This window comes from Chelonoidis abingdonii, chromosome 2 (assembly GCF_003597395.2).
Source record: "Chelonoidis abingdonii isolate Lonesome George chromosome 2, CheloAbing_2.0, whole genome shotgun sequence".
In the NCBI taxonomy this organism is placed as follows: Eukaryota; Metazoa; Chordata; order Testudines; family Testudinidae; genus Chelonoidis; species Chelonoidis abingdonii.
Window position 1 is genome coordinate 301,801,715 of NC_133770.1, and position 50,841 is coordinate 301,852,555.

The 50,841-nt window shown below is 56.0% G+C and overlaps 2 protein-coding genes across 2 annotated transcripts in view; both read right to left on the reverse strand.

Moving 5' to 3' along the window:
• WDR97 (WD repeat domain 97) overlaps window positions 1–10,225 on the reverse strand; it is a 98,797-nt gene extending 88,572 nt beyond the window's left edge. Inside the window, 9 exon segments of the mRNA XM_075063356.1 lie at window positions 412–544; window positions 1,188–1,278; window positions 3,779–4,015; window positions 5,184–5,332; window positions 5,705–6,368; window positions 6,691–6,812; window positions 7,458–8,041; window positions 8,782–8,927; window positions 10,062–10,225. Of these exon segments, the coding sequence (XP_074919457.1) occupies window positions 412–544; window positions 1,188–1,278; window positions 3,779–4,015; window positions 5,184–5,332; window positions 5,705–6,368; window positions 6,691–6,812; window positions 7,458–8,041; window positions 8,782–8,927; window positions 10,062–10,110 (2,175 nt within the window). The 5' untranslated portion in view covers window positions 10,111–10,225.
• A 2,929-nt stretch (window positions 10,226–13,154) lies between these two features.
• On the reverse strand, window positions 13,155–45,947 carry MAF1 (MAF1 negative regulator of RNA polymerase III). Its single transcript, XM_032803544.2, has 8 exons — window positions 45,654–45,947; window positions 28,151–28,294; window positions 22,227–22,355; window positions 21,455–21,620; window positions 18,591–18,712; window positions 16,955–17,074; window positions 15,948–16,064; window positions 13,155–15,615 (listed from the first exon to the last, which is right to left on the reverse strand). Exons 2-8 carry the CDS (start codon window positions 28,231–28,233, stop codon window positions 15,594–15,596), a joined length of 759 nt encoding a protein of 252 aa, XP_032659435.1. The 5' UTR covers window positions 28,234–28,294; window positions 45,654–45,947; the 3' UTR covers window positions 13,155–15,593.
• Between the last annotated feature and the right edge of the window lie 4,894 nt (window positions 45,948–50,841).

Consider the following 50,841-nt stretch of genomic DNA (forward strand, 5'->3'; position numbering starts at 1 on the left):
TCCCAGCAGGGGGCGCTGTGGGGAGCGGGGCAGGGCGCTGGCTGGGGGGGGAGCTCTTGGCTACCCCAGCCCCAGCCTGTCCCAGCAGGGGGCGCTGTGGGGAGTGGGGCAGGAGCTCACTGGGGGAACTCCCAGCAACTCCAGCCCCAGCCTGTCCCAGCAGGAGGCGCTGTGGGGCCTGGGGCAGGGCGCTGGCTGGGGGGAGCTCCCAGCGACTCCAGCCCCACTTCTCCCAGCAGAGAGTGTCCGACCGGTGCCCAGTGTTGCAGGGTCTGGTACAGGGCTAGTCTGTGCAGACATTGTGCACAGACACGGCCTCATGGCAGGTATCCCTGAGCAGCCTGGCTCGTGTGTACCTGTGACAGGGCCCCGCCCCGCCCGCCCCCTGCTGCCCTCAAGCTCCGGCCGTACCTTGGTGAGATATGGCCTGGGCAGGTACTTGCTGTGGTGTATACGGTGCAGATGCTGCTCCACGCCCAGCAGCAAGTCCCCGCGCTCGTTCCCAAAGGCCAGGCTCTCCGGGATCGTGTTCAGCTTGAGGTGCCTGAGGAGAGAGCCCCCCCACATTGGGCCATGACTCTAGCTCAGCCCAGGTCCTTCCTCTGCAGAGACCCAGACTGGCCAGGTAAATGACCCCCACTGGTGCCCCTGGGGGCTGGGTTTGTACTGGGGAACTGCACCACCACTGGGGGGGGACGTGGATGCTGCTCTCTAATGCACAGCAACATTGCACGGCAGGGGAGGTCTGGACACCGTACCTCAGTTAAACTGCATCCAAGACCCAAGTGAGGTGGGGGCTTCCTAGTGGGCAGGCGGTAGGGCGGTAAAGGGGGCCCAAGCTGCAGCTCTCCCTGGGATAATCCCTTCAAAGGCAGGGAGGATTTGTGGCTAATGCCCAGGATGGGAGCTAGGACTCCTGGGTTCTCTCTGTGGCTCTGTCCCGGACTAGCTGCTGACCCCTGCCCCTTGGCTGCTGCGTCTGGAGCGCTGAGCTCCCCAGCTGACGGCGCAGAGACAGGTGGAGTGGGTAAGCCTGCCAGACCCAGCAGCCCCTCTAGCCAGTCCCAAACCTCAGCAACTGCCCAGCAGCTCGATCCCCAGCGCAGGGGGTAAGCAGGGCCCAGCACCCCTGCCAAGTCAGTCAACAGACCGTGCTGACTGACTTGGCAGGAGCATCTGACTCTCACCTGAGGAGCTGGTTTTGGGCATTCCAGACCTTGACCGACCCATCCCTGCTGGCCGACGCAAAGAGCTTCAGCGTGGGACAGCAGCACAGGCCTACGGGCAGGGAAGAGCTGCCATTAAACCCCCCAGCCTGGGGCTGGCCCCCTCATGCAGCATGCACTGGGGGGAGTAGGAGCACCATGAACTGGCTACACCCCATGGGGCAACCAACAACCCCATGTCTCACCCAGGCAGGGCACAGCCCACAGGCATAGCGTGACACTGCCAGCCCAGGTGCCGACTCCTGCCAAGGTCCCCTTTGTGACGAACTAGGACTGTTCTTACTGTGGTCTGTGAATGCTGAGTGGGGAGGGTTGGCCTGGGAGGACGGTCTGCATTGGGGGATGGGAGACTGGCCTGAGAGAGGAGACCTGAGCAGGTAACGGGAGAACCCAGGAAGGGGAGAGGCCAGGAGACACCTCTGCAGGGGAAGCTGAACGAAGGCTGCGGGAGGAGACGCTGGAGAGTGAGGGAGTTTCAGGAGCTGGCTGGGAAATGGAGGGAAGGACAGACAGGGCTCTGACTCCCCAAGGGGGCTGTGGGACTCCTGGGACCCCAAGATGACCTAAGGGGAGGATCCTGTTGTCTGTGCTTGCAAAACCTGTTTTGGACTGTGTTCCTGTTGTCTAAATAAACCTTCTGCTTTGCTGGCTGACTGAGAGTCGCGTCTGACTGCAAAGTGGGGGTGCAGGACCCTGTGGCTTCCCCAGGACCCCGCTGGGTGGACTCGCTGTGGGAAGCACACGGAGGGGCAGAGGATGCTGAATGCTCCAAGGAGAGACCCAGGAGGTGAAGTCGTGTGAGCTTCTTGCCCTGAACAAGTCTGCTCCAAGGGAGAGGAGGCTCCCCAAAGTCCTGCCTGGCTTTGTGGGGAGCAGTTCCAGAGCATCGCCCGGGGACTCCGTGACACCCTTGTCTCAAGGGAACCCCGACAAATACGTCACTGGAATTCCTTGAGTGTGAGCATCATTCAGACGGGTGTGAGGATCATCAGAATGTGGGTCATGCATAGGCTGTATGGTATGGGGGTGAGCAGCTGCCAGCATCAATCTCACATCTCACATCCATATCCCCTAGTGCAAGGGAAGATCTGAGTGTTTGGATTGGGAGCCTCTGTGACCGTGTAACTCACCAGGCAGGAGAGCGACACTAACCAGTGTGAAGTGCTGGCTCCAGTGGGAGGTGTCACGTCCTGCCCCACGGGGAAGGCCCATTGACACTGGACAGACCATTGTGGGATGATAAAGAGGACACAAGATGTTGTTTGTTCTGCCCTCCTGCCCCTGGCCCTGAAGACGAGTCGTGCAAGTGGATTCCTCCTGTCAGCTGAGTTCACAGCTTAGAGCACATGGGGGGAGGGGAATAAAAAACCCTGACAGGGAGGGACTGATTATGTCTATGCTGCTCAGAATCCGGGGCAAGTTTCTAGGCATAAGCAAGAGATCCCCAGTGCTCAGCCTGGGCTAGCCCTTAGGATGTATAGTATAGTAATGACCCAATGAAGTGATAATTAAGATGACCCATAGAAGGTGTGAGGAGAACTTAACATGGTCATTACACTAATTGAATCTATTTCCCTATGTTAAGTTCTCCTCACACCTTTTATGGGTCATCTTAATTATCACTTCAAAAGTTTTTTTCCCCCTGCTGATGATAGCTCATCTCAATTGATTAGACTCTTCCTGTTGGTATGCGTACTTCCACCTTTTCATGTTCTCTGTATGTATAAATATCTCCTGTCTGTGTGTTCCATTCTGTGCATCCGAACAAGTGAGCTGCAGCTCACGAAAGCTCATACTGAAATAAATGTATTAGACTCTAAGGTGCCACAAGTCCTCCTGTTCTTTTATTGAGATTGTAACTCGTCTGCTTTAACCTCACCAAGAACTCTCCTGTTTCCTTTCCCATGTAATGAAGCTTTTGACAGCTTGTTATAGGGCTGGCTACAAGCAGGGGCTTTGGTGTGAGAGCTGAAGTGCAGGGGCCCTGGGGTGAGGACAGGTCCTTTGGGACAGGGAGTAACCTGACTGTTGCTGTATCCTTGGGGGAAGGGCCCGGCTATCACACAGGTGGCAGGACAGATGAGGGTGACCACGGGGCCTGTCTGTGACTCCCCAGTTAGGCTGTTGTGGGGCTGAGGAGCTACACCTGGTACCTGGTTGGTGAAATCGAACACAGAACTCACAGCCATTGTGGGGCTGTGCCGGGTTCCCAGCACTCTGCCCTGCGCCTGACACTGACACCCTGGAGTCACAGCAGGCAGGTTGACACGCTGCTTCCCCACTTCCCGGGGCCAGACACTTCCTGGGGGGCACCTTTCCCTCACCCCATCTGGGGCAGGGTAATCTCCATCAGGCACCGCTATCCCTCTGCTGGGTCTGGACACCCCATGGGACACCATTCCCTGCCCCACACCCCAGGCTTGGACACTCCCCAGGGGGCACCACTACCCCTCTGGATGCCCAGACCCACCTCTGATCCCAGGCTCCTGCTCTGGGTGCCTATGCAGGCCCTGATGGGAGGAGCAGAAGCCGCCGGGCAGCAAGGCTCTTACCCATGATCTCGTCCAGCGGGTCGTCCTCGGGGCCGTGCTCCTGGCGGCTCTGGGCCAGCAGGTCGTACTGGACGATGCTGTAGGTGGCGCTCTCAGGGTCCTGGATGGCGGCGCCCAGCGTGGAGCCCAGCGGGCACAAGTGCAGCACGGGATGCTGGGAGGAGAAGCTCAGCAGCAGGGTCAGGCACTCATCAATGTAGGGGAAGATGCGCCAGACTTTCACTGTGCGATCGCCACCTGCACTGGGCCAGGCAGAGGGGCCCTGCCAGGCTGCTCCCAATGGGCCCCACGCTGGGCTGCAGCAGGCCCCGGTCCTGGCAGCCACCAGCCCCCACTAGCACGTGCTGTGCCCTGGGTGGGGCGGTCGCAGGGCCAGTGCAAGAATGTTTTGCGCCCTAGGTGAAACTTCCACCTTGCGCCCTCCCCCGTCCCGAGCCCCCGCCCTGATGCGCCCTCCTCCCATGGCAGCTACCCCCCACTCCCTGAGGTGCCCTACCTGCGGCAACTCCCCACGCCCCACCCTCTACCCTGAGGCACCCCCTCTGCCCCAGCTCACCCCTGCTCCGCCTCCTCCCCGAGCACATTAGGTGCTGCAAGCCTGGGAGGCAGGAGAAGTGAAGCAGCCATGGCGTGCTCGGGGAGGAGGCGGGGCAGGGGTGAGCTGGGGCGAGGAGTTCCCCTGTGTGCCGCCCCCTCCCACTCCTTGCTTGCTGCAGGTGGCCCTCCTTGCGCTCCCTCCGCCTAAATGCCAGTGGCAACCGGGGCAGCCGAAGTTCCGGCCGCTGTAGTTGCTGCCGAAGAAAATGCCACGCCCCAAATCCTAGCACCCTAGGCGACCGCCTAAATGGTTGCACCAGCCCTGGGCAGTTCGCTCACAGGGGCCTTGCTGCAAACTGCCCAGACTTCGCCTATCAGGTGCCACCGTCATGGAGCTTTTCGTTAGTTTGACGAAACACGTGAAACAGATGGAAATGGGGGACAATCCCTCAGCTCCTGCCCCCCTGGCCATGGGGGAAACATCTGCCTTTCTCCCGGGATGGCAGGAGAACACTTGGTCCCCCCAGGGTTGGGGAATGGTGGAGGGGGGAACGTCCTGCCCACCCCCAGGATGGGGGACAGGGGACACCCTCCCAGGTCGCTCCCAAGGCCCATGGACTCTCCTACTGACCCCTCTGCTCTGCTGTTCCCTCCCTCTTTAACGACTGGGTTTTGTGAGCCCTGTGGCCAGGACTTCTCCAGCCCCCGCAGACCTGTCCTCTGTCCCCTGCCCCCTGCGGCCCCGTCCATGCCATCGCTGCACAGGGAGGGCTCTGCCCTCCAAGGGCTCTGTGGAGATCCCTGCCCCGGGCCGGCGGTTCCTGGGGGTGCACAGAAAGCCCTGCCGCCCAGCGCTCAGCACACTCACCAGCTGAGATGATCCAGGTGTCGAGGGGGTAGGCAGCCAGCGCGGTCACCCGCTCCAAGCCGTGAGCCTCCACCTGGTACTGAACACGCCCGGTGAACCACTGGCGTACGCAGAGGGAGCCATCCTCCTGCCCCAGCACTAGTAGGTACCTGCGGGCGATGCACATCACCCGCGGCACAGCCACAAACTACCACAGCCTCACAACAGCGAACCCACAGGACAGACTGGGGCTGCAGTCACCGGGAGCTGCCCCCACCAGCGCTCCTGCCCCGCCCCCCACTGTGCCCCCTGCTACGAGAGCCTGGGACTGGAGCTCCCGCCCAGCCAATGCTCCTGCCCCGCTCTCCGCAGCGCCCCCTATTGGGAGAGACCAGGGCTGGGGTCGCCAGGAGCTCCCTGCCCCAGCCAGTGCTCCTGCCCCAGTCCCCACAGTGCCCTGTGCTGAGAGCTCCCCGCCCTGCTCCCCGCAACGTCCCCATCTCTGAGGGGCTGGAGGGAGCGGTGCAGGGTCTAATCCTCACCTGTTTTTGTCCTGCAGCTTTAGCGGGAGCTGCGCCCAGGCCTTCTTGTCCCCTTTCTGCTCCACAATCTCCTGCCACTGGGCATAGGCCTTCTCGGGGTCCACGAGGTGGCTGTAGAGGAGCAGGCAACAGGGCCGTGCCGACTCACTCCAGGGCGCCACCATCTTCTTGACGCTCATGGGGTTGACGGCAGTGTTCACCCTCAGGAGCTGGCCCCGCTCCAGCAGCACGAACAGGGTCTCCTTGGGCAGACAGTAGGCCACCTCCACGGCCTGGCAGGGCCTGTCCAGCAGCAGCGTGGAGAGGATGCGGCCGGTGTGCGCAGCCACGAGCCGCACGGTGGAGTCCTGGCACACGCAGACAGCCCGCACTGGGAAGCTGCCCACGGCGCTCAGGTCAACGGTACAGAGGCGCGTCACGGCGGCACCCAGCTGGGTGTGCAGGGAATAGAGCTGGTTGACCTTCCAAAGGTCTATGGTGGAGCCGGTCAGTGAGACCACGTACCCCCCCTCCGGATGCGTCTGCAGCTGCTCCACCACCTCGGCCACATGCACTTCGTCCACCTGGTCAATGGTCTGCAGGTTCCAGGTGCGAATGGTGCCATCCTGGGAGGCAGAGAGAATGAGGGGCCCCTGGGGGTAGATGGTCACAGCAGTCACAGGCCCTGCCGGAGAGGAAGGGAAGGAAGGCAGAGTCAGCGCAATGCCCAGGCTGCCCAGTGGGGGGCGCTGCCAGTCTGAGGGGCAGGTTTGCTCCCAGACAGGAATCCCCAGTTGAGGGCCACATGGGAGCCAGGGAGTAAGTCTAGTGTGAGGGCAGCCCCCTCCCCCATCTCGAGGCTGGGCAGGGGGCGGAGGGGTCAGGTGGAGACCCAGGCAGCAGAGTCTCTCCCTGCAAGGCAGGGGTCTGCGGCGGGAACCAACAGCTTCAGGCAGAGCCCCACTCTATGCCCGAGGTGGGGAGGGTGCTCAGCCCCCCACCCTCACCAGTGTGTCCCACGAAGATTGTCTGGATCAGCCACTTCTTGTCCCAGACCTTGATGGTGGTGTCGCGGGAGGCCGTCACCACGCATGCCCCCGCCTCGCAATAGGTGATGTCAGTGATGGCCCTGGGAGAGAGGCAGCCATGAGCGCTCCTGCCGGCTCCGGCGCCCCACCCCCGCCCAGGGCACCAGCACCAGCACAGGCCGGGTCCCCCCATGACTGCACAAGCCCCGGGGCACATGGCAAGTTGCACTGGTGGCTGGGCCTGGGGGCACACACCTGGGAGCCTGGCAGGGCTTTCTCAGCTGCAGTGTCTACAAAACGCCTGCCCCACCACCCAGGGATGGGCAGAGAGGGCTCTGAGAAGGTCCCACTGCCTGCCCCAGCCAGGGCAGGGGCAGCAGCTGCCGGCACTGCCCTCGACCCAGCAGCGCATGGGCCTGTCTCACTTTACGAACATAGAGATGAGAGCAGCCTCTGAACGTGAGCTTCAGAGAGACCAGAGGTCCCAGCATGCACTGGGGAGTCCTGGCGGTGACGCACAGAAATGGCCAGCCCCATCCATCCACATGCCCATGCCAATGCTGGGCACAGCTAGTGAGGGAGGGGAACCCGGAACCCACCCAGTGCCTCCTGCCCATCCCCTCCCTATGGAGCAGCAGCCCAGGGCCCATGAGCGTGCGGTTCCCTAGGGTGGATGCCAGCCTCTTTCTTCACTGGGATGCCCAGGGCTGGCAGGGCAGTGCCCCACTCCTTAGAGCAGCTGTCACCTGTTGTGAAGGTCCCTCTGGAAGGTCAGTAGCTCCCCCTGGGAGATGTTGAAGACAGCAACTCCAGTGCTGCAGGCAGCAAAGCATGTCTGGGGGACGCCGGTGTCCAGGGCTAGCTGGGTGAAGGTGTTGCAAGGGGACAGGCCCTGCTGCACGGTGGCCTGGCACTGCAGCTGGCGGAATCCATAGCGGAAGGCCCAGATGGACAGGCTGCCCGCTCCAGCTGTCACCACCTGATTGAGCTCTGGGCTGTAGCAGCAGCAACGGATGCCATGTGGGGCAAGCACCTTGGAGAGCATCTCGAAGGCTGGGCCCAGCACCTGCAGGCTGCCCTGGTCCCAGGCCACATATTTGTTGACCTGGGTGGCGTACAGCAAGCCCACGATGGGCTCCGGGGCCTGCGTGCTGTGGCTGAGCCAGCCATCCTCCTTGTGCAGGTGCAGCTGGCTCTCCGCGTCCAGGACCACCAAGAGGCTGGTGCTGCTATTGTAGGCAACGTGACGCACGGGCTGCGGGAAGCTGAGGTGACGCAGGTGCTGGAGGCCGTGGGTCAGCTGGGCAGGCTTCAGCTCTTCCTTCTTCATCTGCCAGGAGGAGGAGGAGTCACAGGGCGCCATGACCCACTGCCCTCATCGCGCTGCTCAGCAGGTAACTCGGCATAGGGCAGGGCTGGCCCCCAGGCTCCCCAGGGCCACTCGGGGACTGCAAGCCCCAGCATGTCCTACTGCATCCCGAGTTGAGTGGAACAGTGCAGGCTGGTGCCTGATGGCTCCATGGGGAGGGTGGTCGCGATGCGATACACACTGACGGGGCACCGGAGCACCTGAATGCTGCGGGTGATGTTTGTGTATTGGATGGGTTCAGGCACCTCCTGTCACGTGCCCGTTGCGGGAGAGCAGACACTGATGATTGTATCCTGCTGCTTGGGGCTTTAGGAGCCAGCAGGAGAAACCTCCAGGGAATGGCCTTTGGGGACATTCAGTCCCAGCTCCAGGTGGGGAGGGACAGGGCAAAGCTCGCCTGGCTCAGCAAGAAGCTGCGTGGGAAGAAGGAAGCATAGGGCCCTGGCGAGGGACTTCTAGGCTCAGCCGCTGCTCAGACACGGCTCCAAGGGCTGCAGAGAAGGCCGGGGTTTGGGTCTAGTAGAATGAGCTGAGCAAAGATCCCGATGGATGCGCCACCAGCGGGCAGGTGTGGTGGTGTGAGCGTGGCCTGGCCGGGGAGTGTCAGCAGCCACCATGATCAGACCATGCTTGGCACCCCGTCTCCTGCGCCTGCAGGGACACCAGGCCTCAGGCTGCCCCTTCCTTCCTCCACCACATACCTTCTCCGTAGTGGCCTGGATGCGCCCCCGGAGCAAGGCCCAGAGCTGGCGGGCACTCGTCAGCTGGGTCTCCTTCCTCATCTCCGGCAAGGAGCTCTGATGATGCATGGTGCTGGGACTGGTGACCGTCCCTGTTGAGGCCGCTGCTGTGGAAAGACAGGCTGAGAAACCCCCTCCTCATTCATTCACCCCCGCCTCGGTGCCCATGCCGATCCTTATGACGAAGTGGGACTGTTCTTAATGTTTCCTCTGAATAATGTGTGGGTGCCTCAGTTTCCCCAATGCATTAAAAGTCTCCATTGTGCATAAATGGCCGACACTCTGTATCCTGGCAACAAATGATTGGGGCCCTTCTCCCCTGCATGGGGATGGCTAAAGTTGATCAAAGAGATCAAGTGACCTCCTGGCCCGGGAAAGAGACAAAGGCCAGACAGGAGGGGCTGGAGGGGGGTTCAGTCTGGAGCTGGCTGGGGACAAGGCGTGAAGTGCAGATGTGGGGGTCTGGCTCATTGCACCCCAGAATGGACCCGGCCGAGGGGTCCCGTTCGCTGTACCTACAAGCTCTGTTTTAGACCCTGTTCCTGTCATCGAATAAACCTCTGTGTTACTGGCTGGCTGAGAGTCACGTCTGACTGCGAAGTGGGGGTGCAGGACCCTATGGCTTCCCTAGGACCCCACTGGGGCGGGCTCGCTGTGGGAAGCGCACAGAGGGGCAGAGGATGCTGAATGCTCCAAGGAGAGACCCAGGAGATGAAGCCGTGTGAGCTTCCTGCCCTGAAGAGAGTCTGCTCCAAGGGAGAGGAGGCTCCCCAAAGTCCTGCCTGGCTTTGTGGGGAGCAGTTCCAGAGCATCGCCCGGGGACTCCGTGACACCCCCATCCCCCAGTACAGTGCTCACGTGCCCCCTGCTGTCCCGCTGCCTTGCACCAGGCCCATACTCTGCTCTCACCGCTACCGAGAGAGGGCCAAGGCCCAGGGAAGATTCCAGGCAACAGCTGGGAAGAGGCATGTGCAGGGGACATCTGACCGGTGCAGCAGGAAGGTGGCACAAACACCAGTTGAGGGACCCAGGTGCTCTGTGCTGGAAGTTGCTTGGCAGTTGTGGACAGACAGGGCAGTGGCTGCATCCTCCTCTGGCACCGTCTTGGGCATGGACAGCGCCAGCAGAGACGCAGCCTGGTCTCGGAGGAGGCATGTTGCGGGGCAGGGCAGCCAAAGGCCACTGGGCAACAGTGGGCACCAGGGGGAGGTGGGAGCGAGGGCAGTGACGGAGCAACTTACAGCTACTGTCCTGCGATTCCCATTGCTCCGCCTTGGCTGGAAGCAGCATCTCCTCAGGTCAGGCCATCAGTGCCTCAGCCCCCCGAGGCGGCTCTGCCAGGCCAGGGGCAACTTGGCCACCCACAGGGCTCTGAATGGCAAGAGGGAGCCCATTGCTGAGTTCAGGATGGGTCCCTCCTGCCTAGAAGTGGCACCAGCAACCCCCTGCCCCAGACAACGCTGCCCCCAAGCCCCTCCCCAGCTCACCTGAGGGGCTCTGGCAACTCAGCGTCTCCCTCGCCCGTTGATCACTTGCCAGCACGTGGGGCGCTGGGTCCCCTCTAACCCACCTGCCTGGAGCAGCCCAGGCTCCAGTTTCCTGCATGGCAGCCCCTCCCTGCCAGGGATGCTCGGAGCGGGGCAGCCGGAGCCCCCTGCGCCCCACAGGTGCCACCCCCCAGGCCTGACACCCAAGCTCCCCTCACAGACCCCGCAGTCACCAACCCCCTGAGGCCAGACACCCGAGCTCCCCCCACAGCCCTGCAGGTGCCACCCCACCACACCAGATGCCCAAGCCCCTTGCTAGCTGACCCTGCCAGGCTGCAGGCCCCAGGAAAGGCCAATGCCACCCACCCTGCACCGGCGGGCAGAGCACCCAGCGCGCCCAGTGCTGGGGAAAGGCAGGTCGCCATGGAGACAGTTCTGTTTACAGCCAGAGGATTTGTTAGCGCTGAACAGCTGGGCCAGAGCAGAGCCCGCGGGGGCTGCAGGGGGGAGATCAGTGTCTGTGGGAGTTGCGGTGCGTCAGGGGTCTGGTGGGGGGTCAGTGCCCACAAGGGCTCAGGTGTCTGGTGGGGGGTGTCAGTGTCTGTAGGGGCTGTGGGAGGTGGGGAGTCAGTGCCTGCAGGGGCTCAGATGTCTGGTGGCCGGGGGGTCAGTGACCATGGGGCTTGGTGGGGGAGACATGGGCATCTGGCCTGTGGGACGGGGCTCAGGCATCTGGCTTGTAAGGTCTGCAGGCACTTGGGGGAAGGGGGCGGGATGGACTTGGGTGCCTGGCCTGGAGGGGTGAGTGCTGGTGCTGGAGGGGGGACCTGGCCTCCAGCCTGGGGGGCAGTCCCTGCAGGGACTGGGGGAGCTATGAGTGCACCTGCGAGGATGAAGCTGGGGGGGTCTGGCCAGGGGTGGGGGAAGTCCCTTTGGCTCCCCCCTGCAGGGGGACCCTCCTCCACTCCCTGAGGGCACCCCAGTCACAGGCCCCCTCCTCCCCTGGCCTGCTGTGCTGGCGCCAGGGCAGCTATGGGGCCCCCTCCTCAGGAGGAAGGACTTGCTCTGGGGAGGGGGAGCCTGGAGTAGCTGGCGCTGGCCCCCCCCCCCACCTTGCCCACTCCTTAATGCATGGGACACAGGGTGCTTCTCCAAGCTAGCATCCCACCTCAGCCCATGGCAGGGGACCCCCCCCTCACAGAGCCCCACGCCAGGCCCGTGGAGCCAGCAGCCAGGCCCTGATCCTCACCCCCTGCCCCATGGGCCTGGGACTGCTCTTTGGGAAGGCCCCTCACTGGCATCAGTGGAGACCTGCTATGGAGCTGGGTAGGGGGCCACACAGCCCTGACTTCCTACCAGTCCCAGTCCCTGGCTGCCATTTGAACAGGAATCCAGCTCTCGGCCCGGTGCCTTTCAGCCCCTCGCTGCCGAGACATTGGCTGCTCTGGGGCAGGGGAGATAGGCAGTGCCTGGGGGAGGTAGGCCCCAGCTCTCACAGAGCCAGCAGTTATGGGCTGGCCGAGGGCTGTGCGGGGCAGCGGCTGGACACACAGCGATGATCGCAACCGTTCCTTCTGGCCGCAGAATCGAGGACATGCCAGGGCCTGGCCTGGCCTGCACAGCCACTCCCATACCTTCAGCACCCCAGGGAGACACCCCACACCAGATCCCCACCTGTAGAAGCAGAGCCTCCTCCCTCCTCACAGCCAGCAAGGAGAGCGTCAGACCCAGCTCCGGGACCCTGCCCACTGCGCTGCTCCCATCATCGCTTCCATGCCCAGCCTGGAGCCAACAGCGCACACCGCATTCTGCACCAGCTCCCCTGGGCAGCTGGCTGGGGCTCAAGCCCCGACATGCACCCCAGGAAGTCCCATCCTGAGCAGACATCAGCTGCCTATGGGCTTAGAGCCTGTGCTGCGGCCAGGGGGGCTGGATTGTATCCACCTGGAACAGAACGGTGGCATGGGACTGGCTGCACTTGCAGAGCCGCTTGTGCCTTGAGACCACTGCCTAGACCTGTCCCTCAATGGCCCCCAACTGGTCACCTTCTGACCCCTGCACTTCCCAACCCCCCCCAGCCTCCCTCCTCTGCTGAGCTGCCCGCTTTCCTTATTCCCCGTCCACCATAGGCGGGTGCTGCACCTGGCACAGGGCACTCCATGCTGGCCCCATCCGCACATGGTAACTAGGGGGGTGACCGGAGAAGTGGCCAGCCAGATGGGAAGGGGGAAGATTAACATTTGCAAACAAGCCCCCTTTGTGCTCTCCACTGCTGCCCCCCAGGCTTAGGAGGAGCTTCTGGTAACAACCACAAACCTACCTCTGTCCCCCTCCACAGCCCTCTCGGCACCATGGCGACAAACCCTGACGAGGGTTGGGCCCTGGGGGGTGAACCCACTGCTTGGCTCAGTGAGTGCCTGGCCAGCTCCTGCCGGCAGCTTGTTTTACACACAAACTGCAAGCTCTGGGCGGGTTGTACAGCTCCTGGCAATGGGGCCCTGGGGCTCCCAGCTAGAACGGGGAAAGCAGCCCAGGGGGAGCATCTGCAGAGGTGAGGCAGGACACAGACGAGGGGGAGGACATGGTGCAATTGAACATTCAGGCTGAACCTCAGAAGGCTCAAGTACATGCTGGGGAAGGGGCTGCGCAGAAGGGGTACTCGTGGTTGTGGAGACATGGCCATGCAGGAAGAGCTGGGAACTCGCTGAACAGCAAAGGCCGATTTTAACGGCCAGCACGGTTCTGGTACCGCCCCTGCTGCCAGTGAAGCCAGCACTGCCTGCCCCGCCCTTGCAGAAGCTCCCTCACCCAGCGCCATGGACAGGGTGGATTCTCTAAAGAAAGGAGTGTCAGTCACAGATAAACTTTATTGGTGTAACGATACATTGCTGTGCAGTAAAGTCAAACCTCACAGGGACTTGAACATGAAACTGGCCCCAGCTCCCTGCCCACGCGTACAGGAGACTAGAGGCACAAGCTCTTGAAGGTGCGCAGGGGGACAGCAGCTGCGCCCTCCCCTTGGAGCAGGGGCTCCCTGCCAAGAGGCCAGCTATGCACCACTTGGGCCAGTGAACATAGGGACAAAGGCAGGAGCGGGAATGCCACGTTCTCAGTAGCCAGGCTGGGATCTGGTCCCATGGTTCCTGGCCAGGGCCCCCTCTCAGCCATGGATACAGGTCACATTTGCCCAGACTGAGTAATACTGTGGAGCTTGCTGTGCTCACCAGCCCTCTGCCCGGGCACCACTGCAGACACCCCCATGCAGGCCATGCTGAGCATATGGCAGGAGTCCAAACTGCTCTTCACCCTGATGGCCAGCCATGGCACGGCTAAGAGGCAAGCATGACTCTTCCACGAGCCCCCAAATGCTGCGAGCTCGAGCCAGAGCCGAGCCGAGGGTGTGGCGCCCTAGCAGGGATGGTCAATGCACATGGTTACAACCACGGCTCCCAGCGCTAGGGAGCGCGGCCTCCTTAGGCTACAGGTGCGTAAAACAGGATACTGACGCAAGGTTCCCTCCCCACATCCTCCACTGGCCAGCAAGGCCCCCAGGCACACACTACCAGCTCAAGGAGGCAGATGGATCCTGCCAAGACAGCTCTTACTAGCAGTGATGTAGGGGGACCTGCTGGCCCTTAAAGCACTGAGCTGGGCAGATGTGCTGAGCTGGCCGTCGAGCAGTGCCCACAGAAGATGGGTGAAGGGACAACGCCCCACAGCGAAGGGGAGGCTCTGAGTGCAGCTGACAGCCCCTTGGCTAGGCAGGCAGGGTTCCCCGCAGGGCTCTCTAGCTGTAGGGAAAGCTATGGCTCACCCCAACACCATTTCTGTGGTGGATTCCAGCAGTAAAGGGGGCTGGGTGACGAGCGAGCTCCGGTGGATGAGGCTGGTGGATGAGCCAGCAGCAGAACCAGCGGCCGCGACAGCTCCCTCTGCAGGTGTGAGGCTGACAGGACACAGCTCCACGGGAAAGCTCCCGGAGCCCTCCCTGGCTGGCTGAGATCTAGGGGCGCTGACTGCGCTGGGCTGGCCCCTCTTCACCGTGCCCCCGCAACACAGAAGTTGGGCCCAGACCCTCTGCCAGCACATCTCCACTAGGGGTTTGCAGCTATCCAGGTGCAACCTCCCGGGGGGAGGCCAGAGGAGGAGCTGCAGAGAGCTGGCCCTGGTGGTGCTGCCCTCTGCAGACCCCATGCTGTTGCCAGGTGCTCCCCTCATGTACTCCAGTGCCCATGAAGAGCCGGCTGCTCTGCACCCCCGTGCTGCTTTGGCCCTGGGACAGCGTGCACTCATCCCTGGGGGCAGAGGGAAGCCTGGCACCAGGCCCAGCAGCCTGCACTAGGAGGGCCAGTGCTAGAGAACCGGTCAAGGGAGACAGAGGGGAGGATGCAGTTAAACCATAGCATGAGTCAGAGTCAACAGGGCTGAGCTCCCAAGACAAGCCATGGAAACAGGCTCTGCAGCGCTCCTGGAGAGTGGAGCAGGCTCCCGGCAGCCACCACCGCCCACCCCATGCGCATTCTTGCCAGGCTGATGCCAAAAGTCATCTGTGGTTTAAAAACAAACCAACTAACCAACCAGCCCCGCTGGCCTCAGCTCCATCTCCCAGCCAGTTCGTTTGCACAGGGGAGCAGCGCTCAGCATGGGGCGGAAAGGCGCCTGCTACAGCCTTGGAAAAGAGCAAACTGAGTCCGTGAGGTGAGCAGGAGCCAAGCAACCCGCCCAAAGCAGGGAGCAGGCCAGTGACGTGGGGGGAGGGGGGGTCACCAACAGTTCTGAACGAGGAGATCCAGGAGGCGAGGATGCCCTGCCCTGCGCCCTGCTGCTGCTTTGGCCGGACGGAGTTTGCTGGGTCGCCATCAGTAAAGGAAAGTGCCCGAGGAGCAGCCTGCCCTGCTTCAGAGCCAGCAGGACAGGACATCAGTGCAGCCAGCAGATCAATTCCTAAAGTGCATTGAAGCATCTCAAAGGCCCTGCACAAGCGTCTGGCGAGCCGGAGCCCAGGTCGGCAGTGAGAGTGCGGCCTCTGCTGACCAATCACGCAGCACGTGTCTGGAGGCAACGGGCTCTTGGGCAGCACCTGCAGCCCAGAGGCACCAGCTGCTTTCCACACACAGTGCTGTGGGGCAGGCGCTGGGGCACTCTGGAGCCCCTGGCACCGAAGAGGCTCTGTGTATGGGGTAGTTCGCATAACAGCCAGGGCTGGCCCATCCTCAGTGCTGATGGACTGGAGACTGGAAGGCTGGCTCAGCTGGGCTGAGTACTTCTTGGAGCTCATCTGGACACTCACATGCAGATAACCTGCACCCTGCAAACAAGAACAGCTGTCACAGCTCTGCCTAACATGCTTTGGGGGAACACAGCTGGCTGCAGCTGAGCCGGGCACCCCGCCCCTGGCGCATGCCAGTTGGGGCTCCACAGAGACTGGCCAAGGCCAGGCAGTCTCAAGCCCCTCTCAGAAGGGGTGACACCTTCACAAGTTTCAATTCAACAGGGCCAGGGCCTGTGCTCCCAGTGCCCACCAGGGCTAGAAGCTCTGCTCTCATTACCCGTGACTCTGTGTGCAGTCACACTTTGTGGGCAGGGGACAGCCAGGATGCCGCCCCGCTCGGCACATCCCTGCCAGCCGAGTTCACACACCTGTCCTCGATATTGCTGCTTTCCTTGTCATAGGCATCCATGCTCCCCTCCTGGTCTTCTTCACCGAGATCCATGTCCAGCTCGTTTCCTGACTCCGAGCGAGGGTACGTGGACCCACTGGAGACACAAAAGGCAGCAGTGAGCACAAGCCAGCTCCCCACAGCTAAGACACAGCCCCATTGGCACCAGTCTAAGGCACTGGCCTCCCATTGGGAATCCTGCCTGCACTGAGCAAGGGCTCCCAATCCGGCCAACTCAACCCCCTAGAGGGTGGAGGGAGGAAGGGCTGGCTGCAGGGACCCTCCCTTTGGGAGGCCGAGCAGTGATGCCATTTGGCGAGGGAGGGTCAGGCTGCCAGGCGGACGGCTCCCCTGGGGCAATGCCCTCTTCCCAAACAGCTTCAGGGGAGCCACGTGCAGCTGCAGCCATGTGAATGGCGCCTATGGCTACCATTCACTGTACGTCAGTTTGGAAGTGAAGCTGTATGCCGCAGACAGATCGAAGGGGCCTGGCTGCTCTGAGAGAGCCGTGCTCCCCTCTCGCTGGCTGAGGAGGGGAGCGGGGTGCAGATTCCCTCTAAGTTTTCCCACCCACGTGTGGAATGAATTTTGTCATGTGCACCTATATGGAGGTAGTGTGTGACATGACCCTGTGTGACATCACCTCATGTTGGTGCTCATAACAAAATTCACGTGGTGAGGGTGGGGCTGAAGGGTTCAGAGTATGGGAGGGGGCTCAGAGCTGGGGCAGCAAGTTGGGGTGCGAGGGCTCCATTTGGCGGTGCAGACTCTGGGGTGGAGCTGGGGATGAGAGGTTTGGGGTGCAGGCTGCCTTAGGGCTACGGTGGGGAAAGAGGACTCCTCCCAGCTCTCTCTCCTCGTGGCAGCACAACCATGCAGTTTACAGGGCAGCTCTAGCTCAGGGCACTGCTGGGGGGCGAGGGGGCTCCCCTCCAGGAAGCACTGCTTTCAGACAGGTCACACTTCCCCACGGCCCTGCAACCTGACCTGATGGAGCGGCAGGTGAAGAAGACAATCCTCTTCAGCCTCTTATTGTAGAAGAAGTAGTTGAAGGACCAGAGGCTGCCCTCCTCGCCAAAGGGGTCTGAGTCCAGGTCTGGGTTGTAGCTGCAAAACCAACAGGGGAGGGGTGAGAAACGCCCTGCCTACAGCTGCCTGGGCAAGAAAGGCTCCCAGCACCCAGATTCTCACTCAGTCCAGGCACGCTGCTCACTCTGGCCAGACACAAGTGTGACAGAGCAGAACCGACCCTTGGCACCTGGTGGGCAGAGCACAGCACAAATGGTAGTAACCCAGACACCTCCCCAGCACAACCCACAAGGCAGGCAGGTGCCAGGATCAATGTTGTGCAGGGAGACACTGAGGGCTGGTCTACACTACGGGGGAAAAAATCGATCTTAGATACGCAACTTCAGCTACATGAATAACGTAGCTGAAGTCGAAGAATCTAAGACTGAATTCTCACCGTCCTCACGGCACGGGATCGATGTCCGTGGCTCCCCCTGTCGATTCCGCAACTCCGTTCGGGTTGGTGGAGTTCCGGAATCGATATAAGCGTGTTTGGGGATCGATATATCGCGTCTAGATGAGACGTGATATATCAATCCCCGAGATACGGCGGGTAGTGAAGACGTAGCCTGAGGCAGACTGTTAGCCCACCGGGCCAGCAGCCCCAGGCAGAGTCAGGAGTGAGGCGGTCAGCTACCTCAGCAGCAAGCTCATGGTGTGCCCGGGGAGTAAGGGGAAGGCATGGGATCGTCCCTTTTATCTGCCTTGGCAAAGGGACCCTGTGACGAACTGGGAACGTTCTTAATGTTTCCCCTGAATACTGTGTTGGTGCCTCAGTGTCCCCTGTGCAGTTCTTAAGTATCTAGGTGGTGGAATAAGGGTGTGTGATTGCTGCAGAGCAAAGGGCCAGTGCACCTAGCAACTGATAGCCTGGGCCCCTTCTCTGCAAAGGTGCCAACTGAAGGTATTGGAGACAAAGCGGTCAGGTGGATCTCCTGGCCTGGGAAAGGGCTGAGCAGAGAGGAGGGGTGGAGGGGGGTTAGTCTGAGCTGCTGGAGACGAGCAGTGAAGTGCAGATGTGGGGTCCTGGCTCACTCCCCAGAACGGACCGGCCGGAGGGTCCGGTTCTCTTATCTACAAGCTCTGTTTTAGACCCTGTTCCTGTCATCGAATAAACCTCTCTGTTACTGGCTGGCTGAGAGTCACGACTGACTGCGGAGCTGGGGTGCAGGACCCTGTGGCTTCCCCAGGACCCCACCTGGGTGGGCTCGCTGTGGGAAGCGCACGGAGGGGCAGAGGATGCTGAATGCTCCAAGGAGAGACCCAGGAGGTGAAGATGTGCGAGCTTCAGGCTCCCCAAAGTCCTGACTGGCTTGGTGGGGAGCAGTTCCAGAGCATCGCCTGGTGACTCTGTGACAGACTCCTATAGGCAGGCCAGGCCAGAATCGGCAGGACATCCCCCATATCCACGACTGGCCACGCTACATGGGACCAGCCTTGAGGAAGAGCCCCTGCCCTGTACTCCCCAGTGGCGCATGGCCTGGCTGCTCCTATGCGGAGCAGGCCGCTCTGGGGCATGGGGCTGCCCTATGGCGAGTAGGCAGGTAGAACAGACCTGTAGATATCACACTCCGAGAGACAGATCTCTTCATCCACAGCATCCCACAAGTGAGGCTTCAGGGCTTTGAAGTCCTCCCGGACTGCTGAGAACAAGCTACAATTCACAGCATTCACCACCTGGAGGAGACCGAGACACATGGGAGTCAGGACCCTGCAGCTTTCCAGAGAGAAGCAGGCAGCCCCTCCCCAGGGGCTCTGGGCTGTGTCCGTCATGCCTGGGACAGGGCCCAGCTCCTCTGCTCTGGGGAGGCCAGACGGGAGCGTCCAGAGAGTCCGGAAGGGTGAGTTTGGAACACTGGCTGGCCCCGAGGGCAGGGCCAGATTAACGCAGGGGCTTTAGGGGCTGCAGCCCAGGGCCTTGGGCTAAGGGGGGGCCTGCAAAAATAAATCCATAGTTATAGACAATTCAGTGGTCACCAACCCGTCGATCGCAATCAACTGGTCAATCCTAGAGCCTCTGCCAGTTGATCGTGATCTCCGGGCCGCTAAAAGTCCCGCGGTGCAGCAGGGCTCACACAGGCTGTCTGCCTGCATGCCATGGCCCCACGTCGCTCCCAGAAGTGTCTGGCTGCTGGCGGATCTCTGCAGCTCCGTGTGCTGCCCCTGCCCCCAGCACTGTCCCTGTGGCTCCCATTAGCTGGGAACCGGCCATGAGAACTGCCGGGGTGGTGCTTGCAGGCAGCACACTACATTGTCCCCCTACCCCCAGGGGTGTGCAGAGATGTGCGCGCAGCAGGGTGGGGCCATGGCATGCAGGCAGATAGCCTGCCTGAACCCTGCTGCACCACCGGCCAGGATCCGCCTGTGATAAGCATCTCCCAGCCGGAGCCTGCACCTCCCACCCCTTCCTGCACCCAAAACCCCTGCCCCAGATCAGAATCCCCTCCTGCACCAACCCCCCTCCCCTCACCCTCTTCTGCACCCCAACACTCTGCCCCAGCCTGGAGCCCTCTCCTGCACCCAAACTCCCTCCCAGAAAGAAACTACTGTAACAGCTGTTCTGTTAGGCTATTTTGAATTAACAACTATATTCTACATGTTTTAAGACTGAAATGTAACCACAGAACATCTTTATGTTAATTAAAAGGCAAGTTTAGTATAGTGATTATAGCCTCGATGCCATAATTGTGATAATTTTGTTTGAAATTAGGAAAGAGCTTTGTATACAGGGGTTTCACAAAATTCTAACAGCCCCGGGACAACGGGAGAATTAATCCGGCCCTGCCCAAAGGCTCACTCCTCTGAGCAGGAAGGAGTCGTTTCCCATGCCACACGCGGGAAGCGATAAGCTAACAGCTTTGGCAAAGCCCTCATTAGTCACCCAGCCCTGTCCATGAAGGGGAAGCTGCTGCCAGGGTTCTCTTGGGATGGGAGATGTGATGAAGTGGGACTGTTCTTAATGCTTCCTCTGAATACTGTGTGGGTGCCTCAGTTTCCTCTATGCATTTCTTAAGTCTCTAGGTGGTGAGATAAGGGGGTGTAATTATTGCAGAGCAAAGGGCCAGTGTACATAAATGGCCGACACACTGTCTCCTGGCAACTAATGGCCGGGGCCCTTCCCCCCTACAAGGTGATGGCTAAATCTGTGGGAGAACAAAGAGATCAGGTGACCTCCTGGCCCGGGAAAGGGACAAAGCCCAGAGGAGGAGGGGCTGGAGGGTGAGTCAGTTTGGGGCTCGCTGAGAACGTAGAGTGAGGTGCAGACTTGGTTGTCTGGATCACTGCCCCCACAGGAACCTGGCTGAGGGGTCTTGGTTGTACCTACAAGCCCTGCTTGGGACTGTGTTCCTGTCGTCTAATAAACCTTCTGTTTTGCTGGCTGGCTGAGAGTCATGGTGATTTGCAGGATGTGAGGGTGCAGGGCACTGACTCCCCACACTCCGTGACAGGAGGAAAAACAGGAGTCTAACCTAGAACACAAGTGTGTGTGTGGAATAGATGCAGAGCAATGGGCACGCAGTGTTAGATACAGGGAAAACGTGTGGAGAAGCAAGAGAAATGCATTGTGGGGCAATAGAAGCAGAGGTGGGGTGGTTGGACCTGCCACAGGATCCCACGGGCACCAGTTGACATGGCTGCAGCTGCAGTTGGCTCCCCCGAAGCTGTTTGGGAAGAGGGCACTGCTCCAGGCTGAGGAAGGAGGCCTCCCGCCAGCAGGCACGGCTCTGGGCACCCTCCTCTCAGTCAGGATGGAGCTCTGCCCTCTCCTCAGTGTGGTGTCTGGAGAGCTGGGCATGGAAACCCACAGTCTGGGTGGCTTTCAAAACACTGAAAATGCTCATACCCAGCTCCTGCCTCTACCCAACTACCACCACCACCAGACCCTCCCCCGCACCACACACACAGAACAACCCCACCACTGTGAAACAACCCAGCCCAGCCGGCACAGCCTGGGGAAGTCAAAACCCCACCCACAGGCACAGCGTCCCCTAAAGGAGAAGGGCCAGATAGGCCATGGAGCCTGGCAGGGGTTGCTTATTTTACGTGGGAAGTGCTTAGATTTTGTGGTGACGGGCAACAGGACAGATCTTGACACCCTGCATGGGACAGGGGAGAACTTCGCTCCAGGGGCTGAGAGGGCAGAAGGGGAGGGTGGTCTCACTGGGGGGTGGGTCTGGAGGTGGCAGAGCATCTCACAGGGAAGGGTCTGGCTGCAGCCCCTCTCGGAGCAGATGGGCCTCAGAGATCTAAACCCCGCTGGCTGGATCCCTGGGGTCCCTCACCACAGCGAGCTGGAGGGAGCCCCGTCTCGGCTGCTCTCAGAAGGGCCCTGCCAAGCTTCACGGAAAGGAGCACTCGGACCCCAGCCAGCAGGGGCTGCTGGCTCTCATGCAGAGCTGGAGGGAGCCTATCCCATACCCAGTTGAGGCTCGGCTCCCTGCTGAACTCGTGGCTCTTGGCAGCACTGAAGTCGTAGTCAGGCCGGAAGGACTCGTTGAGGGTAGCGATCAGGTAGAAGAGGGTCTTGCGGCTGCACTTGTCACTCAGGGGCCCCTCCTCGTCTCCACTCTGACTTTTACTGAGCCTGCACACACAAGACAGCCAGGCAGGCAGCTGCTACCAGCTGCCCAGAGGCAACACACCAGAGGGAGGCCCCCAGCAGCCCCACCCCACACTCTGGGACAGGAATCCTATGGAAACCAGCCTCAGCCCCAGGGATATTGCCAGAACCCAGCGAATAGGGCTCAGACACGCCCCAGGATGGCACACTGGCAGGGACACTTCCCAGTGGGGACGTGCCAGATGGCCCTAACCAAATGCACACACAGGTACAGGAGGGAATGCACATGCACACCCACCTTAATCCAGGGGCAGCTAGAGTGCACAGCTTGACATGACAGAGCCCTTCACCTGCACAGAGGGCTGGCCTGGGAGATCACCAGTTCCAGCATGCACTGCTGCATCTCAGCCCCAGACAGCACTAACCCCAGGCTGCCTGTCCACACTGGGGTGAGGTCAGATGCAATGCATGGGGCATCCTGGGACCACCACACCTCCCTCAGTGGGCTCTTGCCCCAGCCCATTGCTACCTCTTGTGCAGGGCCCACAGAAGCAGGCAGAGGTCCCTAGTAACTCCCCGCAGAAGTCCTGCGCCGCCCCATGCCCAGCCCAGAGTGGAGGGCTGACATACCTGCTGGGGCTGATCCCCGTGGTCTGAGGGGGTGACAGGGCTTCAAGAACGTGTGGCTGGCCCTCCTGGCAGAACTGCTTAAACATGTGCTTGTCATCGCCTGCCATCTTACATGAGTAACTCTCGATCCTGCAAAGAGACAACACCGAGTGTGACGCCCGCTGGGGAGCAGTGCAACAGGCCCCTGGGCCCACGCCTGCTCCTCAGAACAAGCATGATAAGTGAAGGAGCAACGCTGGGTGCCCAGCCCCACCGCAGACAGAGCTCACCCCTCACAACACCGGCACTGAGTGCTTAGAAAGGACAGGACAATGGGAGCAGAGACATGTCCAGTACAGACACGGGGTTGGAAATCCCCCAAGGCAGCTGTCCTGGCTCTGCCCAGAGCTACAGGGACTGTGGTTTCAGAGAGATGTAAATGTGAGCCCCACAGCACCCTGCAGAACTGGCTGCTGAGGCTGGAGCGTGCATGAGGGAGGGAGGAGTGGTGGGCTGACCAGGATCCGGCAAATATTCTCCACGAACTCTGACCAGGAACATGCCCACGAGCTGTTCTAAGGAGCTCCTGTGTGCCCCGGCACGCCCTCCACCCCACCCCCTGGCCTGCCTTGCCAAAGGGACAGAATGAGGGGCAGGAAACCCAGCTGATCACTGCAGCATCAGAATCAAAGCAGGGTTCTGCCCACACTAGGGAGTTTGTCTGCTGCCAGTAACATTGTCAGAAAAGGGCTTCCCAGCCAGTGCTAGAAATGATTTGATGGCCACGTTGCACCCAGGACTGAACCACCCCGCACACACCTCCCCCAACACGCTCAGTCCCTCGGCACTGGCAACTAGCCAGCATTACCTCTGGTTCAGGGGCACGATGACTGACCAGCCGTTGCCACTGACCTATCAGTTCCAGGTGCAACAGAGCAGACGCACCAGGCAGGGCCCCTCCAGTCTTGGCTGGAACCCTGTGATGAACTGGGAATGTTCTTAACGTTTGCTCTAAATACTGTGTTGGTGCCTCAGTGTCCCCTATGCAGTTCTTAAGTATCTAGGTGGTGGGATAAGGGTGTGTGATTGCTGCAGAGCAAAGGGCCAGTGCACCTAAATGCCTGGCACTCTGCCTCCTAGCAACTGATGGCCTGGGCCCCTCCCCTGCAAAGGTGCCAACTGAAGGTGTTGGAGACAAAGAGATCAGGTGACCTCCTGGCCCGGGAAAGGAGCTGAGCAGAGAGGAGGGGCTGGAGGGGGTTGTGAGTCTGGAGCTGGCTGAGGACGAGGAGTGAAGTGCAGACCTGGGGGTCTGGCTCACTGCCCCCAGAATGGACCCGGCCGAGGGGTCCGGTTGGCTGTATCTACAAGCTCTGTTTTAGATCCTGTTCCTGTCATCAAATAAACCTCTGTTTTACTGGCTGGCTAAGAGTAACGTCTGACTGCAAAGTGGGGGTGCAGGACCCTCTGGCTTCCCCAGGACCCTGCCTGGGTGGGCTCACTGTGGGAAGCGCACGGAGGGACGCTGAATGCTCCAAGGAGAGACCCAGGAGGTGAAGCTGTGTGAGCTTCCTGACCTGGAGACAGTCTGCTCCAAGGAAGAGGAGGCTCCCGAAGTCCTGACTGGCTTTGTGGGGAGCAGTTCCAGAGCATCGCCCGGTGACTCCGTGACAAACTCCTCCTGGGAGAGCTTGTGGGTCTCATTCCCCAGGTTCAGCTCAGGTGAGGGGGAGGGATAGATCAGTGGTTTGAGCATTGGCCTGCTAAACCCAGGGTTGTGAGTTCAATCCTTGAAGGGTCCATTTGGGGATGGGGATGGGGGACCACCACCACCACCTAGTCAGGGACAGTACTTAGTCCTGCTAGTGAAGGCAGGGGGCTGGACTGGATGACCTTTCAAGATAGACAGGAGTGGCAAGGAGGCATCGCACAGCTCCCTGTGCATGGGCCTGGGCTTTGCTGAGCCCACCCACGTCTTCCCAGCAGAACGGGATGCCTGGGGGAGGCAGGAGTGCAATGGGGGAGGAGCACCAAGACGAGACAGAGGAGGGGGCTGGCCTGGCAGCAGCATGGGCCTTTGGGGTCATTTGGTCTTGCTCCCTGGCCCAGCTAAGGCTGGAGCATTATGGAGGCAGCCAACTGCCCCAGGACAAAGGGAAAGAGAAAGTGACCCCTGGTGACTGCCGAAGGCTTGATGGGCTCAGGAGGCTGCCAAGCCCCGCAGGGCAGGGGGAGCTGCTTTGTGGTCCCACACAGAAGAGGGGAATGGATTTGGAGTCCATTCTTCCTCCTGCGCCCCACCCCCACTCATGAGAGGAATTAACAGTTCAGAAATCAGTCTCAGGCCAGGACTATGCTGATAAAATTAGATTTTAGCAACCCTGCTCCGGGCTGTGAAGCTTCTGTGCCTGGCATGCTGTAGTTAGGTCGGGATAACTTCTGGTCAGGACCTGGAAGAACTCTCCCATCGACCTAGCTATCACCTGTCAGAGGGGGATTACCTCTACTGAAGTGTTCATGCCAGGGCATGGGGGGCACAGCTGCAGTGCCCTAACTGTGCTGTTGTAGCAGCTGCCGCCGTGTAGACATGGCCTCAGAGACATACCACTGCCAGGGCCCCAACACCGAGATCAGACATACTTCACATGTTCCTGGCTCCTACACGCCACTCCTTCCTGTTTGCCTTTCTATTGTGTGTGACAACAGGCTAAGAAGTCTCACTTCTGTTTCTTGCCACTTCCTGGATGTGGTGACTGGGCTCAAGTGGGGTGGGGGAAGGGTTGTTAGGCAGACTCGTCCACTGTCATCTGTTCATGGACACATTCCTATACGCCCCCCTAGAAATCCTGGGCAGATGTCCCCCCAGCTCCCCTGTGAATAAGCTGCCCACACTGACAGCGTCACTGGAGCAGGGTAACTGCAGCCTCCAGTCAGTTACAGGCAGGCCCTGCCAGGGCTCCGAGCTGCTGCCCAGGAGGTGAGTGGGAGCAGGAAGTGTGCTACTGGGGCTTGCAGGCAGGATGCAAGATGGTTTGCAGTCTTAACTGAGGGCGCATTCTAAACCAAACCCACATGGACTAAGCCTTTTGGGAAGGGCAGGAGACCCGGCCCAGGGCAGGGCTTTCTCCCTCCCAACTCTGCAGCATGTGCTCTACCAGCAGCAGGGACAGAGGCAGAGAAGACAGACATAGTTCTGTCCAGCCCCCATGGCCCCCACAATCGGCTCGAACAGAAGAATGCAATCACACTTCCCACAGGACGGCAGCAGCCTACACTACAGGACACACAAGTGCTGCTGGCCTCAGGGTCACACTGAAAAAGAAGTGAGGATTGGGGCACGTTCTGGGGAATGTCTGCAGCACCCTCTCGACCACTCTGCCCTTCTCTGGCTGCTGTCAGCCAAGAATGCCAGCTCTTTGTGAAGTGCTCGAAAAGCCCAACGCTGAGAGCGCGTGGAAAACACCCACACCCACATCCACCACACCTGGGCGAGCTGGGAAATGGATTCACTTCAGCCTTGTCTCTCTCAGCCAGCAAAAGCAGGAACTGACCAGGTCAAGCTAACCGGGTTTCAATGCCATTTAAAATGCCCTAAGCACGTGTTAGGGTTCTGCAAGGTGCAGTTTCATGTCACCGATGCGTGCTCCAATACAGACACAGCCCGAGCCTGCGGTGGGGCCTCATGTGTGAGCAGCCTAGCCACAATCAGAAACAGACTATGATGGAGATTCTGAGCAAACCTAGCCTGCCAGGCAATGCCAGCCAGCCCCACAGTCAATCAGAGCTTGACTCCCAAACATCACGTTCCTGGCCAACTACGGGTTTCAAATAAAGCCCAAAACCTGGAACGCCGATTCAGGAAACTCCCCAAATGAGCTCACCCCGTGCGAGACTGCCTGGAGTCCTCCTCGGTCCAGAGAGAAAGGCAATCACCAAGCCCACAGAGAGAACCAAGGTCAGGACTGGCAATGGAACCCAGGAGTCCTGACTCCTAGCTCTTTGCTCGAACCAGCGAGCAATCAATGGGGAAGCAACGCTAGCCTGCTAAACAAACGGGCATGTCACTGTCAGACACCCGCTAGCTGTGGGTGAGAGGCACTCTCCTACCCTCAAGCTGACCCCCTCGGGCCCACAGCACTGACCAGAGAAAAGCCCATACAGAGCTGTGGTCTGGCTGCTCTGTCCTAGTGGTCTACAACTGACATGCCTACCAGCCTAGATGTCCTAGGCTGCTGTGAGGATGAGCCTCTGCTGGGCCCAAAGAACTGCCACCACCTCCTCCTGTTCCACAACATCACGGTCCCAGCACAGGCCTTGCACAGCTCATGCTTCACAGCTGATGGGGGTGTGATGAGCACAGACCGGTCCAGCCACTGTCTCAGCCTCGTCACACTTGTGCAGCCGCCCAAGAATGGAAGCCATTGGCCGACTGGCTCCATTCTCGCGGCTCAGAACATCCTGCCTGGAGAGCAGACGTCTCTTCACAACACAGACACACCAGACTGAGGGTAAGTGAATCTCTCCAGTGGGTGGAACAACGCAAAGAGAGGAGGTGTGCAGGGCCTGTGAGAGCACAAGAACCAGAGCCTGGGAACCCACGGGCACCGACCTACCCCTACCCCTACACTGCAACCCCACAGCTTGCATATGTGCTGCAGAAACCTCTGCCCAAGTGTCTAGGATCCAGGTCGCTGCTCATAAGTTTGAAGAGGAGATGGACTGGCACCTCTGCTCTGCCTCCCCCACACCCACAGCTAGATGGGGCTCCGAAAGGAGACACCCAGGGGCTAGAACACAGGTGCTCAGGCTGGCCTCTGCTGAGCCAATGGCCAGCAAGTCCTCAGGTGGGTGGCCTTGGAGCAACACCCAGCCAAGTGTCTCACATCACTGCTGTTTACGACTCCTGTAAACATGCCTGGAGAGCACGTGCGGGATGTGCCCGGCCTCCTTCCCAGCTTTCCTCCAACAGGAGCAGGACCTCCCAGGTAAACAGCAACACTGCAGCAGGCAGAGGTGCAAAGGACAGGGGAGCACAGCGGTAGCCTTTTGTTCCCACTTCTGAGATCCCTAGACCAGGGCTAGGCAACCTGCGGCACATGAGCTGATGTTCAGAGGCACTCACACTGCCACAGGACCAGGGCGCTCTGCATTTTAATTTAACTTTAAATGAAGCCTCTTGAACATTTTAAAAACCTTATTTACTTTACATACAACAATAGTTTAGTTATACATCATAGACTTATAGAAAGAGACCTTCTAAAAACGTTATAAGGTATTATCGGCACGCCAAACCTTAAATGAGAGTGAATAAATGAAGACTTGGCTCAGCACTTCTGAAAGGTTGCTGACCTCTGCCCTAGACTGAGATGGAAGGCTCAGCCTAGAGGCACCGTGCCCTGCACTGCAACATGCGTGTAAGGTGGGGTGACTGACTCCCTTCCCCTCCCACCTGCTCAGAACAGAAGCAATTCTGGTAGGTGAGTGTCACTGGGAGCTGAGGTGACACTCCCTAGGGTGACTGTGGAGAGCCTGGAAGCAGACAGCTGAGCTGTGTGTGCCCCGAGACCCCAAAGCCCATGGCAGGTTGGAACTTCACAGACAGCTGGGCAGAGGCAAAGAGGTGTAAGGTCTACGCCGTCTATTCCGCCCCCACCCCCACCAGCAGCAGCAATTACTTGGACAGCACCATTCGATGCTCTTCCACTCACCCTGTCAGTACAGCGCCTAGTGCCTTGGTGACTCTAGCTTCAAGTGTTTCACTGGGGGGCTCCCTCCTAGCTGCTCCTGGCGGGGGGCCGCTCCTCAGCTGAACAGATCTCACTGCCAGAGCTATCAAGCTTGTCTGGCCCCCTTCGGGGGGGGACTTTCTGCACCACAGGAAGGGCACAAAAAGAGGTGGCTCAAGTCCCTGGGGAAGCACAGCAGGAAGCTTTGATAACACTCACCTGCCAATGATGTGAGCATCTCCCGTCTCCACTGTCAGCTGAGAGTTTATTGCTTCAAAACTCGAGTTCTCTAACAGCTTCATTGTCCCACCTTCGGCTCCAGAGCGACTCCCAGTGCCACGGCTGCTGCAAAGCTGGTATTGCCTAGCACAGAGAGACAGGTTCCATCAGCTGCCCATCCCAAGAGCAGCACAGCAAGACTGCGGACAAGGCGAGAAGGGCCCTGATTCCTAGGGAGCCCAGCAGAGGGCTCGGAGGCCAGCACCTGAAGCATGGAATGGGTTTGGCTAGTCTGGCAGCGGGGTGATAAACCAGCACAAAGACAGGCAGGGGAGGCAGCGGTCAGGAGGCAGATGCCCCGCTTCGCGGGGCAAACAAGAACAGATCTCACCTTCCTAGGAAGAAGCCAGGCAGCCTCCCAGGCTAACCCCATCGCACACTGCTGTATCCCACTCCCAGGTGACTGAGGTACCAGCAAAGGGCAAGCTGCCCTGCAGCTCTCCACATCCACCCACCCAACAGTGTCCCACCCCCTAGCAATGGGCTCCTTGCCAGCATCCAGAGCTTACACTCCACAAGGGGGCGGGGGTATAAATTCCCCCTTCACACCCTAAGGCCAGTTCTCCCACCCCAACCCACAGGAAGTCATTTCCTCCAGTTCAGTGACAGTCTGTGCTTTGTGAAGCTACCTCTGAATCACTCAGCAAGAGGGACCTATTCCACCCAGCGCTCCAATATAAGAACGTAAGAATGGCCAGACTGGGTCAGACCAAAGGTCCATCTAGCCCAGTATCCTGTCTGCCGACAAGGGCCAATGCTAGGTGCCCCAGAGGGAATGAACAGAACAGGGAATTTCATGACAAGTTCTCCCTGTTTTAAAGCACCACGCTTCCACACAAAGGAGTCCCCTCCTCTCTAGGGTGAAAGGTCCTTTTATTATTTTCTACAGAGGCAACATTGCAGCTAAACAAATTCACCTCCATGCCCAACAGACCAACCCAAGTGACCACTGGGCACAAACCGAGGACAATGCTTTCATCATGGCCGAACCACCAGCCCAGGCCAGGTGCATATCTGCTCCCAAGTATGCGCCCATCCCTCGCACAAAGCAGGGCTGCAAGAATTTTTGCACCAGGACACTGCCTGCACTAGCATCCCAAGGGAGAGGGTCCTCACAACCAGCCCTGCAAAATTAGAGGCACAATAAACCCTCCCATGCTCACCCCCACCCCCACATCACCACAAAAGACTGAATAAACAGATTTGAAGGAATCATTTTGCCAATCATGTGCTGCCCTGGCAGCCCCCACCGCCCATTCACCATCTGCATCAGCAGCCTCCCTGGTGTCCTCAGTGGCTGGTCCCTTTGTTCACAGTCCCCAAAAGGCCCCCTGTGTGCATCCACACTCTGTCTCAAAGAGTAGCCCCCCACCCCTGCACCAACCCGATTTCTATACACTGGTGCTTTTCAAACCACGAGTTGTAGCCCAGTACCGAGGAATGTCAGGCACTGGGTCACGGTGGCTCTGACCAGCACCGCCAACCAGGCTGTTAACAGTCCTCCCATTGGTGATGCTGCCCGGGTAAAGCAGGCTAGTCCCTACCTGTTCTGACACTGCGCTGTGCCCCAGAACCAGCCAGCAGCAGGTCTGGCTCCTGGGCATTGGGGCCACGGGGCTCTGCGCATTGCCCCCACCCCAAGCACCAGCTCTGCACTCCCACTGGCTGGGAACCAGCCAATGGGAGGAGGCGTGTAGGAGGGGGCGCCTGTAAGCAAGAGCCAAGCAGAGCTGCTTGCGTGTCTCCCCTAAGAGCTGGGCCAGCTGCTTCCACCGTACAGCGCAGTCTGCGGTGCCACAACAGGCAGGAAGCCTGCCCTAGCACCCCTACTCACCACTGACCAGGAGCCGCTAGAGGTTAGCCCACACCCCAATCCCCTGCCCCAGCCCTGAGCTGCCCCCAAACCCAGAGCCTCTTCCTGCACCCGAAACCCCTCATCCCTGGCCCCACCCAGAGTCCTGACCCCCTCCTGCACCCCAAACTCCTCATCCCGGGCCCCATCACAGAGCCTGTACCCCCAGCCCAGAGCCTTGACCCCCTCCCACACCCTGAATCCCTCAGTCCCACCCTGCAGCCCTCACCCCCACACCACAACCCTCTGCCCCAGCCCTGTGCTCCTCCCACACCTGAAACCCCTCATCCCAGCTCTGTTGGGCTGCAGACCAACAATTTTCTTCAACTGGGTCACCAGAAAAAAAAGTTTGAAAACCACTGCCATACACCCAGCTCCCCAACCTCCATCCATATGCACTCATCAGCACCTCCATCCCTGTCTCCAGCTTCTCCGCAGCCCCTGCAGCCACTTGGTGCCCATGAACCACATGCAGCCAGCCCCACTGCAGCCCTCAGATTCTCAGAGACCCAGACATCATGCCCCTATTTTCTCCACCCCTATACCGGTGCACCCCACCCCCATTCCCTGCAGCACCTGGTGCAGTGGGAAGGGCAGTGGACAGTCCCCACCTCCCGGGGGGTGTCTCTGATGGAGGCCCCCAGCCTCACTGCCCCCACTACAGCCTGTCTCTCTGTCCTGGCTCTGTCCCCTGTCTGGTTTCAGCTATAACCAGCCAAAATGCTCCTGGAAGTGGCAGGGCAGCCCCAGCAAAGGGCCTTGGCTCCAAAATTTGCTCCCTATGGGGCCTTTAAAGGCACATTCCTAAGGGCCTTTGGTTGAGATGGCAGCTGGAGAGGGCTCTGGGTCTCACTGCTCAGTGCTGCCAGACAGAGACCTATTTCCATCTAGGGCAGTTTCACCCCGGATGCGCTACGTCTGAAGTATATGGACTTTGTTGGACTCAGTGAGGAGATCCCCAAAATCCCTGCTGGCTATTAAGGAGAAGTCCCTGCTTAAGAGCCCTGTGCCCCACCCTCTCTCCAGCTGGGGCCTGCTGCACCATCCTGGCCTGTAACAGGAGAGGTTGTAAACAAGCAGCAGTAGGGACATGCCAGGGCTTTTGCAAGCAGTGTTCCCTTACAGAACTACTCTGGGAGGCAGGGAGATACAGGGAGCCAATCTGGTTTCAGATAGGAGTGTCCGAGATAAGCCCTTGCAGAAACGTCCTTGGGAGCAGGGAGGGGACTGAGGGCCAGCTGATAACAGAAGTAGCTAGGTGGCTGAGTCCATCCCAGGCTCCAGGGATGGAAGTGAGCTGCAGAGGACAAGTGCCAGGCGAGGGAACCCACCCACCCAGCAAGGTCAAAGGGAGGTCAGCTGTCCGCGGCCTGCAGGCCCTGCCAGGCAGTGCCGCACTGAGAGCACTGTGGCTGCTGGATGTTCTCTCCCAGACATAACCCAGACAGCACCACCACAGGCACATGCTAGGCGCACTGACATGCTGAGCAGCCATCTGAGGGGCAGCCCCAATGGAGCTTCAGGCCCGGGGACCCTGCAAGGAACAGCCAGCCTCCAGCCCCAGCATTACAGGGGGCCACAGAGCACCAGGATTAGGGAAGGGCAACAGGTGGCCTCAGTGCAGACACTCCAGGATGCCCTACAGCTCCCTGCCCCACACTAACGCTGGCTGCCCCAGCAGCTAACAGCCTCCCAAGGTGGGATGGGGAACTCTCGCAGACGCTCCTTACGGTGACAGCTGCTACCTACACAGGGGTCAAGCCAGGGCAGAAAACAAAGTCCCCAGGAACCTCAGTTCTTCCTTCTGAGCCCTTGGATTCCCACAGACTTGTCTCTTCAGACTCACGTGGATGCAGACACTCCATTAGTCCCCGACAGGGGGAATCCTGCATTTCCCAGCAGTGCCTGGATCGGTCCTACTTAAACTCTTCCTAATGGTGCCAGTGGGGCTTGGGCAAGAGAAGAAAGGAACGAGCCCCTGTGGAAGGGAAGACAGACTTCCAGGTGGAGAGAAAGCTGCTAATTGAGCAAGATGCACCAGAGCTCTAGTGACCACAAACATTCACACTGGTGTGGGACTAGTTTGGTCCCTGGCTCAACAGGGGTGAAGCAGGAAAGGGAGCTCCCCCATCGCTGAGCAGCACCATCTGGGGAAGAGTCACAAACCACAGCATATGCTACATCATGGTTCTGACTGCAGGAGCACCTCCCTGACTGTCAACCCCAGGAGCGGGGAGAGTCATGCGGACCTACAAACCTGATCTGGGACAGACCGTGAGAATGGTTACTGCAGGGCAGGCAGGCAGCATCAGCCTGGACAAGAGCAGACTTCCCCTTACTGTGACAGCTGCTACTTCAGGGAACAACCATAACAAATAGTGAGAATGTTGCAGGCGAGACCCCGCGGCCTCAAGGACAGAGAAGATACTTGGGTAACATTGCTACATTAGTGCACAGAGACCCCAGCCACTGTCAGAAGACAGGATATTGTGTTAGATGAACCACTGGGCTGACTCAGCATGGCCAGTCTCATGTTAGCCATTTTGGACAGTGTCACACTGAGACTCATGCTCAGGTGATTGTCCACCATGACCCCCAGACCCTTTTCAGAGTCCCTGTTTCTCAGGACAGAATTCCCCACCCTGTAAGCATGGCCTGCTGTCTTTGTTCCTACATACAGACATTTACATTTAACCTGTTAAATCACTTATTGTGCGCTTGCATCCAGCTTATCAAGTGACCCAGATTTCTCTGTGTCAGTGACCTGTCCTCTTCATGATTTACTGCTCGACCAATTTTTGGGTCTTCTGCATATTCTTCCAGGTCATTGATAAAAATGTTAAACAGCATGGGGCTAAAAACCTCTCTCGAGGGCCCCACTAGAGACAACCTGCTTGATAGCTGTCATAAACAGATAGCTAAGGGTTAATGTTTCTTTTACCTGTAAAGGGTTAACAAAGGGAACCAAACACCTGACCAGAGGACCAATCAGGAAACCGGATTTTTCAAAGTGAGGGGGTCCAGGATGGGAACTTCGTGGGTGTTGTTTTTGTCTTTTTTCTGTTCTGTTTTTATTTTCTTCTTGGCTATGAGGGAAGAGTTTTTTTTTCTATCTCCAAGCTTCTTTCTACCCTTTGTTCCCAAGTTGTGAGTACAAAAGGAAAAGCAATAGTGTTTATATTGTATTTTGTATTTACATGTGTGGAGTTGCTGGAAAGTTTAAATGGATCTCTTTTTGAATAAGCCTGTTTATTCATTATTTTTTTCTTTTAGCAAATGACTCTGTATAATTGTCACCTTGATACAGAAGATATGTTTAGGTCTTTTTCTTTCTTTTTATATAAAGCTTTCTTTTTAAAACCTGTTTGAGGTTTTTCTCTGGTTAAGGCTAAGGAACGAAGGGAGGGGAAATTCTTTGGGTTAGCTTGACTAGGTTTGAATGCATAGCCTCAGGGGAGAGGAGGGGAAAGGTAAATGCACTCTCTGTTTGCATCAAGGAGTTTAAGTACAGTATCACCAGGATAACCCAGGGAGGGAGAGCTGGGATGAGATAAAGAGAGACAAGGGAGGAGGTGTTTTCCCTTTGGTGTGAGACTCAGGTTTCTGAGTCTTGGGGCCCCAGAGAAGATTTTGGGAGACCAGGAGTTTATCAGGTACTCAGAATCCTGACTGGTGGCAGCGATATCAGATCCAAGCTGGTAATAAGCTTGAGGGAGTTTCTGCTAGCTTCTCAGTTTATGAACGAACGCTAAGGTTCAATCTGAGTAGGAAGTACGACAATAGCGAATTCCCTCTTTACAATTACATTCAGTTGGCCAGCTATTAATCTTTTAATATGTGCCTTGTGAATTTTATATCATTCGGGGGTTTTCATCAGAACATGGGGGTACCAAGTCAAACACCTTAGAGAAGTCTAAGTATAGTACAATAACAACTTCTCTCATCAAAACAAGATATCAAGTTAGTGCCATCGGTATCTATATAGCCCATGCTGATTTGCGTTAATTACATTACACTTCTTTAGGTCATTATTAATCAGGTCCACATCAGCCACTCTATTATCTTGCACAGGATCAAGTCAGGCTGACGGCCTCATCCTGGTCACCCTTTTTTTAAATTGGCCCCAGCCTTAGCTTTCTTCCTACCCCATGCCCGCGTGCATACTTTTGGGCGCCTATGCTGCAAACACTTGCCTCAGTTGGGTTAAGGACATGGTGCTTAACACACCAGCAGACACCTGGAGACCTGCTTACACTAACTCTCCAAACACTGACACCACATCCATGACAGCAGTTGAAGTCTAGCAAAAAAAATCCTAATGCGTACACAACCTCCACCTGCAGTGTGAAAGCCAACCTGATCCCAACACACAGGAGGGGGAGGGAATCTGGACTGATAAGCAAACAGCAGAGTAGGGCTTTTTATAGTCTTGAGTCCAGAATAGCATCTGTCATCTGACTTAGATTCCAGAAGACTGGAAAAGGGCAAATATAGTGCCCATCTATAAAAAGGGAAATAAAAACAACCAGGAGACTACAGACCAGTTAGTTTAACTTCTGTGCCAGGGAAGATAATGGAACAAGTAATAAGAAAATATTCTTGCAAACACTTGGAGGTCGCTAAGGACAGGGAATAGCCAGCATAGATTTGTAATGAACAAATCATGTCAAACCATCTGATAGCTTTCTTTGATAGGATAACGAGTCTGTGGATAAGGAGAAGCGGTGGATGTGGTATACCTAACTTTAGTAGGCATTTGATATGGTCTCGCATGGTTTCTTATCAATAAACTAGCAAATACAATTTAGATGGAGCTACTATAAGGTGGTGCATCACTAGCTGGATAATCGTACTCAGAGTAGTATTAATGGTTCCTAATCCTGCTGAAAGGTTATAACAAGTTGGGTCACAGGGTCTGTTGGGACCAACTCTGTTCAATATCTTCATCAACGACTTAGATGTGCATAGAAAGTACGCTTATTTAAGTTTGCGGACGATACCAAACTGGAGGGATTGCAACTGCTTTGGAGGACAGGGTCAAATTCAAAATATCTGACAAATTGGAGAATGGTCTGAGGTAAACAGGTATGAAGTTTAACAAAGACAAATGCAAAGTGCTCCACTTAGGAAGAACAATCAGTTTCACACATACAGAATGGGAAGAGACTGTCTAGGAAGGTATAGTGGACCACAAGCCTAAGATGAGTCAACAGTGTGATGCTGTTGCAAAAAAAGTAAACGTTGATTCTGGGATGCATTAACAGGTGTGTTGTAAACAAGACATGAGAAGTATTCTTCCCTCTACTCTGCGCTGGTTAGGCTCAGCAGGAGAATTGTTCAGTTCTGGGCACACATTCAGGAAAGATGTGAGAAATTGGAGAGGTACAGAGAAAGCAACAGATGATTAAAGGTTCTTGAGGAACATGACCTATGAAGGAAGGCTGAAGGATTGGGTTGTTTAGTTGAAAAGAGAAGACTGAGAGGGACATGATAGCCAGTTTCACAGGTATCTAAAAGGGTGGTCATCAGAGGAGGGAGAAACATCGCTTCCTCTTAGCCTCTAAGGATTTAGAACAAGAGACAATGGGCTTAAACTGCAGCAAGGGAGATTTAGACTGGACATTAGGAAAAAGTTTCTAACTGTCAGGGTGGTTAAACACTGGAATAAATTGCCTAGAGAGGTCGTGGAATCTCCATCTCTGGAGATATTTAAGAGATTAGATAAATGTCTATCAGGATGGTCTAGACAGTATTTGGTCCTGCCATGAGGGCAGGGGACTGGACTTGATGACCTCTCAAGGTGTCTTCCAGTCCTAGAATCTATGAAGTCCCCGGGCGATGCTCTGGAACTGCTCCCACCAAGCCAGTCAGAACTTTGGGGAGCCTCCTCTCCCTTGGAGCAGACTGTCTGCAGGGCAAGAAGCTCACACAACTTCACTTTCCTAGGTCTGATCTTGGCTCATTCAGCATATGCCCCCCCGTCCCATGCGCTTCCTACAGCGAGTCTGCCCAGGTGGGGTCCTGGGGAAGCCAGAGGGTCTTGCACGCACCCCCACTTCACAGTCAGACATGACTCATGGCCAGCCAGTAAAACAGAAGTTTATTCGATGACAGGAACATGGTCTAAAACAGAGCTTGTAGGTACACAGAACGGGACCCCTCAGCTGGGTCCATTTTGGGGCCCAGAAAGCCAGACAACCCCATCTGCCCTCACTTCCTATCCCCAGCCAGCTCCAAACTGAAACTCCCTCCAGCCCGTTCTTCTCTGCTGAGTTCCCTTCCTGGGCCAGGAGGTCACATGACCTCTTTGTTCTCACACCTTTAGAATCTCTTTGCAGGGGGAAAGAGCCTAGGCCATTAATTGCCAGGAGACAGAGTGTTGGCCAGAAACTGAGGCACCTACACAGTATTCAGGGGAAATATTAAGAACATTCCTACTTCGTCACAGCATCCCAAGGGTTGCTTAAGATAGCATCCTATGCTTGCCCCCTAGCTATGTTCTATCTTGAAAGCATTTGGTGGCTCATGCAATGGGATCGGCAGGGAAAGGATACACTTCCAAAAGGCTTGCTAGTTTAGCCAATCTCATGAAGCTAATGAGAGACATGGCATCACCACAGAGAGAAATCCTAGGTCGGGGAAGGCAACCTATGGCACAGGTGCCGAAGGTGGCACGCGAGCTGATTTTCAGTGGCACTCACACTGCCTGGGTCCTGGCCACCGGTCCGGGGAGCTCTGCATTTTCATTTAAAATTAAATGAAGTTTCTTAAACATTTTAAAAACTTTATTTACTTTATATACAACAATAGTTTACTTATATATTATAGACTTATAGAAAAAGACCTTCTAAAAACGTTATTACTGGCATGCAAAACCTTAAATTAGAGTGAATAAATGAAGACTCGGCACAGCACTTCTGAAAGGTTGCCCACCCCTGTCCTAGGTCATGACGCTAACTTTAGTCAAAAGGCCTTTGTTTCAGTCCTGGAGGTGTAGTTATACAAGATTTTGTAGCTCCAGAACACCAGGCAATGATGATTGAGCAGCAGAGTTCTGGCCGTTGGGACCTGAAGGAACATGGACTTCACGTGACCGTATCTGGTCTCCAATGGTGACCCATATGCGTTGCTGCAGAAGACAGAGCAAGAACTCTGCCCAAGACAGTTAGGGAATAATCTGCACAGAGGTGAAATTTCTTCCTACCTCCTAAGTGGTGGCATATGCTCAGAAGAACAAGGCTTTAGAGCCCCCATTTTTTTCCACAACCACAAACTGCATTCAACTGCCCCATGGGCTGAATCTGGCCAACAGGCTGCACTTCAGCTATTCCCTGAGTTACCATAAATACAGTCATCCAAGCACAGAGGGACTGGGTTAGCACCTGGAAAGGGTGTATTGGCCAGGTGACAGAGCATTATGGAGACACTTTGGCTGTTAAGAGGAAATAAAACATGGGATATCATTAAACAATTACAACCTATACTTGACAGGGAACAAATTCTGGCAGAAAATTTTCCTGAACCTCCTCTTCTGGCCTTCAAACAACTACTCAACACCATCAGAAACAAGCTCCCCACAGAGCAGGACACACTGATTCAAAGTGGAACCAGATCTGGCCAGAACAACTGATGCAAAACCTTCAGACATATTTCCACTGCTATGATGATCAATCTTCCTAGAACACACCTTTCAAGATCAATGGATCCTACACATGCCTATCACAACATGCATATACCTTATCCAGTGCACTGAGTGCCCCCAACAACAACTGTGCGCGTGAAACCAGACAATCATCAAGTTCTCGAATAATCTTGCACAGGAAAATGATAGAAAGACAAAAAACACCATATCACCCACGGGCAAACACTTCATAACATGATCACTTCATGTCTGACACCTCAGTCCTTCTCCTCAATGGAAACCTGCACACCTTCCAAACACAAGCCTGGGATCTTAAATCCATAACTCTGCTAGACAATAAAAATCATGGGCTGAAGAGAAAGACTAGATTTATGGCTCATTACAACAACATGTAATCCACTAACCTTCCTTTTTTGTCTTCTGACTGCAACAATATCCAATGATCTTCACCTTGAATGGTCTTTTACAACACGTGCAAGCCCCTTAGTTTTCAGTTTAAACTGGTTTTTAATGAAAATTTTCAGATTTTACAAAAATAAATATTTTTTTTCTGATTTTCACCCTACCTTTGTATCATTCAAAGAGATAAAATAACTTGTTTTATTAGAAAAATACATATATCTCATGCAATGTATTTTATTTCAATGATACATTAGTCTGTGTGTATATGCAAAACTGCCTATTGAAGTAAGGCTAGAAGATACAAACAAAGAGGCACACACGCAAGCTCTGAAGTGTGCGCGCATCTGAACGTACTGATGGATCTCATACCCACCATGTACACATTTCAAGTTATTAGCAAATAATGGTTTAAAGATCTGACATGCTAAAATGGGAACAAAAATCTGTATCAGAATACATTTCAGAACACAAGGAAGTATTCAAAAGTTAAAAAAAAAAAACCAGGAGAAAAGGACAAAGTTGAGTGTATGTGCTGCCAATGATGTGGTCCAATTATTACATTTAAATATTTATAGGCTAATAGCTATAAGTTTACAACAGTAATCTGTTTATTACAATGAAAAGTTTTATTTGGAGATTAGAGATGTATTGTTTTCTTAAACTCAAGAGGTGGCATTAGTTTTGAGTTTTTGTTCTGCAGCAAACCACACTGAATTCCATTCAAAGCATGAATCTCCTCAATACTTCCCCGCCCCCCCGTCCTTCCATCCACCAAAATAAACCTCAATATTTACCAATAAAAAATAATAGTTTTTTCCACCAATTTTCACTTGCTTTTGTTGTTGAAGTAACACCAATAAATTCACAGGGAAAAAAATAAAATAAAAACTGAAAACCATGGACCCTAAATACATCGTAACTACTTGTGCTAAACAATATATTCTACCTTATATTTAGCTGTGATGCTCTGTCATAAATAGATAGCTAAGGGTTAATGTTTCTTTTACCTGTAAAGGGTTAACAAAGGGAACCAAACACCTGACCAGAGGACCAATTAGAAAACTGGATTTTTTAAAAGCTTAAGGGAGGGAATTGTGTGGGTCTCTTTTTTTCTGTGTCTGCGGTAATGGCAACTTCCTTCTATCTTCTGTTTCCCTTGTAAGCACAGGTAGAAAACAATATAGCTTTTTATGTTTTTTGGGTTGTATTTAACATGTGTCTGTAACTTGCTGGAATGTTTCAAATTACATATCTTTTGAATCATACTGTTTATTATCATTTTTTTCTTTTAAGAATTGATCCTGTTTGTTGTCATCTTGATAAGATAAATTTTGATCTGTCTTTTTCTTCTTTTTTTATATAAGTTTTCTTATTTAAGTTTTGTTGAGTTTTTCTCTCAGGCATAAGCTTGGCAGACCAGGAACTGTGGGAGGGGCAAAGGAGAGATAAATCATCTCTGTTTCCTTTGTGCTTGAGTTTGTCTCTTTGGAAGAGAGGGGACAGGTTTCTTGGTAGTGTGACTGTAAAAATTGCATCAATATCTCAAGTGCCCACAGAGAAAGTTGGGTGGGGAAGTGAGGGGGAAGGGAAGTGGAGTATTTCCCTTGGCGGTAAGACTCAGAGCTTCTGAGTCTTGGGGGTCTCTCCAGGGAAGGTTTGGGGAGACCAGAGGGGGCCAAAACCCTGGAAATTTTGGATGGTGGCAGCGAGATAAGATCCAAGCTGGTAATTAAGCTTGGAGGTTCATACTAAGCACCCAGATTTTGGACGCTAAGGTCCAGATTTGGGAGAAAGGCTTACAACATGCTCCCAGAGTATCTTTTCTAGACCCAAAGAGCTCTGCGTAGCTAAAAAGCTGGTCTTTTACCAACAGGAAAAAAAAATACTGCCTCATCCACCTTGTCTCTCTCAGAGGAAGTAAGTGAGAGCAAGAAACTCTTTGGAAGGTAAAATTCGAGAATGAGCAATTTGTGCCTAAGGCATAAAGAGGCTAAAAATATTTGTGGGCAGAGTCCCGAAAGGAACCTTTGAGCTCTGGGCTCACTGCACAGACCAATTAGCCTCCAGCCACGGAGATATTTAGCTGCTGACAATAAAGCAGTTGCCCCGCTCCCCACCTCAGCAAGGTCAGGAAGCCAGGCATATAGCTGGCTGTAAATACGGTACCTGAAGAACTAGTTTCTTCTTCTCGCTGGTCTTGGTAAATCCCTTCTCTGGAGAGCAGCTGTTCCCGCACCTCCTAAAGAACCTCAGCTTTAATTTAAAATGATTAGAAACCCAATCCTCAGCTCTCCTCCAGCAGCACAAAGCTGCCACCAGTGGAAGATTCCCCCAGTGTGGGGAAATCCTCAGTTGGTGCAGTCATCATCGCAATTCCTATGCCCATCTCCCAGCCCCTGTCCTGGGGAATGGGGGAGGCCAGGGGATCAGTCATCCCTAGTTTCAAGAACAGGCCCTTTACTGATTAGAGCAGCCATGTCAGTTCCATTCTGCTGCTAGAGAACTGCTCCTGAGGCAGAAGAGGCAAAAATGCTTCTGTCTCTGAGGAAAAGTGAAGATGTCCAGGCCAGAGGAACAGATGGGATTCCAGCAACCCTGCACTGAACTACGGGGGGAAGACGACACGGACTAGTGAGACTATGACCCACTTCCACAAGTTTCTGAAAGAAACTCAGTTCGTTTTGCCACAACAGAAAGACAGCTAAGAAAGTACCTCCCTCAGGCATTGAGGGACTTGGTCCTCATAGCAGGGAGCCCTATTTATCCGTAGTAAACAAGGACAGAACAATCAGAAGTGATCAAAAGCAGGAAACATTAAGAATTAGTAGTTGGAAATGCTTCCCAAAAACGACCAATTAGGTAATGGAACAGGAAACTAATAAAGGTCACTTGATCACTATCTTGCTACATGACTAGACATGTAGTTGATGCAGGAAGCTAAGAAAAATGGTTCTACAGTGAGGCAGGAGTGAGACTCTGAGCTAAGAGAAATTGTACCGTCCAAAAAATATCTACGCAGTTCAACGTGCTATGTTAGTGAAGCATTAAGGCTGAAAATCTGACATCTGAGAACTTGGTCAGCTGTGAGAGAGCAGGATCTTTTATGACCCCAGTAAGAGAGCAAGAAAGAGAAGCAGTGTGAAACTAAAATCAAGTCACCTCTAATTCAAGTGTTTTGTTAAACTTGCCATGAAATGTGAGTGAACATTTAATGTAGATCCATTTTTGGGAGCTGTAATCTCATTACTGCAACATATATAGCCCACAAGTCTGCAGTAGTTTTTCATATCTGAGCACCAGGAGCATGTCATGGAGTTTGTACCCGCACTGAGTTGCCAGACACTGAATAATAAAAAAGAGAGAGGGAGGAAGAGGGTGAAGCAGGACCAATGCCTCTCATTCTGGGCAGATGGCGGCCAGAGCCATTGTCCAGACTGTGTCAGCAAAAGATACCATCTGCTCCGACACCAAGAGATTCATAAGCAAACTCATGGGCAAAAGGGAAACAATGAAAGTTAACCGCATACAGGAATGGACAGAAGCCAAACCCTGATAAAAGTCAGGTTAGCGAACAGCCCACCTGTGACTAGACAAGCCCACGAAAGGTAGAAAGCAAAGGGGGCATGTAAGAGTTAGAGAATGGGCAAAGGCATAAATATCAGCCCAGTCTAGCCTTTACTTTCAGTCCATTCCTGTTGCCTGACTGGTCTGACAGGAACTGCTCTTGTGGTTTCCAGATACCAAAACGCACTGTTTGGACTTCTTGCTTTTCAGTACAGCTGTTGATCATCAGAACAGGGACTCCTCCTTCCCCCACCACCTGGACTCCTTTCACCCCAAATCTTCAGCTAGCTTGTCCAGAATCAGGAATAGCAGAAGGTGCCTCCAACTGCAAAACAGCTGATTCAGTTACGGTGAGCAAAACTCTGGAGACTCCCAGGATAGGAACTCGGAAGAACCTAAGCGCTACCCTGTTTGGTCAGACCAATGGCCCTTCTAGACTAGTATCCTGTCTCCAAGAGTAGTCAGTACCAGAGCATCAGGGAATGTTTACAGAACAGGGCAGTTGGAGATCCACCTAGTCTTCCCCTCCTGACTGGCAGTCAGAAATTGAGGGTTGCATGGAGCTGCAATCCTGACCATCCTGGCTAACAGCCATTGCTGGCTCCACTAACTTTATCTAGATCTTTTTTTAACCAAGCAGTTATACTTTTGGTCACCATAACATCCCATGGCAGTAAATTCCACAGGTTAACTGTGCAATATGTGAAAAAATAATTCCTCATTTATATTAAACCTACTGCCTATTAATTTCATCAGTTGCCTGCTGGTTTTTGTCTTGTGGGAGAGAGTAAACAACACTTCTCTATTCACTTTTTCCACACCACGTACGACTTCCCCCGCCTCCGGGCATCATCTATTTTCTAAGATGAACAGCACTAATCTTTTTAGTCTCTCCTCTTATGGAAGCTGTTCCATACTCTTAATAATTTTTGTTTTCCTTCTTTTAACCCTTTCAGATTTCCTTTTTGAGATGAGGTGACCAAAACTGGACACAGTATTCAAGTCGTGTGTGCACCATGGATGTACACAGTGGCATTATGGTATTTTCTGTCTTATTTTCTGTTCCTTTCCTAATAGTCTCAAACATTCTCTTGGCCTTTTTGACTGACACCGCATATTGCGCTGAAGTTTTCACAGAACCCTCCACAATGACTCCAAGATCTTTTTCTTGAGCAGTAACAGCTAATTTAGAACCCATCATCATTATGTGTGTGTAGCTGGGATTATTTTTTCCAATGCACATTAATTTGCACGTCTCAGTGCTGAATTTCATCTGTCATTTGGTTGCCCGGTTACCCATTTTGTGAGACTCTCCTGTAGCTCTTTGCAGTCAGCTTTGGACTTAACTATCTTGAGTAATTTTATAGCATCTGCAAAATTTGCCACTTCACTGTCCACTTTATTCTCCAGACCATTAATGAATATGTGAACAGCACAGGTCCCAGTACAGAGCCTTGGGGGATCCCATGTTTTACTTCTCTGCGTTGTGAAAACTGACCATTTACATTTACTCTTTGTTTCCTATCTCTTAACCAGTTACTGGTCCCTGAGAAGAGATTCCCTGTTACCCCAGGACTACTCAGTTTCCTTAAGAGCCTTTGGGGAGTGACCTTGTCAAAAGCTTTCTGAAAATCCAAGTACTCTTTATCCACTGGATCAGCTTTTTCTATGTGCTTGTTGACAACCTCAAAGAATTCTAACAGATTAGTGAAACATGACTTCCCTTTACAAAGGCTATCAAATTGTGTTTGTGTCTGCCTAATAATTCTGTTCTTTACTATAGTTTCTACCAATTTGCCTGGTATTGACATTGGGCTTACCAGCCTGTAAGTGGCAAAAAACCACTGCTGAAGCCCTTTTTAAAAATTGGCATTACATTTCCTACCTTCCAGTTATCTGGTACAGAGGCTTGTTCCAGAGACAGGTGACATACTACAGTGAGTAGTTCTGCAATTTCAAATGTGAGTTTCTTCAGAACTCTTGGGCAAATACTATCTGGTCCTGAAGACTTAAGGATGCGAGTGTGTCACAGAGGTCACGGATTCTGTGACCTCCATGGCTTCCGCACTGGCCACTGCTGGGGCAGTCTCAGGCCACTGCACCCTCCCCAGCAGCAGGAGGAGTTTGAGTGGGGGGCTCAGGGCTGGAGGTTGGGGCACGGGATAGGATGAGGGCTCTGGGAAGCACTTACCTTCGACGGGCTCCCCAGAAGCGACGACATCCTTCGGCTCCTGGGGCAGGCAAGGTCATGGAGCTCTGTGCACCGTCTCCACAGCTCCCATTGGCCACAGTTCCCAGCCAATGAGAGCTGCGGAGCTGGCAGTCGGGAAGGCATGCCTCTGCCTAGGAGATGAAGGACGTTGCCACTTCCAGGGAGGTGCAGAGTCTGGTAGGCAGCTTGTCAGCCCCGCCAACCCGCCCCCAACCAGCACTGCGGGTCCCAGGCCATGCGCCACCGCCCCCCCCCCACACACACACCACTGCGGGTCTCAGGCCACCCTCCAGACCCAGCACAGGTCCTGGGCCCACCCCCCAGCCACTCCCCTCTCCCCAAGCAACCACATTGCCCACCTCCCCTAGTCTGCCCCCCTCCCCTGAGCACCCCCAGGATACCCCCCCTTCCCAAGATTCAGTCAGAGGTATATAGTACAAGTCATGGACAGGTCACGGGCCATGAATATTTGTTTACCGTCCATGACCTGTCCATGACTTATTAAAAATACCTGTGACTAAAACTTATTACTGTCTAATTTAACAACCAGGCAATGAACTTAGTCAACCAGGGATATCTCTGAGCCAACAGTGTCATAAAGTATACCATATACCTTCCATGTGACTAAGCGTAATTACAGGCACTGCCCATCCAGCGATTTGTCCCAGACATGCCTTAGGTGTGTTTGTTGGTAGTAAATGAAGGATTGCTCTGCCCACAGTAACAGAAGTGGCGACCTAACAAGAATGCTGCCCAACCGCAATACCTGTTGTGGAGAAGGTGTCAGAAGAAATTGGTTTTGGTAGCTGATGTAACAGGTACCCTGTCTCCCTAGATGCAAGAACCTTCTCTTACCAAAAGACAGAGCACAATTCCTTGGGACAGGGGACTGGCAGGGATGCTGAGGCAGCATTTAGGCTGGGAGAATACTTTTCTCCTGTCATCTAAGATTTCTGAGGCATGCAATACTTTGTAGTTGAACTTTAGAGCCTACCTATCTAGCCATATAGATAGGGAATCAGGTAGCCTGGTGATAGGGCCACATAAATACCCAACAAATCTTCACTTAGTATCTGAATAATCAAGTGTAGCTAATAACTATCCTTGAATGTATGTTTTTCCTCTCTCGGTCACTTACCAATAAAACCTACTCTTGAGACAAGTGGAATTGGTCCGTGGATACTGTCCGTGGGGGCAGTTGCTGTGGGCAATGCTGAGATACTGATCCCAAGGATAGTACAATCCAGAGTGAGTGCAAATTTCACTGCATGGTGGCATACAGGGGCGTGAGACCTCCCACCCTAACAGTGCCACAAGATCCAGCACTGAAGCCCTGTTTGAGGCACACCTCCAAGCAGGCAGCCCCATAATTCCCAGCATGCAATGCTCCATCCCACCCTAGCACCCCGCCACACACACCAGGAGCTCCCAGAGCACAGCGCTTAGGGCCTGGAGGGCTGCAGCTCCCACCACGCAGCGCTCCAGCCAGCTCCCTACAGGGGTGCAGCCCCAGGGGACCACACCTCCCATCATGCACCACGCCGCGAGGCCCTGGGACACGCCCGGGCCGGGGGCGGGGGACGAATGCACCTGCTAGCGCGCAGTGCGTCATTGGGGCCCGAGGCCCAGTGATCAGACTACAACTCCCAGCATGCAAAGCGCCGCCCCGTCTCTAGCCGCTTCCGCCCGCCCTGTCCCATGTGCCGCATTGCAGCCTGGGAGTTGTAGTCCTCGGGCTCTCGCGGCGTTGAGGGACTGGGCAAGGACTTACTAGCGTCTCCCCGGCTCAGTCCCAGCCGGGCTCCCCGCGGCGGCGGCTCCCTCACTCCCTGGGCGCCTGTAGGCGACACAGCGGGCGGGGAAAGCTCGAGCAGGGCGCCTCCGCCTCGGCCGCCGTCCGACTCCTCGTCGCGGCCCGCCAGGCCTCCGCCCGCCTCGACATGTCCCCGGCTAACCGGGGTGGAGCGACTGACCGACGGAGCCCGCACTGCCCTGGCTAGCGGCGGCCACCGACCCGTCTCCTCAGGCGCCGGACGACAAGAGCCCCGCCCCTCGAGTCGCGATTGACCCGCTGCCCGTTTCGGTCCGCCCATTCCTATTGGAGAAGAGACAGGCCAATCACCGCAATCCTATCTCCGCATTGGCTAGAACGGATGCAAATCAAGCACAGAGACCCGCCTACCGAAGGGATAGAGCCTGCATCTGATAGGCTGCGGTTTCCCAAGCCCTGGTTGGCTGCCCGGGACAAAGACGGAGCCGCTGTCAGTCAAGTGCGGCTGGCGTCGCCCCGCTGCTCTGCGAGGGGAGGGGTGAAGGGAACGCAGGCTGCAGGGGGCGAGTTCCTGCCCCGGCTTCCCGGGAGGGGTCAGTCCCCTGCATCCCCCCAGCGGTGCATGCCAGGCACCCCTCCCCGGGGAGGGGTCAGTCCCCTGCATCCCCCCCACCAGTGCATGCCAGGCACCCCTCCCCGGGGAGGGGTCAGTCCCCTGCATCCCCCCCACCGATGACCCAGGCACCCCCTGGGAAGTCACCCCGATCCCCCACCCAGCATCCAGCACCCTCCCGGAGGGTCAGCCCCTGCATCCCCCCCCAGTGCACCCAGCAACCTCCGGAGCGGTCATCCCCTGACCCCCACCAGGCACCAGCACCCTCCCGGGGAGATTCAGTCCCTGCATCCCCCACCGGTCATCCAGCACCCGCCGGAGGTCAGTCCCGCACCACGCCCACGGGCGCAGGGCAACCCTCCCCGGGGAGGGTCAGTCCCCTGCATCCCCCACCGGCATGCAGCCCCTCCCCGGGGAGACATCCGGCATCCCCCACCGTGCAAGCAGGCACCCCTCCGGGAGAAGTCAGTCCCGCAGCCCCTCCCCACCGGATGCCAGGCACCCCTCACGGAGGATCAGTCCCGCATCCCCCCCACCCGTCATGCCAGCCCCGCCCCGGGAAGGATCTCCGCATCCCCCCACCGGGCATCGCCAGCACCTCCGGGGAGCTCATCCCCGCACCCTCCCAACCGTGCACCAGGCACTCCCTGGGAGGGGTATCCCGTCATCCCACCAGGCATGCCAAGGCACACCCTCCCGGAGGGGCGTCAATTCCCTGCATACCCATAGGCATGCAGCCACCCCCCTGGAGGGGGTCATTCCCCGCATCCCCCATAGCAGCCAGCACCCCTCCTGGGGAGGGGGTCATCCAACTGCATCCCTATAGTCATCAGGAGTCCCTCCTAGGCAGGCCTTCCTCTGCACCCCTCATGTGTGTCCTAGGCACACCCGCATCCCAAAGAGGCCTGTTCCTCCTACCTGACTAGATCACCCAGGCACCCTCACCCCATCCTTCCCCAGGAGGGGTGCACCCCCAGATTACCCCAACCAGTCAGTCCCACACATCCCGCATCAACGTCCACCCTATCACTCCTACCAAAACCCTCCCACTTGGACGCCTTTCTATAGCTGTTACCAGCCCTATACCCGCACGCCATCCTGCAAGGAAAGAGCACACTCCTTTCCTCGCAGACAGCCTTGCCCAAGGGACCATCAGGAAGGAAACTTGACAGATGCAGCTCATATCCCAACAGAGGTGAGCAACTGCGCACACATGCTCGCTGCTGCTCTGTCCAAGGAATAAGTTAGTCTGATTACTATGGAACTCAAGGTCGAGCTCTCAAAAACACGCAACCACTTTACCCTCACAGACAGCTGCGCTACAGACGCTGAACCCGAGAAGAGAAGACAGGGATGGAAAAGACGCTTCCACCTTGAATGTTTGTCTTTGAAATGTTGCTCATATCCATTCAAGGAGGGGCGCTCCCGCCGCGCACGTCGTTACCCGGAAGAAAATTTCCCAAACACCCGGCGGTTGGCAGCAGCCCCGCGGGGCGCCCTGCGCCGCAATAACGGCGACCCGTCCGCTCCTCAGTCTTTGCCGCACTCCGACAGGGGGAACGAGGGCGTGGAATGGATTGAGCAACACATTCGAAGAACAAAGTTACAACGCGTGATCACCCCGCGATTTCTTCCGGGCTTGCCATACACATTCAATAGGAATCCCAAGCCTTACCGAGCGGGTGGGCGGAGTGAGACGCGAAGCAGAACACCAAGCCAAAGCGCACGCCCGGACAGCTTACAAGGCGAATGGCAAAAAGTGGCACTTGACGACCACGCTCACGACATACGGAAGGCACACGGCTGGAAGGCAACCGAGAACGTGCGCCCTCGGATGGCAGTTACCGCCTGGAGAAGTGGAGCCAAGGCAACAGTAATGCAGCCGCACCTCAGATGAAGGTTCGAGAACAGGGACCTTCATCCTGCTGCAACAGAACGAATAGTGGAGGTCATCGAGAAGGTTGGTGGGTCGATGAAACGCCAGCATCCTAACGAACATCAAGGAACACAGCCTGCCTCTCGAGATCATGAGTTTAGGAAAACACTGAAGAAAATGTCTTGGTCCGGGAAGGGAACACCTTGGCAGGAAGCGCCAATGCGACGGATTTGACTTGTCTATGGAAAGCGTGTATGCGGGTCCGCTACAAAGCGCGAAGCCCGAGACTCCCGGCGATGTATGGCCACAAGGAACACCTCCACATAGTACAGGAGAGAGCAGTGCAAGGGTCGAAAGGAGGGGCATTAGTGTCGAGAGAACCAGATGAGGTCCCCGAGGGGCGGGACAAGCGGACCTGGCGACACAGGCGCTCCAGCGCGAACCCGAGACCATCGGGTGAGAGAAGGCAGAGGAAGAGCCTCTCCGGATGAAGGAAGAAATGCAGCTTGAGGTGAACCGAGGAAGAAAGCAGAGCCCGCGTTAAGGTCCAAAAATGCCAAATCACTTGGATGGAGCCGACCGGGACACCTGGACGACACCAGCAGAAAACTGCTTGCAGTAGTAGCCGGTTGCAGTCCTACGTCTCCAGACACTACCTGCACGGGAACAAGCGCCTCAGAGCCAGCCAGCAGACCACGCCGTCAGGTGAGGGACCGGAGGTCGGATGGAGCAAGCTGCCGGGTCTTGATATCAGTCCGGAGACTGCAGGACCGGCGGCTAGGACAGTCAACAGCGGGAGTACCATCTGGCGAGGTCAGCCTGGGTGCGATGAGAATAGCCGGGCCGGTCCCTGGATAATGCACAGGACCCTGTGCAGCCAACGGGAATGGGAGGCAAAGACTGTCGACCAGGTAGGAGGACGCCGAGAGAGACCGCCGACGAACTGCGGAAGAGCAAAATGGGCACTTCGGGGTAACGGAGGAAGAGGTCGATTTGGAAATCCCCCGCCGGAAGAGGAAAAGGACATTCCGGCGAAGGCACTCGGCTAGCAAGACTGCGACCGCTGCACCAAACGTCGGACTCTAAAAAAGAGGCTGCAAATCATGCCGGGTTACAACTTCCCACATGTCATCGCTCTGACAAAGAGGAGAAGAGCGTCCCCCCTTGTCTGTATAAGTGATCGCTGGTTGGCCGGCACTAAACTAGAATGCCTCAACAAACAAAAGATGAGGAAGAAACGCCTGGCAGTACGAAAGGACAAAAACCCCCCCCCCCGCTCGCAGCTTCCTGAGTTTATTGCAGCGACAGCTCCAGGCGTTGACCAGACCGCCCTCAGTGTCCGACCCCGAGACCCCCCCCCCCCATGTGAGCTCGCCCGACGCAGAGAGAAGGGAGACAGACATAGTAATAGATAAACAAAACAAAACACACGGCCGGTGCTGGGGGGAAGGTAAACCGCACACACCAGGCGCGGATTCGCACCAGGAGGGAGTGTAGGACGCCCGTGAGGGTGACAACGAGTCCACGCGTCTCTGACGCGTTGACGGACAACCGAACTAACGCATAGCTGCAGCGGGCAGACCAGCGGACGTTGGCGTAACGGTGACAAGGACAACGATAGATGGCCGCCATGTGCCTAAAGGCGAGACAAGACCTGCCGAGGTCGGGGGAAGTAGCAGGCTGTCTATGAGAGAGATAGTTCCTGTAAACGGCTGGTGGAATGCGGCGGCGCGACCGACAACCAGATCCAAGACGGCCCATCGAATCTATCCTCGAGCAGGTACGAGAGGGACTGTCGAAATTGATCAAGAGCCAGAGATGCAAAGTTCCGATAACCCTGTTATGCTGCGCGGCGACCTAACTCGAGACGCGCGAACCAGCCCCTCCAGATAAAGAGACACTTACCCTGGCAACGAGGCAGCGCCACTACTGCCATAACATTCGATAAACTCGGGCAAAGGACAGCCCTATGCAGCACGTGAAGAAGCTCGGCCGCACCAAAGCGAAAAGCGTCGTGAGGGTAATCGAAACATGAAAGGACGCGTCCATTCAGTCCGAACAGCAAAACACTCCCGGACCAGGAGGATGAAACCGACACCATGCGGATCTAAGCTCCCTTACGAAGCGTTGGCCGCGATCGAGGATGGGCGGAGACGCCCGGCGAACTTGGGATAAAAAATAGTGGAAGTAACACCCGCCCTGAGGTCGGAGGCATCTCATCGCTCCGAGTGCGAGAAGGCGACCTCCTGCAAAAGGAAGCCCGTGACAGGTCCGAAGAGGGACGAGGTGTGGAGGTGGAGCAAATAAATGAGATTGTTCCAAATCTAAACGGCGCAAACCCATCGATCTGAACTATCGGGCCACATCCGGAGGAAAAGGAAAGGCATTGAAAAAAAGAAAAGAGTCGGGAAGACGTGCTCGTCGGCGCAGCTTCAAAAGTCTGCTGTTCCGCGGGTTGGCGTACCAGTTGCACCCCCGGAACGACGGTCGTCGTACCCCGCCTTCTTTGAATCTGCGGCGGGGGGGATAGGGCCGAGGTCGCTGCCGAAGATCCCGCGAGGTCGCCGTGTTCATGCCGGAGCGCATTAGATGTGTACTTTAAGGCTGCACCTTGGGTCGCCTCCGAGAGGGCCCTGCCCTCAACGGAGCTGTACGTATGCTGCCAGCTCCGGGGAGCGAGACTGCAACCAGGAAACCTC

Bases quoted from the DNA above. Each gene is read 5' to 3' on its own strand.
- MAF1 (XM_032803544.2), bottom strand. From the start codon at position 28,233: ATGAAGCTGTTAGAGAACTCGAGTTTTGAAGCAATAAACTCTCAGCTG. The intron at 16,065-16,954 runs GTCAGGTTGCAG...TTGTGTCTCCAG, and splicing joins TTCACCTGCCGCTCCATCAG to TGGGTCCACGTACCCTCGCT. The intron at 15,616-15,947 runs GTGTGTGAACTC...TCTTGTTTGCAG, and splicing joins AGCAGCAATATCGAGGACAG to GGTGCAGGTTATCTGCATGT.